This window comes from Erythrolamprus reginae (assembly GCF_031021105.1).
Source record: "Erythrolamprus reginae isolate rEryReg1 chromosome 13 unlocalized genomic scaffold, rEryReg1.hap1 SUPER_13_unloc_2, whole genome shotgun sequence".
In the NCBI taxonomy this organism is placed as follows: Eukaryota; Metazoa; Chordata; class Lepidosauria; order Squamata; family Dipsadidae; genus Erythrolamprus; species Erythrolamprus reginae.
The window spans coordinates 241,902-313,548 of NW_027248446.1; the positions used below are offsets into that span (position 1 = coordinate 241,902).

At 44.1% G+C, this 71,647-nt stretch overlaps 1 protein-coding gene and 1 long non-coding RNA gene across 2 annotated transcripts in view; both read right to left on the reverse strand.

The window, feature by feature from the left end:
* Window positions 1-20,262: 20,262 nt before the first annotated feature.
* Window positions 20,263-49,567, reverse strand: LOC139155167 (vomeronasal type-2 receptor 26-like). Its single transcript, XM_070730251.1, has 9 exons — window positions 49,552-49,567; window positions 47,184-47,302; window positions 46,512-46,653; window positions 33,753-33,933; window positions 33,019-33,295; window positions 28,947-29,741; window positions 25,410-25,622; window positions 25,154-25,280; window positions 20,263-21,173 (listed from the first exon to the last, which is right to left on the reverse strand). Exons 1-9 carry the CDS (start codon window positions 49,565-49,567, stop codon window positions 20,263-20,265), a joined length of 2,781 nt encoding a protein of 926 aa, XP_070586352.1.
* A 13,401-nt stretch (window positions 49,568-62,968) lies between these two features.
* The window catches only part of LOC139155162 (uncharacterized), a 160,742-nt gene continuing 152,063 nt past the window's right edge, over window positions 62,969-71,647 (reverse strand). Inside the window, exons 2-3 of the long non-coding RNA XR_011557038.1 lie at window positions 64,662-64,793; window positions 62,969-63,518 (exon numbers count right to left, since the gene is read on the reverse strand). This is a non-coding gene — a long non-coding RNA (uncharacterized lncRNA). The remainder of the gene's footprint in view (window positions 63,519-64,661; window positions 64,794-71,647) is intronic.

Here is a 71,647-nt window from a genome sequence, read left to right on the forward strand (position 1 = left end):
ATTTGTTGTATATTGTTTTATTGTTGTTGTGAGCCGCCCCGAGTCTACGGAGAAGGGCGGCATACAAATCAAATCAAATCAATCACTCAATCAATATTATAATATCTTATTTATTCAGTTTGATTTGTGTGGCCATCCACTAGTTATACAACTTTGGTTAACTAACATCCAGTTAAAAAACAGATTAAAACCTATGAGCTCTAAAAATTGGGGCTTGTTTTAAAGGTGTATTTTATGACTTAATTATCCTGCCTCCAAGCATTTGAGGGCACATTGAAAAGACTGTGCATTAAAAACGCATAATAACTGAAAAGCTGTTGTTTACGTTCTAAAATTTAAAATAAAAAATAAAAAACCAAGCAAAACTGCCCACAGGTTTACTGCTGGCACAGTTGTATCTACATCTGGAAGAGTTTTGAGGGTGCTACCAAAATAGCTGTCAAGTAAACTAAACATGAGACTCAAATTATAGCCTTGATTGCTTTGGATTACTTTTGAACACGTCACAAAAATTCACCTCACAAAGGAGTGAGGGAGAAGAGAGGGCGCCTTCCCACGAATCCCCCCCTCCCTCCCTGGCGCTCCTGCGAGAGACCCCACCCCACTCCGCCAAAGGGAGTCCCTCCCCCTCCTCAGAGTTAAGCGGGGCCCCTCTCTCAGGTTTGAGCGGAGACAACCCCTCCCCCAGGAGAGGGGAATGCAAAGCTTCCACGCCGTCCCCCCCCCCTCACCGAAGCAAGCGACGCTGCCTCTGAGCACGGGCAGAGCGCGCGCCGTTCCACACCCACCCACCCAACCCCTCCCAACCGTCTGTGGGGCCAACTCACCTGGGAAGATGGCGGCTGATGGTAAACCGGAAGCCGGCGACGCCATGTTTGCCTCAGGGTCGCCCTCTCCAAACTCTCTTCCCGGCAGCGTTGTAGGAGGCCTGGCTGGCGGCGGGGAGCGTCTTAAAAGACACCAAGCTAGCGTGCAGGCCAATAGCGCGACCTGAGGAAACATGTCTCCGAGGCGAGGGGGGGCTGTGAGGGGGATGTACAGGGATCCAGCCTGCCTCATTTGTTTTTGTGGGTGGGAGTCTCCCTCCTTTTGGGGCTCCCTTCTTTGCAGGGGCTGCTTCCCGGCTGTGACCATTCGCCCCCTCTCCCGTCCAAACAACCTGGCAGAATTTTTTCTCTCTCTCCCCCCTATTTTTTGCCCCCGTCAAGCGCGTGGTAGCGGCGGCTGCACCTTTAAGAGAAGGGAGGGGCCCCTGCTTCTTTCGCCCCGAGAGTTCATATCAGCATACGGGGCTTTGCATCCAGCCAGAGCAAGCCGCCCATCCACCCCCTTCCCCTCCTTTCCCCTTCCGTGACCCTCCATCTCCATCTCCGTCCCCGCCCGCAACACCCGAGACCCCGTCATGGGCTGCTCCCCACAAGGGGGGAGGGAACGCTATGGGAGTAATGAAATTTTTAGCAGACCGGCAGGATCACATCTTTAAAAAAAAAAACTTTTAAATTTATTTTTTAAAAATCATTTGCGCATGCGTTGTTATGCTAGCCAGCAGGCTCACCGGGATGGGGCAAAGGGAGGACGAGGAGAGAGAATCAAGCAGGCTGCGGTGGCCAATCAGCACCACTTTCCCTAGGTGCATAAATCAAACGGTCAGCCAGCAGCTAAGGAGTTTTTTTTTACTTTGGAGGCAACGCAGAGCTTAGGATCCAGGGCCTCTCTCGGTTGTGCCCTCTCCCTGGACTGGGAGCAGCTGTGCATAGGGGGGGTACGAGTTGCCTTCTCTCTCCTCACCAGCCCACCCCCACCCGCAGTTTCTCTCTCTTTTCTTTTCTTTTTAACCCCCCCCCCATCACCAGTTAGGGCAGGCCAGCTAAGATCCGGCTTTGAAATGAAACCCCCCTTCCCCCTCTCAACCCCCGAATCTATGCATTCTTCCCGTGGCGACCCCTCCCCTTTGGGCAGAGGGGGAACCGGTGGGACCCACTGCCTGATCCAAAGGGATCCCGGAGATCCTGAGACTTGGCTCTTCAGCCCTTCCGCCCCACTCCACCCCTTTCCCTTTCCGTCCTTCCTCTGTCTTCTTTCCTTTCTCTTTCCCTCTTCTCCCCCTTCCTTTCCCTTTCCCTTTCTTTTTCTTTCCTTTCCCTTTCTGTCCTTCTTCTAGCTCCTTTTCCTTTCCCCCTCCGCCTTCCTTTCTCTTTCCCTTTCCTTTTGCCTTCTTTCTCTTTCCTTTCCCTTTCTGTCCTTCTTCTATCTTCCTTTCCCTTTCTTTTTTGCATATTCTCTCCGTCTTCTATCTTCTTCCCTTTCTTTTCCTTCACCTTCTTTTCCTTTCCTTTCTCCTTCTGTCCTTACTCTATCTTCTTTCCTTTCCTTTCCTTTTTCCTTTCCTTTCCCTTTCTTTTTTGCATATTCTCTCCTTCTTCTATCTTCTTTCCTTTCTTTTCCTTCATCTTCTTTTCCTTTCCTTTCTCCTTCTGTCCTTATTCTAAATTCTTTCCTTTCCTTTCCTTTTTCCTTTCCTCTCCCTTTCTTCCCCCCCCCCTTTATTCCACTTTTTCTCCCCCCTCTTTCCCCCTTCCTCGTTTCTTTACTACTTTTATTTTCTATTTTATGCCATGATAATACAAATAATTAAAAGGAATCTTTTGTTTTACAATGGATTGTGCAAATTTCCCTGAGGGGAAACGTGTCTCTCTCTCTTTCTCTCTCTTTCTCTGTATGTCTCTCTATGTGTGTGCAGCCAGATGCTTCCAGCCCCAGAAAAAGAATCCGCATGGGGGGGGGGGGCGCGGGTGTCGCGAGGAAGCGTTTATCTCGGCCGTTGGAGGTGGGCGGGGCCAGAACGAGGAACAGCACCAATGGGAATTCTCCCTGCTTGAGCGTCATCGGCTTCTGGGCAGAGTCCTTTGTGGCTTCACCTGAAGGAGGAGAGAGAGAAGCTGAGAGAGGGGGAGGGGGAGGGAGGGGGATCCTGGCCTGAAGAACCAACCGGGGCTTCTTCTCTGGGCGGAACTCTCTCCTCCAGGGGCTGAAGTCAAGGGAGAGTTTGCCCGGAGACCGATGACGCTGGAGAAGGAAGAATTACCATTGGTCCTACTCCTTTCTGGAAGCTCATAATTCCTAATTTCGAGGAAACTCCATTCTGGGCTCAGCAGCCTTTTTTCGATTCCTTCGCTTGGCGCAGAGAGGGAACCGGCGGGGGATCCCACTGCCTAAGCCCAAGGGATCCACGGGATCTTGAGACAGGTCGTTTTCTGGGGGGAGGGAGGGCGCTCAGAAGGAAAGGGGTGAGGAAGGGCGGGGCCAGGCAGGGGAGGCCAGAAGGAGGGGCCAGGGCCAGGCAATTCAGCTGGTTCAGGTGAACACATGAACAGAGTTGGAAGGGACCTTGCAGGTCATCTAGTCCAACCCTCCGCCCATGCAATGGAACTTACATCTGCCTTTACCTAGGATCAAACTCCCAACCTCCTGACAAAGGAAGAACCGATTAAATTCCACCACTCCTCCCTTCCCTGTATTTTCTCTTCCCTCCCTCCTTTCCTTCTTCCTCCTCCTCTCTCTCTCTTCTTCTTCTCTCTCCCTCCCCAAGTCATTTAGCCCAAGAGCTTTCCAAGACCTTTTACTCCCCGTTTTTTTCTATTGATTCCACATACTTTTAAAAAATAAAAAACGTTTTTATTGAACAGTTTTAAAAACATCTAAATACAAATATACATATGTACAAAACCAACTTTCAAAAGACACCACATGGCATTACATAACACAAGAAGACCTAAACAGTAAAAATTAATCCAGGTAATGCATACATTTTAGTAGTAACATAGTTCAACCAAAGCTTACAAGGTTTGCTAAGACTTTTATCTTATCAATAATATTTCTACACTCAAAGCTTTCCTGAGAACTTGGTACCTGGATCTTGTCCATCACCTTAATAGACAACCATTCTTCAGCAGGAAGGCAGATGGCGGGGCTTCCATCAATTGCTATTATCCCTGCCTAACAAAGCAGCTCAGTCAGTGGATAATCACACCATCCCCAAAGCTATTGCTATATACTAAATAATAATTAATATATGAATTAAAATACAGTGGGTTATCCCTAAACTCATCATTCTTAAATATGTATGGAGAACAAAAAGCACCTGCCATTACTGCCTTTTACTTTGCAAGAGTATCAGGGGTTCAGTTTTGATTTATTCTGATACCCTTCTTGGTTAAATCCATTTCAACAGCAGCAAGTTACCCCTGCCTAACAAAGCTTTTGAACTTTATTTATTTATTTTATTTATTTATTAGATTTGTATGCCGCCCCTCTCCATAGACTCGGAGTGGCTCACAACAATAAAAAAGACAATGTAAGAACAAATCTAATAATTTAAAAACCACTAAAAACCCCATTATTAAAAGCAAGCATACACACAAACTCCTACATTATCCTTAAAGTGTGTAGACTTTTTAGTCTTTTGATATACAAGACAACTCAACTTGGACAAACTGAACTTGCAGAAGACCCTCACTCAGTCAAAGACCTTGGAGTACTCATTTCAAATGACCTAAGTGCCAGAACCCACTGCAACAGCATTGCCAAAAAAGCACTAAGAGTCACAAACTTAAATCTATGCAGCTTCTTCTCTAGAAACACCAATCTACTAACCAGAGCATACAAAACAATTGTCAGACCAATTCTTGAATACAGCTCACCTGTATGGAATCCATACTGCATAACAGACATTAATACAATTGAAGGAGTCCAGAAATACTTCACAAGAAGAGTCCTCCACTCCTCCTCACGCAACAAATTACCTTACACCTCCAGACTTCAATTACTATGTTTAGAAAATTTACAGCTACGCCATCTCCGAACTGATTGAACGGTTGTTCATAAAATCATTCATCACAATGTACTCCATTAGCAACTACTTCACCTTTAACAACAACAACAACAGAAGAGCACGCAATAGATACAAACTAAATGTAAATCGCTCCAAACTAGAGTGCAGAAAATACGATTTCAGCAATAGAATGGTCAATGCCTGGAATTCACTACCGGACTCTGTTGTTTCTTCCCCCAATCCCAAAATCTTCAACCTTACATTTTCTACACTAGACCTCTCCCCTTTTCTAAGAGGTCTGTAAGGGGCGTGCATAAGTGCACCTTCGTGCCTACCTTTCCTGTCCTAATGTCTTTTTATCTTTTCTATCTCTACTTTGTACTTATATTATGTTAAACATACTACAAAACAATACTATATTTGTATGACAAATAAAATAAATAAATAAATAAAATAAACTTGTTAGAAGCTTCCTAAAATATGTGGTCATTTATGTTAGATGGCAGGTGACTCAGATGTGTTTTATTTTCCTTTCCTGTGGGATCTTTTGTGCTATGAAATGCACAGGAAAGAAGAGAAGGAAGCTTTACATTGTATTCCTTCTTTTGCTTACAGGAGAATACTGAGGGTGTATTCAACAAGACTTGTGATATCAGCTACGGCTCCTATCGAAATGTCTTCCCCATCTGGACCCTGGGGCGCTTTTCGTCCCTATATCCTGCCAGCCCCCTTTCAGGCAAATGCTCAACAAAGGCAAGAAATGGGAGGAAAATATTGGTTGCAGAAATGACCAATGGACATAGATCAGGATTTGCTGCTCTGTAAATGTGGGGTTTGTAACCAACCTTAAAGGAACACCCCACCTGTTTGTCTGAGGTTCTTTTTGAGAGAGGAACTTGAGGCCAATCAAAAGACTCTTTTCCAAGGAACCAGTGAAGAGAGAAATCAGTGAAACCCTGTTGCTGCTGCCCTGTTGGTTATTGCTCCTTATAAGATGTATCTCTAAATTCAGCTACATTTAGAAGAAAAGAGCCCTAATCTGGCAAAGACAAACACATCTGAGGAAGAATGCAAATATGGAATCTTGAAGGCTTGTGGAACTTTGCTCTTCTGTCTAGTTGAAGCTCCCTTCTCTTAAGTAGAAATAAGAGGAAATATATTAGCCACTTTTATTCTGTCCAATCATTTTTATGCCCTATTTGGACAAAACCCTAACTCTAAGATTCCCCCACTTCTTTCTTCCTTTTAATATTTTTTAAGATATCCCTACTTCCTCTTGCGATTTTTCTTCATCTCTCTATATTTCATCCCTGTCCACTATTTCTCCCCTGCCCCTTGAAGAATTTGTTTTATTAAGATGCTTATTAAATAGTTTTCAATTCCTCTGGATCTCTGCTTTTTAAATGCTTGACTTTTATATGTATGATCCAAGTTTTCCGACTTTTCATTCATCATAGGTTTGCTTTAATAAACAATTTTTAAAATATTTGTAATCTTTTATGTCCTTAGTTTTAGTTTTCAAGTGTTCCTCCATTTTCTCAGCTCATTATCAAAAAGATCATATTTGCACACAACATGCAAAATATAGTGTATTAACACCTTGTTTGCATAAACAGGAATTATCCAAATAATATTAGCTTTCAGACTAATCCCTAGCCTGATGTACTGCAAATAGTTGTGTAAGCTAAAGACCAAAAATTCCTATACTAGTATACACTATTTTATATTAAGGAATATAAATAACATTAGGGTAATATGACCTGGTTCATCCACAGTTTTTATAGGTAGTAATAAAAAGTATAGGTTTTAGAAAAATTAAAACATGGGGTGAAAAGATTTTTTTCTTCTTTTCTTAAATATGGATTTCTTTTCTTTCCCTTCATTTTTTAAAGGGAATGCTTATTATTCCCGGAATCAGAAGGGTTCTCCAATAGATCAACATGCATGCATACTACATACATACATATTGTATTTCCCTGAAAATAGGACCTTGTCTTATATTTTTTGAACCCTAAAATATGCACTTGGCCTTATTGCCATGCACTCAAAAGTCCAATTGGCCTTATTATCAGGAGATGACTTATTTTGGGGAAAACATATATAAAAGGAAAGCAAATTGAAGGCTTAGAGAATTCTGAGAAAAGTCCATAAATATTGCACTTTCTTCTAATACTAGAACTTGAAGCATTGTATAATGTATACAATGTTGTTTGGCGGGACCCAGGGGAAGAGCCTTCTCTGTGGCGGCCCCGACCCTCTGGAACCATCTCCCCCCGGAGGTTAGAATTGCCCCCATCCTCCTTGCCTTTCGTAAACTCCTTAAAACCCACTTCTGCAGTCAGGCGTGGGCGAATTGAGACATTTCCAGTTTAGGCATGGTATGTTTCTGTCTATGTTTTTGTTTTTAAATAAGGGGTTTTTAGTGACTTTTCAATTATTAAATTTGTTGTATATTGTTTTATTGTTGTTGTAAGCCGCCCCGAGTCTATGGAGAGGGGCGGCATACAAATCAAATCAATCACTCACTCAATCAATCAGTATTATAATATCTTATTTTTTAAGTTTGATTTGTGTGGCCATCCACTAGTTATACAACTTTGGTTAATTAACATCCAGTTAAAAAACAGATTAAAATCTATGAGCTCTAAAAATTGGGGCTTGTTTTAAAGGTGTATTTTTCTGACAATTATCCTGCCTCCAAGCATTTGAGGGCACATTGAAAAGATTGTGCATTAAAAATCCATAATTACTGAAAAGCAGTTGTTCACGTTCTAAAATTTGAAAATAAAATAAAAAACCAAGCAAAACCGCCCACAGGTTTATTGCTGGCACAGTTGTATCTACATCTGGAAGAGTTTTGAGGGTGCTACCAAAATAGCTATCAAACAAACTAAACATGAGAATCAAATTATTTGCCTTGATTGCTTTTGATTACTTTTGAACATGTCACAAAAATTCACCTCACAAAGGAGTGAATGAGAGAAAAAAGGGTGCCTTCCCACGAATCCCCCCTCCCTCCCCAGCGCTCCTGCGAGAGACACCCCCCCCCCCCCCGTCGAAGGAAGTCCCCCCTCCTCAGAGTTAAGCAGGGCCCCACTCAGGTTTGAGCAGAGACCCCTACCCCAAGGCGAGGGGAATGCAAGGCTTCCATGCCAGCCCTCCCCCCAATCTCCCGAACGTTCCACCCATCCCCCCACTCGCTCCCAACTGTCTATGGGGCCAACTGACCTGGGAATGTCGGCGGCCGTCTGCCTTGCAGAAAGAGGCGAAGGGTGGTAAACCGGATGCCACAACTCCTCAGGGATCCTTGGGCCCTTCTTTAAGAAGCACCAACTTAGAAGAAGCCAACATCTCACACTCCTTTTCTCAGAAAAGGGTGGACTAAATGCTCTCTATCCTCTCCCTTCCTGTTTTTTCTCTCCTCCTTCCCTCAGTTCTTTCTTTCCTTCCTTCTTTCTCTCCCTTGTTCCCTCACCTTCCTTCCTTTCTTTTCTTTCATTTCTTTCCCTCCTTCCTTCTGTTTCTTTTTCTTTCCCTCTCTCACTCCCTGTCTCTTCTCTTTTCTTCCCTCCCTTGTTCCCTCCTTCCCTATTTCCTGCCTTCCTTTTCTTTTTCTATCTTTCCTTCTTTCCCTCCCTCCCTTGTTTCCTCCTTCCTTATTTTGTTACTTCTCTTTCTACCTTTTCCTTCCTTCCTCCCTCCCTCCTTCCTTCTCTTTGTTTCTTTTTCTTTCCCTCTCTTGCTCCCTCTGTCTCTTCTCTTTTCTTCCCTCCCTCTCTCCCCTATTCTTTTCTTTATTCATTTTTTACTCCTTTCCCACTCCTTCATTTGTTTATTTTTTATGACAGATTTTTTTCTTCCACGGGTGGCGCGACTTGAGCTCAATGGGCTTTGGATAATCCTCTCCAGCCAGGCAGCCCTCGAAATGCATTGTGTCCACACACCCCACTCCCCCCCAAAAAAGTGAGAAAGAAAAAGAAAGAGACGATAGACTGCTCCTGAACATGGAGGCTCCACCCACAAAACTACCCTTCGCGAGAAGTGACCCCTCTCCCCGCTCCCAACCGACCACAAAAACAGCCCTAAACAGCTACAATAAAAGAAATAATCCCCCTCGACCCCCCCCCCCGTTCCTACCGGCTAAAAACGCCCCCGCCGCCCAGAAAGCCTCGGAAAACCCGAAAGGGGCGGGGCGACAGCGGGGCGAGGGAGCCGTTTCTATGGTAACCGCGGAAGCCGCGCGGCAAGTTGGGGTGATTGCTTGCGCCGGAAGTGACGCGCAAAACGCTCGCCCGGGGGAGCCCTTTGGGTGGGGCGAGGCTGGGAAGGAGGAGGAGAGGTTTGGGAGAGTTTTGCATTACAGTATTATTTTTTCCTTCCCTTTCCGTGAATTTATTTTATATAAGTTGATCAGAAGGGAAATTTGAGATAAAAAAATAGATTCGCTGCTCTTTTGCCCCCTGCTGGCTGGCTGGGCGCTGTGGCAGCCTTGCCTCACCCATCATCCCCAGCCAGCTGGCAGCCTGTCCTGTCCTTTCCTCTCCCAAAGAATCCAAAATATAGAATGTATTACATTATATTAATGTAATATATTACCAAAATGTTGCCTCCCCGGGGTGTGAATTGAAAGAAAGCAGTGGAATGACATCGTAGGGCTGGAAGGGACCTTGGAGGTCATCTAGTCCAACCCACCTGCCCAAGGCAGGAGGAGACCTCATATATTCTGGATCAATAATTGTCCAGGGTTTTTTTCCCCTCTTCTTGAAAACCTTCAGCGATGGAACAGTCACAACCAGGGGAGGCAAGCTGTTCCCTTGATTCATTGTAGTTCCAGGCTGGATTTCATTTTGATCAACAGCTTCTACCTGTTTCTCCTTGTTGCAAAAGCAGTCTGGAAACTGTGATAGTTTATCTCCTTGATTAGGAACATAGAAGATTGATGGCAGTCTGCCCTTACACCATTTCCTGTATTTTATCTTAGGATGGATATTTCACTTCTTCAGCATCCTTGGGGGTAGTCTTTCTTGTGGTTGGCTTGTATCCAGCTCCTTTGATTGTGGACTTTGAGGAGAATGAATTGGGTCCATCTGGGTATCAGAGCTCAGGGTGTTTACCAGAGGAATCGGGGAGTGAGGGAGAGTTAGTGCCTGGGGAACCTCCAGGGACTGCAGAACCCCCAGCTGTGGTAATGATGGAATCAGATGACTAGGGATATTTTGGACCCAATATTAGACCCCGGGGTTAGAAGAATGCGAGGGAGACAAGAATCTCTCCAGTGACATAGTTCTAGGCATTAAATAATTCTATGCACAGCTTGTCATTACTGATAGTATAAAAGAGGGGGATGATGGGAAATCTTGGTGCAGAAGTTCAATCTTCCTAGAGAGAGAGAGAGAGAGAGAACTAGCAGCCGAAGAGTCTCTCTGCAATCCTGAAATCCTGGTTTTTGAAAGCATTTGTAAGTACCTGTCAACGCCGAGAACTAATGACTTGAATTTATTACCTTATGGCCGGATGCTTCTTATGAACTGTGCTGATAATGCTGGACTTTTGGCATTGGACTGACATTCTTATGATTTCATTGCTGTTTCCAGCACATTTCTTTTGTAAATAGACAACTATACATAGTGACTTTACTTTCAAATCTTCATTGGGGATTAATTACTGATAATTAACTGGGCCGGACAGAACAGTCTTGACAAGAGAACCAGGATCTTTCTTTAATCCAGCAGGAGCCCTGAGGTGCTTTCCTGTAAGTATGGGGGCACAGCTCCCCAGTTTGCAAGCTATTTGTGCCATGCTGGCTAGCGCCAAGTGATGCTGGCTTATTTCTCTGCTATAGGACAAGGGATCTGGTGAATTTGGCAACTTGCCTCTCCTTGTTTCCTCTTCCAAAAACGATTCAGCCAATTGCCTCAGGAGCAAAAGACTAAAGGAGCAGAATCCCACAAAGTCTTCAGTCCAAACTGGCTTTTGACAGTGACCATTTTCCTCCATGCAGCATCAAAAAGCACATTTCCTCCTCGTTGGGGAAGGAAACTTTTCCTTCTCAGTCCATCTATACAAAGAAAGAGGCTGTGACGGTAGTGAAGAATCAATATCTGAACAAGCTTTCACCAAATCCAATGTGCAGTTTCCGAGACAGAAAGGTAAATGAAGTCTGGGGGAAGATCTTTCTTTTTTTCTTTCTTCCTTCCTTCCTTCCTTCCTTTCTTCTATGCCGCCCAATACCTCGGTACTTATTATTATTATTATTATTATTATTATTATTATTATTATTATAAACTTTTATTAATTCAACATGAAACTCAAGTCGACTGAACATTTAAAAATGTATCATAAATATTGACTGGCTCTGATGGTTGATACCAGTTGCTGCCAGCCTCTTATTATCTCTTTTATTCATTAAACATGAAACTCAGTCAACTGAACATTTAAAAATGTGTCCCAAATACCATTGATTGGTGCTAATGGTTGATATGGGTTGCTGCCAGTGTCCTAGGTATCAGCCAGATATCTTCTTAAAATATGTGATGTTCAGAGTAGCACAGTTTTTTGCGGTTCTGCTGGTGTTATTGCAGGAAGCTGCAATTTCTTGATGTGTTTTTTTGAAATTCTTGGACATGGTACCAAGTGCCCTAAGAACAATGAGTATCACATGTTTCATCCACAGCTGTGTAGTTTCAATGGCCTGGTTGCAATATTTTGTCATTTTTTTCAGTTTTTTTTTTTTTTTTTGCGACTCTGGCATTTTCTGTTCAGTGATATCAATAAACTGTACTGTTCATCCCTCGACAACCATGATATCTGGCGAATTGTGTTCCAAATGATTATCTGTCTCTGTATTCGATGTTTGATGGTGTTACAGATATTGTCGCAGGATGGAAGCTGTTCCAAGTTAAGCCATCTTCTGCAACTGACTGGTGGCAAATTTATCAGTGCCTAACGTGGTGCTTCAGTTGTTGTTTTTATTGCATTTCAAGTAGTGCTTTAGCTGTTGTTGTTATTATTGCATTTTTGCTATCCTTAGTTTACCTGAAAAAAAACCCCAACCGTTAAATTTTGTGTTATTATTCTTTTAACAGTCCAGGTGCTGAAGTCTATTTTTCTGTCAACTGCACAAAGCTGAAGGAATATTTCCTGCCGGCTATGAGGAATTTTGACCGTATTTATTTCAATTTCCCCCATTGTGGGAAAAAGGCTGGAATAAAAAAGAACAGGGAGCTTCTTGCCAGGTTTTTCTGCAGGTGAGACAAAGCAAGGCTGCGTATGTTTTTTCTGAACCTTAAATATAAATGTCAGGAAAAGAGAGAGCTACCTTTTGAAATTTGAAAGAGGCCTATCTTTGCTACTCTTAAGAGCTTTGCAAAGAGCTGCTGGGTAGGACACGGTATGGCCAGAGGAAATATAATTAGCTCCCCCCCAGAAATTCACACTGCCCCCACCCTCCTCGCCTTCTGCAAGAGTCTCAAGACTCAGGTTTGGGGTTACTAGACTCTAGCCCCTTGGCCGACAAATATGTTGTGAGCAGGTCAATTGAATGGGAATGAGTGTTTTTTGTGGTTTTTGGGTTTTTTAGACTGTTAATTCAAATTAATTGGATTTGACGTTATATAGGAGAGGGGAGGCATAAAAGTCCAATAAATAAATAAAAAACAAATAAATTAAATTAAATTAATTAAATAAATTGGGGATTTCTATGGCTTTATTTTTGGTGTTGCTAACCTGTAAGCACCTCCAACAGCAAATATTTTTATGCAAAACAATGTTTCAGAAATCTGCTGAAAACGATACCTTCGGAGCAGTTTTTATTTATTATTTATTAATTTGCCTTCTACCCTGTCCTCCTCCGGAGACTCAGGGCAGCTCACAAGAAGATAAATACAAAATGCAAAAATAAACATGCCAGAAATCCAAAATGAATTTAAAACCTTGATACTTGGAGTATTGGATCCAGTTCTGGTCACCACACTTCAAAAGAGATATAGAGACTCTGGAAAGGGTGCAGAAAAGAGCAACTAAAATGATAAGGGGACTAGAAACCAGGCCATATGAGGAAAGGTTGCAGGAACTGGGCATGGATAGTCTAGTAAAAAGAAGGGCCAGGGGGGACATGATAGCTGTATACAGGTACTTAAGGGGTTGGGCAAAGCCATAAATCTCCACTTTCTACTTGTGTGAGAACCAGAGGTATTTGTGTGGTCACTGCACAACTTGGACTGACCTTCATCTGATCCATCAGAGCTTTTCTTATCTTCTGAAAATGGAAGTTGCAAAGGGATTCCATTCGCTATTAGGGGCCCTTTTGAGACCTAGACATTGATTCCCAATTGATCAGCAATCTGTGTGGTTGAAGAGCAGAACAGCTTCCATGAGTGACTCTTCCAGAAATCTATATATTCCCACCAGTGGTGAGATTCAGCCAGTTTGCACCACTTCAGAAGAACCAGTTGTTAACTTTCTGAGCAGTTTGACAAACTGGTTATTAGAAGAAATCATTAGGACAGAGAATAGGTTGTTAAATTACTTGAATCCCACCACTGGTTCCCACCCTTATTCACCCCCTTCTTGGACCTGGATGAATATTATGCAGCATTGAACTTTTGTGAGCTGCCTTTAGACAGGATCCCTTCAGCCCTTCACAGACAACACAATCTTGGAAGTGGGGCAGAGAAAATGCCTTAGGCAGAAATTGTAGAATGGAAAATTAAAGGGCTTGAAAACTGCTATTTTATTTCTCTGCTTGTAAGAAAAAACACAATGGAAATTCATTAGAAACTTTATTTTTTCAATTTATTTCTTTTTAAATTTTGGTGCGAAGTACAGAAACAAAAATAATAATCCCAAATTGAAATCCAAAGCAGCTGTTCTGCTGAACACTTTCTGCAAAGAAGGTTTTATCAGGAAATCAAGAAAGAATTATATAAAAATAAAAAACGTTTTTAAAAAGAAAGAATTATATAAGAGGGATCAAGATTTCCCTTCCGAGCTGAGAACCGATGAAACCTGGCATTTCACATCATTCTGCCATTCTCACGGAGAGGATCAGGCAATCAGACTGGTACTTGGTCCCCAAAGTTTTTCCTGACCTCTTTTCCTACTCATTCTCTCTCACAAACACTTTTAGTTCCTGTCATTAGTGCCCACATTATTCTCTATAAGCTTTCACATTCCGTAATGTTGCTGAACAGCTGAATTCCTTTGAATTTTACACAGATCTCTTTAACAAGATTTATTGAAAGGGGACGGAAGAATTCCCATACTATCTAAATGGAAATCAAATAAAAGTCACATTAGCATTTTTTCAGTATCACAGTGCTGTTAAAGGACCGTTGACTTACCTGAACGGTCTTCTCGATGCACTGCAAGGAGAGTCCAGGATGGGTTATTCTCAGCCTGATTGGCTGGGACTGAGTTTAATTTAAATATTTAAATATTAGTCAGGCACCGCCCCTCTTAGCCCTCCAGTCTAAATAATACGAAGGAGCAGAATGAACCAACAAACATTTATTGAACCAAAAAAAACTGGAGAGAAGGAATACTCCGACATGAACTAAGTAACCACTACCCTGGTCCCAAAGCCGGGCGGGTCTGGACTCTCCTTGCAGTGCATCGAGAAGACCGTTCAGGTAAGTCAACGGTCCTTCTCCAATGCACTTGCAAGGAGAGTCCAGGATGGGATATACCCAAGTTACCGTTATAGGGAGGGAGAAGGCTGGACCAGGGGCGTCGGAAAGGAACACACCCCCTGCAGGACTCTCCTCCCAAAAGCCGCGTCCGCAGACGAGTACTGATCAACCCTATAGTGTCTTATGAATGTAGACGGTTGGGCCCACGTGGCCGCCCTACAAATGTCCTCCAAAGAGGCCTGAGTCCTCCAAGCCGAGGAAGTGGCTGCGCTGCGCGTAGAATGTGCAGTAATCCCTGGGGGTATAGGTGTTTTCTTGGCGATGTAAGCCTCCGAAATGCACAATCGCAACCAACGGCTAATCGATGGAGCGGAGACCCTCTTCCCCAAAGAATTACTGGCAAAGGACACAAAGAGAGCTTCGGACTCTCTGAACGGTTGAGTCCTGCGGATATATAGCTTTAACGCACATCTAACGTCCAGTTTGTGCCACCTCAACTCAGATGGGTGGCTGCCCTGCGAACAGAAATCTGGGACCACAATGTCCTGGGATCGATGAAAGGTGGAATTAACCTTCAGTACAAATGTTGGGTCCAACCGTAGTACGACCCTGTCTGGATAAAAACGACAGAGGTCCTGCCTGGTGGATAAAGCAGAGATTTCGGACACTCTTCTGGCCGAGGTTATGGCTACCAGAAAAGCTGTCTTAATCGAAAGGAACCGGAGAGAAACCTGGCGTAACGGCTCAAAGGGAGGACCTGTCAGTGCATGCAACACCAGTGACAAATCCCAGGACGGAAAACGGTGAAGTGCGGGAGGCCGGATGTTCGCGGCTCCTCTGAGAAAGTCCCTGATCCACGGGTGCCTCGTAAGTGGACGGGCGTAATCCTTGACCAGGACAGTAGACAGGGCGGCGACGTGGTGACGAAGCGTGTTTGGCGCCAGTCCTTTTTCCAGACCCGCCTGCAAAAATGAAAGAACCATCAACGGCGAAGCTCCCTGCGGGTCGACCTGCCGCTGCTGACAAAAGTCACAGAACGCTGCCCAGGTGGTTTGGTAAATCCGCCTGGTAGACGGTCTACGGGCAGCCTGTATAGTGGCAATGACCCCTTCTGGCACGAGCTGGCTCTTCAGATGTTCCCGCTCAAGCGCCATACGGTCAGCTGCCACCACTGAGGGTCTGGATGTTGTGTCGCCCCCTGCGTGAGGAGTATGCGATGAGACGGAATCCTCCAGTAGGGCGCTACCGACAAATCTATCAGATCGGCGAACCAGATGCGTCTCGGCCAATACGGAGCCAGCAGGAGAATCTCTGCCCGGTCTTCCAACAGCTTTTGGATCACCCTCGGGAGTAATGGAAGAGGTGGAAAGGCGTAAAGCAGCCCGGATGGCCAGGGTCGATGCAGAGCATTCACCCCTTCCGCCCCTGGTGAGGGGAAGCGGGAGATGAACCTGGGAAGCTGGGTATTCTGGGGGGTCGCAAACAGATCCAGAATCGGACATCCGAACCTCGTGACAATCTCTTGAAAGATGGTGGGGTCCAGGCGCCACTCCCCCGGGTCCAGAGTCTCCCGACTCAGCCAGTCTGCGCATACATTGTCGACGCCGGAGATATGTTCCGCCGAGAGCGAGGCTAAATTGGCCTCCGCCCATTCCAGCAGGGATTCCGACTCCGTCATGAGTCGCCGTGAGTGGGTTCCCCCTTGCCTGTTGATATGGGCCCGAGTGGAAACATTGTCGGTAAGAATTAGGACGTGATGTCCCCTCACCCAGGGCGCAAAGCTCTGGAGGGCCAGAAAAACCGCCCGTAACTCCAGAAAATTTATGTTGCAGTCCCTCAAGTCCTGAGGCAACCAACGGCCCTGCGCCAGGCGGGACGCGAGATGGGCTCCCCAACCCGTTAAACTGGCGTCCGTCGTCACGATGAGATGATTGCTGGGCAGGAAGGAAGAGCCCTTGTCCAACGCCGGAGATGTCCACCACCGAAGCGAGTTGCGAACCCTGGTGGTGAGAAAACCCCCCCGGTGGAGGTGACTGGACTTTGACCGTTGGAACGGAAGCAGGAACCACTGAAGTAGTCGTAAGTGATGTCTTGCCCACGGTACAACCGCGATGCAGGAGACTAGGGTCCCCAAGATCTTTGATAGGAAGGAGAGTTTCGGAAACCTCTGACCGGAGAGTTGTCGCAAAAGCCGTCTGATGGAAGACCGCCTCTCCGGGGACAGGAACACCATCCCCAAGGTGGTATCGATGGTAGTCCCTAAATGAGCTAGCCTCCTTGTAGGCGTCACATGGCTCTTTTCCCAGTTCACCGTGAAACCATGGAGTTCGAGTGCCCTGATAGTCAAGTGCAGGTCCCGATAGGCTGCTTCTCTTGTCTTCGCCAATATAAGGATGTCGTCGAGGTACGCCATGATGCGTACCGAACGGTGTCGTAGGGAAGCCGTGAGAACATCCAGAAGCTTTGTAAATGTCCTCGGTGCCGACGAGAGACCAAAGGGCATTGCCCGATACTGAAAATGAGTTCCGCCCAGACAGAATCGCAGGAACCTCCGGTGTGGTGGGAAGATAGGCACATGGAGGTAGGCCTCTCTGAGGTCTATCGATGTTAAAAAGTCCCTGTGGCGTATAGATGCGAGGATAGAGCTGAGGGAGTGCATCTTGAACCTCCTGTATTTCACGAAGAGGTTCAAGTGGCGCAGGTTCAGAATCAGTCTGACCCCTCCGGAGCTCTTGGGAACCAGGAAAATTGCGGAGTAAAATCCCCTGCCTCGTTCCTCCGGAGGCACCTCTTCTATGGCTCCAATGTCTTGAAGATGGGAAATCTCTTGATACAGAAGGGTCCTCTGTTGGGCATCGGAAGGGACCCGGCACGGGACGAAACGACGAGGGGGTAGAGATAGGAACTCGAGTCTCAGACCCTCGGCGACGGTGGTTGTCGCCCAGGAGTCCGAGGACGTCGTAGCCCAGAGGTCTGCAAAGTGAGCTAGTCTGCCCCCTAAGGAAGTTGCGGTGATAGAGTCACTTATTCTTGCGGTAGCCCCGGTTAGCCCCTCGAAAAGGACGGCGTCCCTGGTAGGCCCTGTTGCGATCCTGTGGGGTGGATCTGTCCGACCTGTAGGACCCCTGATTGAAGGAGCCCTGGAAGAAAGGTCTCGATGCCTGGGTGGTGCTCGAGGAGGGCTCTGACCGAAAGGGCTGGCGCCTCTGATATGGGGTGAATCTCCTGTCTTGCCTCCTGGCCCTGGGCATGACCTTCTTTTTATCCTTGTCCTCGACTAGGACATCGTCGAGGACATCTCCAAACAGCTTTCCGCCCTTGAACGGGGCCGAGGCCAGGCTCCATTTAGACTTGACGTCTGCCTGCCAGCTGCGTAGCCATATTAAACGGCGGGAGGACAGAGACGAAGCCATAGCCCTGGCTGCGAACCTCGCCGCGGTAGCCGTCGCATCAGCGGAATATTCGGTGGCCGCCAAAAGTTTATTAAGGTCCTGGCGGAGGCGGGCGTCCTCGGGGTCTACCCGCGACTGAATTTCCTTGATCCAAAGAAGGGTTGCCCTGTTAAAGAAGGAGGCCCCAGAGGCGGCCCGTATGGCCCAGGCCGCCATCTGATGGGTCTTCCGCACGATGTTTTCGGCCCGTTTGTCCTCTGCCTTTAGGCCCTCCTGAGACTCCGAGGGGACCAGGGCGTTGGATACCAGACTGGTGACCGGCTTGTCCACCGTCGGGAAAACCAGCAAGTCCTCCATCGGTTGGTCGAAAGAGTAGAGCTTGCGGTCGAGGTTTGAGGGTCCCTGAGCCGCCGCTGGGTTCCCCCAAGGGCGCTGGATAGTTTCCAAGAATAGATGTGAGGAAGGGATGTTGACGGTTTCTTGTTTGGGAAGGACAAAAAGTCCTCCCGTAGCCTGGGCCGAAGCAGATGGATTTTGGTATCCACTCTCCCCTGCTTGTTCAATGGACAGTTTTGCCTTGTTCAGCAAGACCTTGAACAGAGAGGATTTGAAGAGTCCAGCAAAGACAGGTTGTTCGGGGGGCTGGTCATCCCCCGAAAGGTCATCCTCCCGGTCGCTGAAATCCTCTCTGGGAGAGTAGTCCTCTTCCCACGCCTCGGAGACTGAAGCCGGGGTTGGAGCCGTCCAGGGGTCCCTCAGTCTGCGCGGAGGGGGTCCGACCGGTGCCGGCAACTGTTGCGCCCCGGTATCCACCCCTTGGGAAAAGGTAGTCGCTATCAGCTCCTGAAGATTTGGGGGCATGGTTTGCCAAACATCCTGCGAGCTGCGCAATCCAGCTGCCGTTGGCGTGAAGGTGGAAGACTGCGCATGGCCATACATAGGAGGGGCATAGGCCTGGGATGGTAAGGAACCAGGCCACATGTAATGTTGCCTCCCCACGTTGAACTTCTCTGGGGGGTTAGGCTGGTGTGGGCGTTCAGGTGACCAGTCCTTCTCAGAGGCCGAGCCTGCAACCCCTGTGGTCAGCATGGGGGAGGCTGGCTCAACCAGGGGTCCCACTGGCCTAGATGACAGCGAGGCCTGCCTTTGGGAGGCCTCCAGCTGCTTCTCAAGAGCCTTAATTCTCTTCTCAGCCTCCCTGAGAGATGAGCTTTGGGAGGTCTTTGCCCTCTGAGTCTTGTCTTTCGGGGTACTGGGCCTGGGAATGGTACTGGCCTCTTCCCCAACACGGGCAGGAGTCTCAGCCATGGCTGATGCAAAGCAACACTCACGAGTATTTATCAAAAAAACAGGTGCTGGAACACGCAAGGAGCCTCCACACAATTCAGCAGGGAGAGAAAAGCCTTGGAGAAAAGGTCGTTTTGTAGCCTAGGCTATTGCGACTGCGTAGCACTAGGCAAAATAAGGCTACAGGCACAACAACCCCCCACCGAGAGATGGGAAGCCTGTCGGCCTATTGGGGCCAAGTCCAGCCCTCGCGTCGTCTTGGCAACGCATAAGGCATAATGTTAGCTGCCCACAGCCCTTGATGTGAAGGGCGAACTTGCAGCCCAATCAGGAAAAGAGGCGGGAGCTCCGCCCTTTCCTTGGCATGCCGCCAAATCCCGCCAAAAATTGGGGCCTGCTAACCGCTTTATTAGACAGCGGTTACATTCCGAGACCACAGAGCAGGCGGGAACCTCCTTTGACATCCAAGCGGGCGGGAACTCCTCCTCCGCTCCGCCGATCGCACCCCCCCCCCACCAAAATGGCGCCCGTCGCTGCCGGCTGTCCGTGAGGTAATTGCTACGAGCTCGGCAGCGACGAGAGGTGAGGGAAGTCAGAGGGGCTCTCCGTGGGGGGGATCTTCCCGGGCTTCGTGTTTCCTCTTCTTGCGGCATATTCGCTATGGAGGGCAGGCCCCCCATGGCGGCAGCCGACCGCCAAATCCACCGGGCGCTGCCGCGGAGGCCAGCAACCCGGGCGCTCCTCTCAGGCCCCCTGCGTAGGGCCATCGCTCAGAGGAGCTGCAGCCAAGTGGGTTAACCCCGCGGAGGGTATTAACCCACGCTGCTTCCGAAGAACGAAGCCTCCCCCGGTGCCTGAAAAGTAACAGAAAAAGAGAGAAAATTAATACAACAAACACATTTAATATGCACAAAGAAAAAACCAAATGTAAATACCCCTGTTAAAACAATTAACAGGAGAAGAAAAACTCTAAGTCCCATTCTGCGACTGAGTTTTTTTAGACTGGAGGGCTAAGAGGGGCGGTGCCTGACTAATATTTAAATATTTAAATTAAACTCAGTCCCAGCCAATCAGGCTGAGAATAACCCATCCTGGACTCTCCTTGCAAGTGCATTGGAGAATATCATGTTTTTATATTTGTTCTGGCTGTGAGATGCTCCTTTGTGTTCAGGTCTGGCCTCAGAAGGATAATGTAGCACTTGGGGATGAAAATGCAACCTAGCAAACCAGCACTGGAGGCCAGAATGGAGAAGATCTGAACAGCCACCATGTATTTCCCTTTGGTGCTCAGGTAGGTGGGCACAAAAGTCACCCAGACACTGCAGAAGACCAGCATGCTGAAGGTGATCAGCTTGGCTTCGTTGAAGGTCCCAGGCAGATTCCTGGCCAGGAAAGCCACCGTGAAGCAGATGGCAGCAAGGAAGCCCATGTAGCTGAGGGTGGCATAGAAGATGACAACAGCCCCTTCGTTGCATTGCAGGATGATCTCTCCATGCTGGGAGTGAAGGTCAGAGTAAGGGAAGGGGGGAGAAACTCCCAACCAGATGGAGCAGATGACAAGTTGGACAGCAGAACAAGACAGGATGATGGAGTTGGCCAAGCTCTTTCCCAACCATCTCTTCACTCGGTTTCCTGGTTTTGTGGCCAGAAAAGCCAGTACCACTGTGATGGTTTTGGCCAAGAGAGAAGAAATGGCAACTGAGAAGATGAGGCTGAAAACTGTTTGTCGGAGAAGGCAGGTGGCTTTTCTTGGTTGACCAATGAAGAGAGAAGAAGACAAGAAGCAAAGCAGGAGGGAGACCAGGAGGATGTAGGAGAGGTCCCGGTTGTTGGCTTTGACAATGGGAGTTTCTAGGTATTTAATGAAGATGGTGAAAACAAGACCTGTGCTTAGGAAGAAAAGTAGGGCAAAAGAGACCAGGATGATGCCCAGATCTTCTTCATAAGACAGAAACGTTATAACTTTGGGGATACATTGGATTCTGTGCTCATTGGGATATTTATCATCTGGACACTTGGTGCATTTTTCAGTATCTGAAAAATAAAAGGTAATATTTCTTTAATATTATTTGCAAGAAATAACATTTTTGGACAACACCTAATTCCAGGAACATTTTCCATGACATATATCTAAACAATTCCATTAAAGAGATATAAGAAGGATATTTTTAAAAATGTAGCTAGGTATATAAAGGTGAGGGGAGTCATAGGATGTTAATTATTTTCTGTGTAATGTGTAGAATTTTCATAGGAACCTACATTAATAGAGGTTAATAATGAATCAAAACATCTTTGTAGGTAAATATCTTGAGTCCTGCCCCATGGCAGTTAAAGGGACTTGGAAGATGCCTACAGTATACTGTAACATCTGGAAGCAATATGGAATTAAGGAGAAACTTCCTAACAGTGAGAGTAATTAACCAGTAGAACAGCTGGCCTTCAGGGGATTTGTGTTCTTCAAGATTGGAGGTTTTAAAAAGAGAGTGGGCAATCACTTGTCTGAAATGGTATAGGTCCGTGATGGCAAACTATGGCATGGGTGCCAGAGGTGGCATGAAGAGCCCTCACTGTGGGCACACGTGCCATTGCCAGCTGATGTTCTGATTTCCAGTGCACATGTCAGTCTTTGAAAACACTGAAGCACTGGGGAAAAGTCTGAAAACAGCCTGAAAATTGACCTAGGAAACAGCCAAAAGAAAGTCAGTTTTCAGGCCATTTTTGGACCAAAAACAACCTGCAAAATGGCCTGAAAAATGGCCAAAACAGGCATGTGCACACAATTCAAAATACATGTAAAGATCTGGAGACCCTCTGGATTTGCATGCAAAATAAAGACGGTTCTGTCATTAGAATTGGGGTGATCTATAGGCCTCCAGGGCAATCTGAGGAACATGACAACAAGATGGTGGATGAGATTACCCTAATGGCAGTAAAGGGAGATATTGTGGTTATGGGTGATTTCAACATGCCTGATGTTGACTGGAATATCCCCAGTGCCCTTACATGCAAAAGTAAGAATATAGTAGAGGCCTTTACAGGAGCAGCTATGGCACAGCTAGTTAAGACACCAACTAGAGGGGAGAATATTCTAGATTTAGTTTTTACAAATGGGAATCGGGTTTCAGAGGTCAAGGTGGGAGAAAATTTAGGTTGCAGTGACCATCTATGTTTGTGGTTTGATGTAAAAACTGATGGTGAGCAATCCTATACTGCAACCAAAGTATTGGATTTCAGAAAAACAAATTTTAATGCAATGGGGGAATATTTAAATAATGAATTAAAGGGGAGGGATAAAATGGCAGGAGCAAGCACCCAGTGGACTGTATTAAAAAAGGCCATCTTAAAAGCCACAAGACTTTATGTAAAGCAAGTAACTAAAGGTAAAAGGAAGAAGAAACCGCTATGGTTTAGCAATGATGTAAGGACTATAGTCAATGAAAAAAAGGCTGCCTATAGGAGGTATAAAGAGTCTGGAAGTATAGCTGATAGAGAGGTGTATAAAATGAGACAGAAGGAGGCGAAACAGATAATATATGCTGCTAAAGCCTCAAAAGAGGAAGAAATAGCAAAATCTGTAAAGAAGGGGGATAAAACCTTCTTCAGATATATTAGTGATAGGAAGAAGAAAAACTGCAGCACCACAAAGCTTAGTACCAGGAATAATACATACATTGATGGGAATAAGGAGATCGCTGACCATTTCAATAGCTACTTCTCTTCAGTTTTCTCAAAAGACACCTTACAAAATAATAATAATACTATACAGGGATATAGCATTGCTTCCAGCTGTACGGATTCAGCTCCAGTGATCTTAGAAGCCGATGTCTTAGAAGAACTTGAAAGATTAAAGATAAATAAGGCAATGGGTCCAGATGGCATCCACCCCAGAGTTCTTAAAGAACTCAGATCTGTCATTGCTACCCCCCTGACTGATTTGTTTAACAAATCCCTGTTAACAGGAGATGTTCCTGAGGATTGGAGAATGGCCAGTGTTGTGCCTATCCACAAGAAGGGCAGTAGAGAAGAAGCTGGTAACTACAGGCCAGTTAGCTTGACATCAGTTGTAGTTAAAATGATGGAGACTCTACTCAAAAAGAGGATAAATCAGCATCTAAAAAACAATAACTTATTGGACCCAAATCAGCATGGCTTTACTGAAGGCAAATCGTGTCAGACTAATCTCATTGAGTTCTTTGACTATGTCACAAAGGTGTTGGATCAAGGTGGTGCCGTGGATATTGCCTATCTGGACTTCAGCAAAGCCTTTGATACGGTTCCACATAAAGAGCTGATAGATAAATTAGTGAAGATTGGACTTAATCCCTGGATAGTTCAGTGGATTTCAAGCTGGCTGAAGCATAGACATCAGAGAGTTATTGTTAATGGTGAGTATTCTGAGCAGAGTCAGGTTACAAGCGGTGTGCCACAAGGGTCTGTTCTGGGTCCTATTCTTTTTAATATGTTTGTGAGTGACATAGGGGAAGGTTTGGTAGGAAAGGTTTGCCTATTTGCCGATGACTCTAAAGTGTGCAATAGGGTTGATATTCCAGGAGGGGTCTGTAATATGGTAAATGATTTAGCGTTACTAGATAAATGGTCAAAGCAATGGAAACTGCAGTTTAATGTTTCCAAATGTAAAATAATGCACTTGGGGAAAAGGAATCCTAAATCTGAGTATTGCATTGGCAGTTCTGTGTTAGCAAAAACTTCAGAAGAGAAGGATTTAGGGGTAGTGATTTCTGACAGTCTCAAAATGGGTGAACAGTGTGGTCGGGCGGTAGGAAAGGCAAGTAGGATGCTTGGCTGCATAGCTAGGGGTATAACAAGCAGGAAGAGGGAGATTGTGATCCCCTTATATAGAGCGCTGGTGAGACCACATTTGGAGTACTGTGTTCAGTTCTGGAGACCTCACCTACAAAAAGATATTGACAAAATTGAACGGGTCCAAAGACGGGCTACAAGAATGGTGGAAGGTCTTAAGTATAAAACGTATCAGGAAAGACTGAATGAACTCAATCTGTATAGTCTGGAAGACAGAAGGAAAAGGGGAGACATGATCGAAACATTTAAATATGTTAAAGGGTTAAATAGGGTTCAGGAGGGAAGTGTTTTTAACAGGAAAGTGAACACAAGAACAAGGGGACACAATCTGAAGTTAGTTGGGGGAAAGATCAAAGGCAACATGAGAAAATATTATTTTACTGAAAGAGTAGTAGATCCTTGGAACAAACTTCCAGCAGACGTGGTTGGGAAATCCACAGTAACTGAATTTAAACATGCCTGGGATAAACATATATCCATCCTAAGATAAAATACAGGAAATAGTAAAAGGGCAGACTAGATGGACCAAGAGGTCTTTTTCTGCCGTCAGTCTTCTATGTTTCTATGTTTCTATGTCGTTGAGTTTCTGATGCTCCAGCATGTGTATCTGCATATTCTGGTTTGGGCACTCGATGCCAAAAAGTTCACCATCACTTGGTATAGGTTCTCCTGTTTGAGCAGGGGGCTGGACTAGAAGACCTCCAAGGTCCCTCCCAGCTTTATTTTGATTGATAAATTCATTGATACGACTGGCAGAATATTTGAGTAAGGAGCTCCCCCCAAAACTATCCACAACACCACATAATGGACCTTCTCAGTGATCCTCAAGGGGAGGCCAATATACAGTGAATTGCCAGGTCTTTCAGAAGGTGGACCTGAAAGAATTCATCAAGTTTCAAAGATCTCAGATGTTCCTAGAAAGGTGAACATAACAGCACTTATCCAAATTAAAACACATAAGTGATATTTCCTCTGCTGTTAGTAAAGCTTGCCCAGTCTGCCATCACTCCTCCCATCTCTTCACAACCCTCCTTCAAAGTCTTTTTGATTTACTTCATTTTAGATAAGAAATTATGCAGGTTAAAAATAAAAAACAGGTTTGCTTCAATCTGTCTTTTAATCTGTACTTTTATTTAAATGTTCAGGGTGGATCCAGTTCCACAAAGCCTCCCATTTTCCTCAGTGTCACCCACCTTCCTGAGTGGAGAAGGTCCCCTCCGGACAAGGAACACAGTCGTAGCAGCAAAATGGCTCTCCTTCTCGAGCCCTCTTGACAAATCCAGGATGACAACTTTCCACACATTTGGACTTAGGCAGGGGCTAAGCAGAAAAAATTCATTCAGTTTTTGGCATGGAAGGCCAACCACCCTGGAGACTCTAGGCTTTCCCCACTTGAAATGGGACCTCAGGCTTTGGAAAACAGAGAAAAGACAGCAAAATTTATCTCACCTTATTAAGCAACTTTAGCCCTGAAAGAGCATCTTGGTTGATGGAAAGTCTCTGTCTTTCAAAATACGCCAGAGTCTCTTCCTTGACATCCTTTTTAGGGAGAACCAAGAAGCTGTTAATGCGTAGATCTGCTTTTATCTCTCCATTTTGGTCCAAGTACAGTTTTTGTTGTGAAATATTCCAAAATTCATTCTTCTCCAGAAAGGGATGAAACTAGAATGAGAACATCCAGGAATTTGAAATACAGAAAACATTGTTTCTTATCCCGCATTCAGTCTTTCTTCTACAATTGTCTAATCTCCAAATATGGTTAAATAATACTGCCACAATCTTCAAAAATGAATGAAAAAGTTTGAGAAAAAATAGTCAATCATATACTGATAAAATATACAGAAAATATAATAAACACAATTGGTCAATTATAAAGAACATTCCAGAGTCTGGTGGTGGGAGCGCATACATACATACACACACACATATATGAATGTGTTGGCATATTCGGGTTTCTTTCCATGTAGGATTCAGAGATTTCTGGCGACGTTTCGATGAGGTCCCACTCGTCATCTTCAGGCCGGTGCTTCTGTCCTTGTTCTAGGGTGAACACAGCGAGACCTGAACTGCCTTCCCTCTATAAATACTGGTGAGTGGGTGTGGTGTGCTTGCTCAGCAGCTGCAAGCTGTGTTGAAACTTCCTGGTGAGTCAGTGGGGTAACACCTGGGGTCGTTGATGTAATTGATGTATGCTGATTAGTTAATGTTTGTGGATTGGGGGTGATGCCCTGACTAGTTGGAGCTTGCAGGCTACTTAGCTGTTTTGTAATGTGTGTCTGGGGTGTAACAATTTTTGTTTGGCTGTGAGTTTGTGGTTTAGTCATGTGTTTATGGTGTTTGTCAGTTTGTTTTGTGTGCAAGTCAGAGGGGGCTACAACAGTTGGGAGCACTGCTGTAGTTTGGCTTCTGGGTGGTGGTTGTATTTGGTCTTCAGGCTGGTGTGGGTTTGGGTCTGGTGGAGGTGATTGGTAGTAGTGTCCTGTGTTGTTCTGAGTCTAATTTCAGTTTGTATGGCTGGGATACATTTGTCAATGAGGGCTGGTTTTCAGATGTCTGGTAGGTGGGAGGTATCATCATGCTTGCTCATATTGTGGGGATGTTTTTCTATCTCAATGGCTTCCATGATTATTCTTTTGTTGTAGTGTTCTGTTTTGGAAATTAATTTAGTTCTGTCAAAATCAATTTCATGTCCTGTAGTTTTGAAGTGTTGGAAAAGGGAGGAAGTTTTTTCTTCTTTTCTTAATGCATTCTTAGGTTCTGCAACATGTGCATTTATTCTCCTATTAGTTTGCCCAATATGGGATTTGATCCTGGGGCTTCCGCCTTGTAAGGCAGAGAATTAACCTCTAGGCCACAGGATCTGATCCCTTCAGCTTTGTACCAGGGAGGGGTTATATGTTTTTTCTGTCGAATCAAATCCCAGTAAGGGTATGGCTAGCTGATGATGCCAGAACGAGGCCGAAATAGCGCTATCCTAGTCTCCCTTAATTTAAAAAATTCAGCAAAAACATGCGATACATACAGAATATAGTTTGTCGGCTATGAATAAATTAACTGCCTTGAAATGGAGGGAGAGCGGGGAGAAAGAAAGAAAAAGAAACAAAAAAGAGGAAGAAAGCAGGGAGGGAGGGGAAGGAAGGAAGGAGTGAGGGAGGGAGAAGGAAGGTTGGGTGGGATATGAAAAAAAGAGAGAGCTGAGAAAAAAAGAAACAAAGAAACAAAAGGGAGGAAGGAGGGAGGGATGGAGGGAGGGAAAGAAAGAATGATAGACAGACAGACAGAAAGAAAGAAAAAGAAAGAAAGAAAAAGAAAGAAAGAAAGTGATGGAGGAAGAGAGGAGAAGGAAGGAAGGAAGGTTGGGTGGGAGGGAGGGAACGAAAGAAAAAGCAAGAAAGAAAGAGGGGGGGGAGAAAGAAAAAGCAAGAAAGAAAGAGATGGAGGGAGAGAGGGGAAGGAAGGAACAAAGGAAGGTTGACTCAGCCTTCCATCCTTCCGAGGTGGGTAAAGTGAGGACCCGGATTGTGGGGGCAATATGCTGGCTTTGTTAAAAAGTGCTATTGCTAACATGTTGTAAGCCGCCCTGAATCTAAGGAGAAGGGCGGCATAAAAATTGAATAAATAAAAAATAATAAAATAATAAATAAAGGAAGGAAAGAGGAAGGGAGGAAGTTAGCAAGGAAAGAAGGAAGGTTGGGTCAATAGGAGGGAAGGAGGGGGAAAAAGAAATGAAGGAAGGAAGGAAAGGGGGAGATAAAATAAAAGAAAGAAAAAAGAACGAAGGAAGGAAGGAAAGGAGGAAGGAGGGAGGGGATGGAGGGAGGGGGGAGGAACTTAGGGAGGAAAAAAAGGATGGTTGGGTCAGTAGCAGGAAAGGGGAGAAAGAAGGAAGGAAGGAAAGAGGGGGAGAGAAAATAAAAAGAAAAAAGAATGAAGGAAGGAAGGAAGGAGCAGGAAGGTTGGGTGAATGGCTGGGTAGGATGAAGGAAAGGAGGGAGAAAGGAGGAAAGGAAGGAGGGAGGGAGGAAAAAGAAGGAAGGAATAGGTGAGAAAGAGGAAGAATGAAAAGAAGAGGAGAGAGAGAAACAGAAAAACTGCCATTATTTTTAATTTATCATGTGCTAATATTTTATATTATTTTACACATAGAATGATTTTACTGCCTTTCTCTTGCCCAGGGCTACCATATATTTTTCAGAGATTTACGTGCATTCAATGTGTGTTTTTTCTGTACATCAGATTGCATAAGTCCAGCTTAATATGCTATTCCATTCCATAATCAGCCACAACAGCCATCACACTAATGACTGTTCTGAACAATATGCAGATTGTATTCCACGAATGGCTATTTTATGTGTGAAATTATGACCGAAATATTTCTGCGCCTCTATTGGTTTTCACTGTCAGGAAATGTTTCCTTAGTTTTAGGTGGCTTCTCTCTTTCCTCAGTTTCCATCCATTGCTTCTTGTTTTGCCTTCTGGTGCTTTGGAATATACATTGCCCCCCCCTTCTTTCTGGCAGCCCCTTAAGAGCCTGTTGCCTCTCACACTCATTGTTGCAGACCTGCAGATTCATTGAGGCTGAGTGTGACAAGGAATGGCTGGGAGGGGAGGGGCCAGGTGGGGCACCCCTTGACATGAGTGACATTGAGCTGGCCGCATCCACCCAGTCACATGACCACCAAGCTTCACCTGCTGAATCACATGACCATGAAGCCACTCCCCCCAGTCACCATTGCCAAGCCACCCCCATCCAGTCATACGCCTGGTAAACCACTCACACCCAGTCACATGATCATCAAGCCACATCCACAAAATAAGCCACGACCACCGAGTGGTATTAAAAAAATTAGGAACCCCTTCCTGGCTTTGGAACCATTATTCCCTGAGTAATTAAATCGGGCAGATCTGTTGAGGTGGTTCCCCTTCTCTTCTGGATTCCTTCTCCAAAGGATCTAAGATTCATGGACCCATATCAGGACCCCCTACCTGCCATGGCTGCAGCCCTGGAGACCCCGACCTCTTTTCTCCCTCCTTCCTTCTCCTCCTCAATCTGGGGGAATAGGCAGCATTCAAGACATGGGCCAGAGTCTTCGTGAGGCTGTAATAGTCATATTCATTTCTGAACCATGTTTTGTTCCATTTCTCCTGGGTCTCCAGTGGGGCTTTCTGGGTACATCTTCTGCGACCTTTCACAGAAAAGATGTTCTTTGAAAGAGAACAGAAAAAATAATAATCTTGAAACTTTTCTTCCAGAAAGAAATCGGGTTCAAAAGCTTCATCATTTGGCCTTCTTTTGAGCAAATAAGCAAACATCAAAATGCTGTGGATGTATTTGAGAAGACCGTGCTTGTATATTATATACATTGCAAAAGTTGTGAGGATCCAGACTTTCTCTTCAATGAATCTCGGCAATCGCCTGAATGTTAAATGGAAAGGAAAAATTCTGTCCCAAAGGGAATAAAGTTCCATGAAGTGAACAAAGACATTGACTTGTCTCCACTTAGAGAGGGCATCCCTGAGGGAGGCTGTAGGTTCAGTTGTTGAGAATTGTTGTGATAGAACCACACAAATTCCATTCCTGACAAGCATAGGAGGGAAAGTCCTCATGAAATTCTCCCCCTGCTCTGTGTCTGCAGCAAAGAGGCCAATCAAGGTCCATCTGAAATGGAGGAGCAGTTGGACAATGGCTGGGTACTGGAATCCTTCTTTGGGGAGCATCTGGTGGGAAAAGGGGAATTTGCTTTTATCACTCAGAGCCTCTGGAGCACGTAAATAACTGACCTGAAAAAGCAATGAAAATGCTATGTTATACAGTAAGACCTCACCTATCGCTGGTGTAACGTTCCAGACCCGGCCGCGATAGGTGAAATCCGCGATGTGGAATTTATCGACTGATAGTACTTATTTAAGTATTTATATTGTAATTGTTTGGTAAGTTTTCATTGTTTTAAGTGTTTATAAACCCTTCCCACACTCTTACAAAATACATATCACAGTAGTACATATATAATATAACTTAAAACTAATAAAAATAATAAAAAACAATAAAGCAACAATATTCTCTTTCTCTCTCATATGTATACATAATCTCTCGCTCTCTCATATATCCTAAGAAATATTTCTTGAAAACCCACGATGAAGTGAAGCCGCGGTAGATGAAGCGCGATATAGCGAGGGACTACTGTATTTGGGTCTGATCCAATCCAAAATATTAGATTTTAATAAATCCGGCTTGCTTCTCATGAATGTATTAGAACAATTTGTAGTTAGACAGTGTTTAGAATATTAAAGACAGAATATTAGCAAGATTGTATAATAAAAATGAAAAATAATAAATTTAAAAACTGTAAACAATGTGAATAATATTACCGTATCATCTCTACAATTTACCATAATTAGATTAACACATTGAAATACTCCAATAAAGGGCCTATTATAATTTTTGAGGATTGGTGCATCTTTTTCTGTTTCTGTATCCCAGACGTTTTCTGGAGGATTCTTTTTAGCTTCTTCTCCAGTTATACAAGAACAGGCAGACCTCAGTTCCTAATACAATTTGTCAGTTATATAATCTAAGATTTCTCTTCAATTGAACTTTTGTCTCTTTTTGGAGACTGTCAGTTTCCATAGATTAATTTTTATGCAAATATCCATGTTTTCTGAATTTAGACAAAGCAGAAATTGTGTAAATTCCCAATACAACTGTCAGGGCAGCAGCTGGAGTCCTTTTACTCACCCCAAGATGCTCCTCAGAGGCTGTGATTGGGTTGGTTCTGCTAGAGATTTCTCTCTGAAGCCCCAAACATCAGATGGATGTAAGAACATGGGGGAAATCTTGGCCTCTTATACTTTGATAATTGGGGCTCAGGAATCTGGAGAACTATGAGGTTTTCATGCACCACTTTCACTCAGACCCTTTCTCTAACTGAGCTCCTTTGATGATGAGGGTCCCAGATTCAGTCTCAGAGAAAACAACCCCAGGTAAGGAAAGGTGTTACACATTCTATTGGCTGACCAACAGTGGCTACCATGTCATTTTCCAAAGACTGTATCTTTTCCAACTAACTAACTAACTAACTAGCTAACTAACTAACTAACTAACTAACTAACTAACTAACTAACTAACTAACTAAATAAATAAATAAATAAATAAACAAATAAATAAATAATATAGTATTCCAGACAAGTAGCTGTCTAGTCTCTTTTTTAAAATCTCCAGTGTTTTTTTTTAAATGCTCCAGGGTTGGAGCACTCACAACTTCTGGAGACAAGTTATCCCACCGATTAATTGTTCTAAAGCTCTCCTTAGTTCTAAGTTGCTTTTCTCCTTGGTGTCAGTTCCCCAAATAGCATCTGAGAAATAAATCAGATTCCAGCCCAATTCTCTCATCCAAGGTTCGATTTATTAACAGAGCCATGTTAGTTACACTGTAGCCATCACGATACTAACTTCCTTCCAATACCCACCCAGGTTAAGGTTCACCCCTCGCCCCACCCCCACAAGTTCATCACAAGGACCAGTTTGGTTGCAGGGATTCCACCGACCTCCTCCTTACATCCAATGGTGCAGAAGAAAGGATGACCTTGGACTCCAAGAAAGGAATTTGTTGTGGCTAGTAACTTTCCCTCTCATACAACTGCCCCTCCCAGTAACTGTTTCATCCTGTCAATAAGGAAGCTGATGCAAGGGAACAGGCAACTCTCTTATTAAAAGCAAACAAGGAACAACCACTAAAACCCTGGCCACACCTGGCAGCTATTTCAGCCAATAAATGATTAATGTTCTGTCTGGGTCACTCCGGAAGCCAATACCAACCCAAAAAGAGAAGCGAAACACACCGGTAAAATAAAGGCAGTTTATAAAATTCAAGAAAAACACAGGTAACAGAAAATGTCCTTACAAACAGGAAAATGCTGTATCTTCAGATATATCCACAAAGGCAAAAGTCCATGCAGCAATACACAATTCTTGCTGCCAAGACGAGGCTGTAGATAGCAGACCTACACCTCCCACGGGTCTTCCAAACTGCTGAGCCACAAGCCAGGAACATAGACGCCGAGAACAAAGCAGGACACCATAGCTCCAACTGATAAGGGCTTGCCTGCCTTTTAAACCCTGCTAAGGAGGACCACACCCAAGCCCAGCTGTTCCTAATTCAGTGCTGATAATACTTCTTTAATTGCTCCTTTCTCTGATCTGAACGTCTCTGTCGCATGTCAATGACGGCTTGTGCTTCATCGCCTAATGACTCCAAGCTACTGGCTGGGGAGAGCCCACCCCGGGGCTCTCATGCTGTTCTCCTTCATCCCATTCCTGACTTTTCCCTCCCCCGTCCGACTGTTCAGTCCCCTCCTCTTCGCTGTCATCCTCCTCCGGGCATGGAGCCAGCAGAGACACAAATGGTCCCTGAGCAGCCTCAGGCAGAACCACAACAATTAATAACATGCATTATTTGTTATAAAATCTATGTAGCTTTCAACTCTACCTGTAACATTCTGGTTCTTCTGCAACAAATGCATTTCTCTTGAGTTTAACAAAGAGGATCATGGCATAAATTTTAGCCACAATTTGCTGTGAGCTACCCTGAGTCCAAGGAGGAGGGCAGCATAGAAATCTAATAAACAAACAAACAAACAAACAAACAAACAAACAAACAAACAAACAATATCTGCTAGTCCTTTTGGTCTATAATTGCTAGAGTCCTTTTTATTCCTCATTTTAGATAGATAAAATGCTGCCATTGCCAACTTCAATCCAAGGGGATATGGTGAGTCTTATTTGTATGTGAATATGAAGATGCCAATAGAAGCCCCAACAACCAGGGATGAATTTTGATGAATTAAATAGTTGGTAGAATGTCTTCTCCAGGGACTGTACGGCTTGCATTTCATACCTTTTATGATTAATCTCAACATGAACATGGGATAAAATATTGAGATTTTGGCTAATATGGAGAGTATGGAGAGAGGCAGCTCCTGAATTTCATGGAGAAGACATGATTGAATCTATTGCTCACCAACCACTCACTTTACCAGATGAAGAAAAACACACACAAACCTGTGGGACTTTGTAGGTGCCTCCTAATGTTGACATCTGGATGGAGATTTCCCTTCTAGCTCCATCAAGAAGAGCCAGAAGGTTGTCCTTCCTTCCACAGCCGTAGTTGGGGACATTGGCTTCTCCAGTGGAGAGAATGTCCAGCAAGGCATCTGAAGTGTGAAAAGTGCTCAGATAGTTGTCATGGATATTGTAGCCAAGTGTGAGGTTGTGCAGGAGCTGGGAATTCTTGTTGATCAGTTGAATGTTGAAAATTAATAGCAAGGGATCATAAAAACTATCAAAATCCCTGTTGTAAAAAAAAGTGTGATTATAATCGATAGCAAGAGCAAATACTTCTTTTAATATCTAATCCTCCACAAGCCTACTGAGCCTTAAGCCAGCATTGAACCAAAAGCAATGATCAGTTACACAAATATGGAAATTGGCTGAGGTACAGGAACTACAACTGATTCCACCACTAAAATTTAAATAAAATTCATTATTCAAGTGATAAATTAAAGATTGAACAGAGAGAAGAAAATAATCTGCAGCCCTTTCAGCTTTTTTCAGCCTTTTTGGATTTGAGTCTTTCACAAAATCAGACAAAAGAGAGAAGCTGTGGAAATAAAAATCACTCTGGAAATTAAACATATTCCCCATCCCCAAAATAGGAATAAATGGGGAGAAAAAGCAGAAAATAAGGAGAGTGTTAGAACGGAGGGAGTGCAACTTCATCACCCTGAATGACTTACGGATCACGGAAAACAAACTGAAGAGAAGGAGCCATGTTGAAAAGCAACTTTGTATGCAATTTTTCCTTTTCACTGATGACTACATCAATGAGATGGTCTCCTGGGCTGTAAAAGCTCTGTGTTTGTTTTCCATCCTGGTGCTCCAAACTCAGCAGGCATTTCCTTCTCAGCTTCCCAGGGACTGGATGGGACAAAAGCAGCATCAGAAGCAGAAGCAGGAGGTCCATAATTCATGGTGTGACTCAATTTCCTTCCTGTTCCTAAAGAAGAATTAGAAGAATTCAGAGGATTCTCACAAGGTGGAATATGATTCAGTTGCTCCCCTGATTGAAACACAGCTTCACCTGGAAAGGAGAGAGACATACATGCAAGAGCACAGACTCTGACAGTCCCCAAACTCCCTATTTCTCTACCCAAAATCTCCCCTGGAGGATTCAGCCCAAGAGCAGAGCTGAAACTTTGATCATGATTCTCCCTTTCAGGAGAGATCTCTGGATGATTCAACTTTGGGAATTCTCTGGACAGAAGTGAAAGGGAAATAATTCCCCTATGTCACCTAATGGCAGGGGAAGAGATGGAATTAAATGGGTCATCTCGAATTGAGAGGTTTGGGAACTCCATGCTTGAAACTGACCCCGGAAGGAATACATGGCAACTGTGGTTGAAGAAACAAATAAATCTGACATTTGTGGACACAGAGACAAAATCCCAGGGGCCAGTTAATGCCAGAGCATCTCACAGGTCTGAAATAGCTGCCTGCTGAGTTAAAGCCAACATGTATTTAACTTTATTTTGAACATTAAAGCTCAAAGGCTCCACACAAAAGGGCTGATGCAACTTTAGTGAAACACTAGTTACCAGAACTTTGCAGAGTTAAAAAAACCTTTCTGTCTCTCACATACACACACACAAAAGGGCTGATGCAACTTTACTGAACTTTGAACTTTTAAAAAACTTTGCAGAGCTTTAAAATAAACATCTCACATCTCACACAAACACACAGACATGCACAAACAAAGACATGTACAAAAATCAGAGAGAAGTTAGAAAAAAGTGGCTAGCTTAGCAACCTGAAGATGAGAGGACTTCAACCCCCAGAATTCCACTGTCAGCACACAGAGACCTTCCTCCCCTGGGCCTTTCCATGCTTTAGCTGTCCTTCTTGCTGCCTTTAGGGGGCAGTCTGGGCTCTGGCCTTTAAATCCTAACTAGCCTTCTCAGGCAGTGAGTTGGACAACTAAAGCTGGCAAAGACCCATCTGATTTTTTTTTAGGCCCATTCTCACAAGGCCTTTTGAACATGTTTGTTTGAAGATAAATAAATATAGGAATTTGCAGATGAGGTCACATGTAAAACTTCATTACCCAGAGTGCAATTTCACTACATTCCCCCTAATGAAAATATCCTAAAGAAACATGTCTCAATACAATCTCACTGTTTTTGCCTGTGGTGACTTTTTGGGGTCCGAGGATGGCCACAGATTGGGGGAAAGAGAGGCCTTTCCCCCCTCCTGCCTCCATCCCTCCCCCTCCCTCTGGGAAGCCTCTTGAAGGGCTTTGGGCCTTGTGTGGCCCCTGTGAGGAAAAGGTCTTTCCGTCTAGAGGTGCATTAGGGGCATCAATACAGGCAGCCCTCAACTGACAACGGTTCCCTCAGAGACCGTATGTAGAAAGAAGGGACTCAGGACCATTTTCCACCCTTATGACCCTTGCAGCATCCCCAGGGTCACGTGATTGACATTCAGATGCTTTGCAGCTCACTCATATTTGTGACAGTCACAGTGTCTGGGAGTCACATGATCCCCCTTTGGGACCTCCTGACAAGCAAAGTCAATGGGGAAGCCAGGTTCACTTCACATCCCGTGTGAGTCACTCAACAACCACAGTTATTCACTCAACAACTGTGGCAAGATAGGTCATACAATGGGGAAAAATTCGTTTAACAACGGTCTCGCTTAACAACAGATAACCTGGGCTCCACTGGTTGCAAGTCAAGGACCACCTTCATGATGGACATAGAAAGTCTGCAAAGATGTTTCTGAGATGCAAATTTTAAAAAATCAAACCAAAATAAATCACGTTTCCCCCCCACCTTTAATACAACAAGCAAACTATTAAATTAAGCTGAAAATGTATTTGAAATCTTTTAGGTGGAAAAATAACAATCAAAAAGTAGACGAATCTGGCCGTGTAAACATTTCTTGATCTGTCCGTTTCCCTGAGCATTTCTGATATACCTGATAAATGGCTGCACCTTTTTTCCTGTAAGGAGAAGCTTCTCATTGTCATAGCAGAAACAGCAGAATTGGATTTTTATATGTACAACTACACACAAATATATGAAACTATGTTTAATATTATTTAATCTAAGAGTTTCAAGTAAAAAAGGCCAATGAGTCTAATTTCTCTCTGTTCTTCATAATTGGCAGGAACACAACAGAAAAATTTCCAGCTAATTGTATAAAGGGCTCTGCAAAAATTTGGAACATAGACTGAGAATTTTAGATAGCAACCCCGCCTTTTCTTCCAGAATTTGATATTAAATTCTCGACAATTCTAACCCCCCAACAAATATTTTACATTGGTCATAGTTAAGGTGACCAGATACGCTTTCCAATTATTTCTCCTGCGTCCCGCTGGGTTTCCAAAATGTCCCGATTTTGGAATGGAAGAGGGGGACGGTCAGTGGGGGGGGCAGGGCCGCCGATAGGCCGGTACTAATGGTACTGGCATCAGGGGCCCGGCTAAATTTAAAAATGGGGGTCCCCGGTTTTGCCGGCCCCCTGGGCCCTGGCGCCCGCAGTAATTTGTGCCCAGTGAGCACAGGCGCAGTACCGGCCCTCTCTTGCCGGCCGCCTGCCTAAACAACAGGAGCAGGACTCATTTGCAAGAAAAAGGCGGGCCCAGGACTTGAAGCCCCGACGGAGCCTTTGGCAGCGCGGTCCTCCCGGAATAAAGTAAAGCGCGTGGCGAAGGTCGGAGCCCCTTCGGGGGGGTGGCGGCGTTGGGGAACGAGGTTTGGGCAACCGGACGCTCGCCTCATCCGGGCCCGGGCCGACAGAGTAGTTTGCTTTTGCACCCGTCTCGAGCTCCGTTGGTGCCAACCCGGCCCTCCCCACTTCAGAGAGGGGGGGAGAAAGAGAGAGAGAGATAAAAAGAGGAAGAGAGAGGGAGGGAGAGAAAGAGATAGAAAGAGACAAAGAGAGGGGGAGAGAAAGAGAAAAAGAAAGGGAGAGAAAAAGAGAGAAAAAGAGAGAAAGAGAGATAAAAAGGAAGAGAGAGGGAGGGAGAGAAAAAGATAGAAAGAGACAAAGAGAGGGGGAGAGAAAGGGAGATAAACAGAGGGGGGGAAAAGAGAGAGAGATAAAAAGAGAAAGAGAGAGAGAGGGAGAGAAAGAGATAGAGAGAGACAAAGAGAGAGGGGGAGAGAAAGAGAGAGAGAGAGATAAAAAGAGAAAGAGAGAGAGAGGGAGAGAAAGAGATAGAAATAGACAAAGAGAGGGGGAGAGAAAGAGAAAAAGAAAGGGAGGGAAAAAGAGAAAAAAAGAGAGAAAGAGAGATAAAAAGAGGAAGAGAGAGGGAGGGAGAGAAAGAGATAGAAAGAGACAAAGAGAGGGGGAGAGAAAGGGAGATAAACAGAGGGGGGAAAAAGAGAGAGAGATAAAAAGAGAAAGAGAGAGAGAGGGAGAGAAAGAGATAGAGAGAGACAAAGAGAGAGGGGGAGAGAAAGAGAGAGAAAAAGAGAGAAAGGGAGATAAACAGAGAAAAAGAGAGAGAGAGAGAGATAAAAAGAGAAAGAGAGAGAGAGGGAGAGAAAGAGATAGAAAGAGACAAAGAGGGGGAGAGAAAGAGAGAGAGAAAAAGAGAGAAAGGGAGATAAAAAGAGAAAAAAGAGAGAGAGATAAAAAGAGGAAGAGAAAGAGAGAAAGAGGGGGAGGGAGAGAAAGAGAGAGAAAGTGAAAGAAAGAGAGAGGGGAGAGAGAAAAAAGAGATAAAGAGATATAAAGAGAAAGAGAGAGAGAAAGGGAGACAAAAAGAAATAGAGGGAGAGAAAGACATAAAAGAGAAAGAGAAAAAGAGAGAAAGGGAGAGAAAAAGAGAAAAAGAAAGAGAAAAGGAGAGAGAGAAAGAGAAAGAGAGAGAAAGAGAGAGAGAGAGAGAGAGAGATAGAAAAGCAGGTGGGGAGGCACACCTATTTTGCCAGCCCTTGGATGAGCCATAGGGATCCGGTGTATGTGGAGGGAGGGGTCCCCAGCTTCTGTTCTGCAGAAGGGAAGCTAAAGCCCCCGCATGGGTTATGCAGAGTGCCAGTGTTTGGGGCAAGGTGGGGGGTGGGGGTCTTCCTTAACCCCCATTTCTTTGGCAGGGCTAAGAGGCCTGCCTAGCAGGGCTGGTGTGTTGCTGAAAGTCTTGTCGAGGGAGACCAGTGGAGCCCCCCCCCCCGCTCCCATCCCCAGGGAAGGGGGTTCTGGCATCACTACCACTGACTTTGGAAAGAAGCCCCCGGCCTCTTCAGGGGGTGGAGGGAGGGGTCCATAGTGCAGGGCTGGACAATGGCTGAAGACCAGTTGACTGCAGCTTTCAGAATTCCTCAGCCAGGAATATGGAGAGGACAGTTTGAAAATTTAAAAGGGAAGGAAGGAAGGAGGGAGGGAGGGAGGAAAAGAAAAAGAAGAGAAAAAAGGAAAGAAAGAAAAAGAAAAAAGAAAGAAAGAAACAGAAAGAAAGAAAGAAAGAAAGAGGAAGGAAGGAAGAAGGGAGGGGCCCCCAGACACTTAGGCTGTATGGGGCCCCAAAATTCCTGATGGGGGCCCTGGGGGGGGGAAGAGAAGAGCAGGAGGGAAGGGGCGTGTTTCAATTCTGCCCCTCCTCCTCGGTAGCGAGATCTTTTTCCTGCCCACACCCCTGCCCCAACCAAGCCCTGCTGACCGTGACTTGGTTGGTCAAAGGCAGCGCTTGGGGGTGGGGTATTCTGCAGAGCGCGAGCCCGCATGGTGCTTAGGGGCCACCGTAGCAGCCGACGTCGCGGCGCTGAGCTCTGGAGAGGCCCTCGGGTTCAGACCCTTTCCGTATGTTTTCCTGAGGTAACCAGGAAAGGGCAATTGTTTTTCTCCTTTGGCTTTGGGTCTGCCTGCGTTTCCTCCCACTCTCTCAAGGCGGGGGAGGGGAGGGGAGGGACGGCCAGTGTGAGGAAACCTGGCTCCTCTTTGGCCTTTGCTCAACCTCGCCCCCCTCCCACCTCAGCCTCGGCTGTTCTGGAGAGTCTTGAAGCCCTCCCTCTTCATGGCCTCGAGCCTCTCCCCCCCCCGCCTTACGTGCCCTGCGCTTGCGCTCTGTTGCTCCGTTTGGGTGGCTCGAGGGAACTTTCTACAACGGTCGGTCTCTCGTAGCTTGCCTCTCCCCCCCCCCCCCACCGACTTCATTTTCTGTGAGGGAAGGAAACTTTGGGGGGGAGGGGCAGTGGGAGGACGAGGGTGACGGCCACCAATTTTGTTGAGGCTGAAGACATGCGCGGGGGGGGGGGGGGGCGGCGCGGGACGTTTCTTTTGCAAGGAGGCAGAAGCCGAAGATGAAATGTAGCAGTTTCAGGGCCGCCAACCTCGCAGTAGCTAGAAGGGGAAGGAGGGGAAAAGTTGCAGAGAGAGAAAAAAAGAGAGGAAGGAAGGGAGAGAGGGGGGAGGGAGAGAGAAAGGGAGGAGTGAGGAGAGAGAAATAGAAAGGGAAGGAGAGAGGGAAGGAAGGAGGGGAGAGAGAAAGAAAGAGAAATAGGGAGAGAGAAAAAAGAGAGGGAGGGAAAGAAAGAAAGAAAAAGAAAGCGAAAAGGTGGGAGGGAGAGAAAGAGAGAAATAGAGAGAAAGGAGGGAGGAAGAGAAATAAAAGAGGGAAGAGAGAGAAAGGGGAAGAGAGAGAAAGAAAATTAGGGAGGTAGGAAGAGAGATAGAAATAGAGCGAGGGGAAGGGAAGGAGGGAAGAAGGGAAAGAGAAAAAGGAAGAAAAAGAAAAAGGGAGTGGGAGAAAGAGAGATAAAAGGAGGGAGGAAGAGAGATAGAAAGAAAAAGAAAAAAAATTGTTCCATATAGACCTAATTTTTAATCAAAATCTCCCCCACCCCCACCCCGGTCAATGGTGTCCCTCTTTGCCAATGTTAAAATCTGGTCACTTTAGTCATAGTTTGACATAACATGAGTTTTTATGGATCAGCTCTTGGGCCACATCAAAATGCAAAGTACCACAAACAAATTATTATTAAAATTTGATAAAACAGTTGAAAACTGAATTTAATATAATACAATTTAAAATAAAATTGGAATACAAGATGATTTAAAATGAAATTGAAATACAATACGATTTAAAATGAAGTTGGAATAAAATACATTCTAAAATTAAATTTTAAAAAATACAATAATTTAGATACAGATAAAACATGATAAAATTGTACTTTGATGTTTACATAAATAAATAGAGAAGTGGTGCGTCCATCCAGTGAGAGCCCACCAAAGTTCCTTGGAGACCCTGGAAAGTGACTTTGTTCGTCTTTGGGGTCTGTGTATTGTTGGCCTCTAAGTTCAGGGTGTTGTGTCACTAGAACCACCAGCTGAAGATGAGGAGGCAGCCTCCATCACTGTGGAATCCACATACAGCAATCCATCAATTCCCACATCACCATAATTGATGAAAGACAATGTCAGACTTTCAGGCCTGGTCGACAATGTGATGGTTGCAGCAATTTGCCCTTGGGCAAAAGAAGCACAGATTGAACATTTTAATAATAATGAAATAGTAAGCAAGAAACAAAACAATGGATAAAACTGAGCAGCCAAATTAACATTTAAGGATTCTAGTTTTCTTTCCTGTTAGCTTCCATAGTCCAAGCATCCCAACCCAAAATGCCAAAGCAAGAAATGCAAAACCATAAAATGTATTAAGAATTAAATAAGAGCAAAAGCAATAACTTGGGTTAGATTTTACGATTGGGTAGAAAAAAAAATTTAAAAAGTAAAATTAAAGAATTAATAAATGTCAGATAATTTGGAGAGAATAAGATCTTTGCTAAGACTTGATGTATATTATGTAAATATACTGCTCAAAAAAATAAAGGGAACAAACTACACAATATAACTCCAAGTAAATCAAACTTTTGTGAAATCAAACTGCCTACTTAGGAAGCAACACTGATTAACAATAAATTTCACATGTCAGCACATTCAACTTTGTACAGAACAAAGTATTGAATGAGAATATTTTATTCATTCAGATCTAGGATGTGTTCTTTGAGTATTCCCTTTATTTTTTTGTGCAGTGTATAATCCGTGTAATAGTAAATAAGCACTGTTAGAATTGTATTACAGGCATGCCACAAATTGTCCAACATTTATTTTAATGTTGAGGGGTTTTTTCTGTGTGTGTTTTATTTTTTGTACTTTATGTGTTATAAATAGTTTATTTTTAATTTAAAAAAACCAATAACAGAATATATTTTAAAAAGAAAAATAAAGAAAAATAGAAAACCAAAATAGTTCAAACACTTACCAAACATTACATTGTCGTACAAGGCAGAAGGTCTGGCATCCATCATTCATCAGTTATGGTGATGTTGGGGTTGATGGATTCGGGGATGTAGGGTTCCACAGTGATTATGGCAGCCTCCACATCTTCAGTTCGTGGCTCTGGTGACACTTGCAGACACCAATTTCTGTGGTTTGAAGAAAAAAATGAATTAACTGTAACTGACTTGTTTTCTTAACAATGCTAATAAAGCTTATTCTTAAAAGGGGATCCATTGCTGGAGCTTTTAAAGAAAAGATTGGGGGCTGGGCTAGAAGACCTTCAAAGTCCCTTCTGTCATATTCTGTTAAATTCTGCCTACTCGAAACTGCCAGCAACCAGCCGTGACAGGCAAAGCACAGATCCCACCCTTGCTCAAGGATGGAAGGCTAAGAATAAGCCACCTTTGGTATTCTTGCGTGGGTCACGAAGCAGAGCCCTGAATGCTGACCCTAGGATGGCCAGGTTGTGTGGGGCTTCCCAAGAAGTGACCATCCAAACCTTGGTTCAACCCCACCTGTGTCCATGGACTTGGACATCAAATAATATCCATCACCCATGGCAGAAACCTAATTCCTCCAAAACAGGCCTGGCAGGTTCACTTCCTATTTGCCAAAAGAACCTCAAGGCACAAGACCCGAGGTGCAGCCTAAAAGAAAGGCTCTTCCACTTCATCCCTTTTCCTTGTTCAAGGACAGAAGAGACTCTGAAAGCCCCCTCCATCTTTGGGGCCTCTTCAGCACAGATCCCAAAGGGGCTTTTCAAAAGACAGCCAGGATTTATTGGGTTTTTCTCCTTGAAAACATTTCGCTTCCCATGCTAGAACTTCTCCAGTTTTTTTTATTTTTTTATTGGCTTTTGAAAGACAAAACAAAACACAATGACAACAAAGCCCAAAACAGAATAAGAAGCAAGAACATATTTACAATTACATTTCTGTTTCTTCAGTTTCACCATTTTTTGCATTTAACTTATTTCTCACTTTCCTCAATCCAATTATAAAATTTATCCCACACAGTGTAATATTCTTCTTCCTGTTTATTCTGTAACTCTAGAGTAAGTCTACTCCATTTTGCGCATTCTAGTATTTTTTTTAATTACCGTATCCTTGTTTGGTAAGTTCCCCCCTCCCCAGTTCTGTGCAAAGATCAGTCGGGCCACCATTAATACATGTACTACCAAATAATAGTTCGCTTTTTCATGTTGTCCTCTGATTATTCCTAGTAAATATATCTGGGGTTTAAATTCTAATTTAAACTTTAATATCTCTTTTACCATATTTTGAACCATAATCCAGAATTTCCTTGTTTCTGGGCATAACAAACACACGTGGTAATAAGTACATTGCATTGACTTACATTTCCAGCAATCACTTTTACTTTTGGGTAAATTTTGGCTAACTTTGCTGGGGCATGGGCCATTGGTAAAACATTTTACATTGACTCTCTCTGTATGGAACCGAGATTGTTAAGTTGAAATTAACTTTCCAGATCTTTTCCCAATCTTCTAGTTGAACAGTGTAGCCAAAGTTGGTCATCCAGGCAATCATGTTTTCCTTTACCACTTCTTCTACGTTTTCATAATTTAACAAAAAATTATACATCTTGATAATAAAATGGTTATAAACACAAGTAAAAACAGTAAAAATATCACTAAAATCACATATATAATTAAAAAACCATAATTACTAACAATCGGTCTTAATTCCAGGCCTTCTTCTATCTTCTTTCCTTTGCTTTCCCTTTCTTTTCCCTTTCCAGCCCCAGAGGAAGAATCCGCGGTTCTGCATTGGGGGGGGGGGGGGGCGTAGAGAAGCGTTTATCTCTGCCGTTGGAGGTGGGAGGGGCCAGAACGAGGGACAGCACCAATGGGAATTCTCCCTGATTGAGCGTCATTGGTTTCTAAGCAGAGTCCTTTGTGGCTTCACTTGGAGGAGAGAGAGAAACGGGGAGAGTGGGAGGGGGTAGGGAGGGGGGATTTTAGCCTGAAGTACCAACTGAGACTTCTTCTCTGGACTGAACTCTCTCCTCCAGGGGGTGAAGTCAAGGTAGAGTCTACATAGGATCGAAATCCCAATCTCCTGAACCAGGAAGAGCCAGCTAAATCCCACCACTCCTCCCTTCCCTGTATTTTCTCTTTCGTCCTCTCTCTCTCTCTCCTTCTCTCATCCTCCCCAAGTCATTTAGCCCAAGGTCTTTCCAAGGCCTTTCACTCCCCGTTTTTTCTATTCATTCCACAGACTTTTTTTTTAAAAAAAATCTAAATTAAAATTTTAACCTATGAAGATCTATTAGATAGAAACGGATACCTCAAGACCAGAGAAAAACTGAAAAACAAAGGGAAAGAAATTGATTGGTTTGTGTACTATCAAATACAGAGTAGATATTAAAAAAACTTGGTAGAATTTGGAATTAGTAAAAAATATAATAGACAAATTTTTATTAGGTTCAGAAAGGAAATTTATTACCAAGATGTATAATTTTTTGTTAAATTATGAAAACTTAGAAGAAATGGCAAAGGAAAACATGATTGCCGGGATGACCAACTTAGGCTACACTGTTCAACTAGAAGATTGGGGAAAGATCTGGAAAGTTAATTTTAACCCAGAAAGAGGTGATGTAATTTTTTTACAAAAATATTCGGGTTAAAAAGTTATTCTAAAAATTATCCTAAAATAATTTTACTTATTCCAAGATTCCTTTGATTCCTATTTTATTTCATTATCAAATTTTAATGTCTATCATGAAATTATCTATGTCATGTTATCTGTCATATTACCTTTTAGAATTCTAAATCCTAGAGTCAGCCACGGAAGCTAACAAGCAAACAAATAAAACTGAAGAGCTCTTACCTCAAATACAGCTTTTCCTACATAATAGAGGAAAATATCCATGATGGAAATAAAATAAACCCTAACTAAGCTAAACTTCTGTTTAATATATTATACAAATACAATATACGAAATATACGGATATATTATATATATAATATGAAGTAAATAGATGAATAAGTATTTTGTAAAATAGAACAAACCTAAACTACATCAATAAAATTAAATAAAAACAGAAGCAACGTAACCAACCAATCCTCAGTAACTAAGTAAAGCACCCACACAGAGATAAAAGCTCAGGTGAATAATACCTTTCATTCAGCCCACCCAAAGGTTTCATTTACTTCTCCTTTGTGAACTCATGCACCTGTCAGAAGGATTATGAGGTGTGACCTCATGAGGGAAAAGCCAAGCAAACTGAATAGCTGAATTAATGCTACTCAGTGTTTTATCTATTTTTCTATTTTGGTAGAAAAGTAAATACCAAATCCTGCTGATGCATTTGGTGGAACAAGAGGCTGAAATAACAAGAAAAAAGCAACAGAAAAATTAGTGTCCCTGAAGAAAGCAGGGAGATGTCTGGAGAAATACGCACCGTTGAGAGTGTAAAAGTGGAAAAAGAGCAGGAGTTATTTATGTCTGTGGGAGAGTAAATTACGCTGTGGATGTTGCTCCTACAAACTTCAAGAAATACACAGTATTTTAACTTAACCATTCACAGCGTCCCTTTATTTTCGGGCCTGAGATGATGAATTACATAGAGGTAGTTCTCAAATTATGACCATAATTAAGCCCAAAATTTATGTTGCTTAGTGAAAAATTTGTTAAGTGAATTTTGCTCCATTTTAGGAGTTTTCTTACTACACTTGTTAAGTGAATCAGTAAAGTTGTTAAATTAGTAACATGGTTTGTTAAGTGAATCTGGAAGGGAAAAGGAAAATGGAAAGAGAAAGGGAAAGGAGGGGAGTGGAAGGGCTGAAAAGCCAAGTCTCAGGATCTCATGGATCCCTTTGGCTCAGGCAGTGGGATTCCTCGCAGGTTCCCCCTCTGCACAAAGCGAAGGGGTCGTGGAAAGACTGCCCAGCCCAGAATGGGGCTTCAGGCGATGCCCGGACGGAGAAACGCCGGAGAGGATGAGAAAGGCCGCCTACAACCAGCCAAGCCCATTGTGCGAGGAACCCCCGAAGCCCCCGCGGCTCTTTTGGGAGGGACGGAGAGGATGCGGCCGCTCAGTCCCTAATAGGGAGGGGCTGCATTGGGGGGGGGAAAGCATCTGCCTGGAACTTGGAAGACGGAGGGCCCAAAAAAGCGGAAGGGCCAATGGGAATCCCCCTTTCTTCAGCGTCATCGGTCTCCGGGCAGAGTCTCCCTGGACTTCACCTGAGAGAGTCGAGTTCAGGGGCAGAGAGAGAAGTGGAGGAAGGGGGAGGGAGGGAGGGGGATAGTCTCAGTCTTGGGGGGCTCCAGCTCAAGGGGGGTCATAGCAGCCCTGGAGGGAGAGTGGACTTCCTCCTGCCCTCCCCCATCCATCCATCATGCAGTGGGGCTGCAGAGGGTGACTGAAGGGGAGACTCAGCCCCACAGCCAGGGGGACTTGGGGGTCTCAGAGGGCGGACTGAGGAGTCCCTGGCAGTGGTGGGATTAAAAGAATTGAAGAACCGGTTCTGTGTCCTAATGAGGATTTTAATCCTCCCTCCATCCCTCCCACGGCTGCCTGCCATCTGGTGGGACCCCCTTCCTGGGGATGTTCCTCCCGGCCCTCCCCTCCCTATTTTGAAACAGACAAATAAATAACAATTAAAAATAATGAAAAACAATCAATCAATCAAACAAACAAACAACAAAAGAAATCATAATATCAGCAAACATTCAGTATTTCTGCATTGCTACATCGGATATTTCATTACATCCTATAATAATATACATATTAATTAATTATGGTAATATTCATATGATTTCATACAATCACAAAATCCCGATTCAAATCATTCATCAATCACAGGTGATTTAGTGCTTCGGATGATAATGAGTCTCTTATTACTTTTATTCATTTTTCAATACTACATAGTTGCCCTGCCTGGTTGATGCTCTCGGGAGCAACTATATAAAATAAACACCATCCTCATTCTTTTACTCTTAAATCTGCTCTTCTCTGTAATCCACTTTTCTCTCTGCCCCTGAACTCGACTCCCTCAGGTGAGGACCAGGGAGTCTCTGCCCGGAGACAGATGACGCTGAAGAAAATTGAATTCCCATTGGTCCTTCCGATTTTCTGGGCCCTTCCTATTCCGAACTTCCAGGCAAACGCTCGGTCTCTGGAGCTGAGTGGCCGCATTTTCTCCTTCCCTCCCGAAAGAGCCGCCGGGGGTTCCTCGCACAACGGACCTCGCTGGTTGTAGGCGGCCTTTCTCGGCCCCTCCGGCGTTTCTCCGGCCGGGCGTCGCCTGAAGCCCCATTCTGGGCTGGGCAGCCTTTCCGCGATCCCTTCGCTTGGCACAGAGGGGGAACCGGTGGGGAATCCCACTGCCTGAGCCAAAGGGATCCCGGAGATCCTGAGACTTGGCTTTTCAGCCCTTCCCTTCCTCTCCCTTTCTGTCCTTCCTCTATCTATCTTCTTTTCCCTTTCCCTCCCCTTCCTTTCTCTTTCCCTTTCCCTTTATTTTCCCATTTGTTTCCTTTCCTTTCTCTCTTTTTTCTTTTCCTTTCTTTTTATGTCCTTCTATCTTCCTTTCATTTCAATTTCTTTTTCCTTTCCTTCTTATCTATCTATCTATCTATCTATCTATCTATCTATCTATCTATCTATCTATCTATCTATCTATTATTTCATTTATATGCTGCTCACTCCAAAAGGAACTCTGAACGGCTAACAATGGTTATAAACACAAGTAAAAACAGTAAAAATATCACTAAAATCACATACATAATTTTAAAAAAAGATAAACACTAACAATCGATCTTAATTCCAGGCCTTCTTCTATCTTCTTTCCTTTCCCTTTCTTTTCCCTTTCCAGCCCCAGAGGAAGAATCCGCGGTTCTGCAAGGGGAGGGGGTCGCCAAGAAGCGTTTATCTCGGCCGTTGGAGGTGGGAGGGGCCAGCACGGGGCACAGCACCAATGGGAATTCTGCCTGCTTGAGCGTCATCGGCTTCTGCGCAGAGTCCTTTGTGGCTTCACCTGAAGGAGGAGAGAGAGAAGCGGGGAAAGTGGGAGGGGGGAGGGAGGGGGGGATATTGGCTTCTTCTCTGGGCGGAACTGTCTCCTCCAGTGGATGAAGTCAAGGGAGAGTCTGCCCGGAGACCGATGACGCGGCAGAAGGGAGAATTCTCATTGGTCCCCCTTTCTGGATGCTCCCAATTCCTAATTTTGAGGAAGCCCCATTCTGGACTCAGCAGCGTTTCCACGATTCCTTGGCGCAGAGAGGGAACAGGCGGGGAATCCCACTTTCTAATCCAAAGGGACCCACGGGATCTTGAGCCAGGTACTTTTCTAGGGGGAGGGGGGCTCAGGAGGGGAGGGATGAGGCAGGACGGGGTCATGCAAGGGAGGCCAGAAGGAGGGGACAGGATCAGGCAATTTAGCCGGTTCAGATGAACACAACAACAGAGTTGAAAGGGACCTTACAGGTCATCTAGTCCAAACCTCTGTCCAAGCAGGAGACCCTACATCTGCCTCTATCTAGGATCGAACTCCCAACCTCCTGAACCAGGGTGGACCATCTAAATCCCACCACTCCTCCCTTCCCTGTATTTTCTCTTCCCTCCCTCCTTTCCTCCTTCCTCCTCCTCTCTCTCTCCTTCTCTCTCCCTCCCCAAGTCATTTAGCCCCAGATCTTTCCAAGGTCTTTCACTCCTCGTTTTTTCATTCCACAGACTTTTTCAAAATAAAAAATAATTTTAATTGAACAGTTTTAAAACATATAAATACCTATGGATAAAACCAACTTTCAAAAGACACCACATAACATTACATAAACAGTAAAAATTAATATTCATTTAGCAATGTTGCATATCAGTATATCTTCTGTGTATCTATAACACTTGTTCATTAACTTATCTATATTCACATAATTCATTAAAATCCAACCCATTACAATTATTTCTATCTCATAATGTCTTGTCTACATCTATTCATCTTCCACCTTATTTCCTCTATTATTGCTAACTATTTAACTTAACTTTTGTTCCAACCAATCATACCAATTATTCCACATTTTATAAATTTCTGTTTCCTTTTTATCATGAATTTCTATGGCTAATTTGCAGATTTCCAAGCATTTTAATATTCTAATATCTGAATGTCTGACATCATGCATCAATTATGGTGATGTGGGAATTGATGGGTTGCTGTATGGGGGTTCCACAGTGATGGAGGCTGCCTCCTCATCTTCAGAGGGTGGTTCTGGTGACGCAATACCCTGAACGCAGAGGCCAAACCATGCACAGACCCCAAAGATGAACAAGGTCACTTTCCAGGGTCTCCAATGAACTTTTGTGGGCTCTCGGTGGATGGCCCCACCAGTTCTCTATTTATTTATGTAAACATCAAATTATAATTTTATCATATCTTATCTATATCTTAAATTATTGTATTTTGTTCAATTTAATTTTAGAATTAAATTGATTGGAATGCTTGAAAATCTGCATTTTACTCCAACTTCATTTTAAACCATATTGTATTCCAATTTCATTTAAAATTATATTATATTAAATTCAATTTTAAATTGTTTTATCAAATTTCAATAATTATTTGTTTCTGCAACTTTGCACTTTGATATGGCTCAAGAGCTAATCAATAAAAACTCATGTCGAACTATGACAGTATATAATATATGTGTGGGGGTGAGTGGGGAAACTGTTGAGAATTTAATATCAAATTCTGGGAGAAAAGTCAGGGTTGCTATCTAAAAGTTCTCAGTCTTTGTTCCAAATTTTTGCAGAGCTCTTCCTTTTGTGAAATTAGTTGGAGATTTTTCTGTTGTGTTCCTGTCAATTACGAAGAACAGAGAGAAATTAGACTCATTGGGTTTTTTTACTTGAAACTCTTAAATAATATTTCATGGAATTTCATGTATTTGTGTGGAGTTGTGCATATAAAAACCCAACTTTGCTATTTCTGCTATAACAATCAGGAGGTGTCTGGCTGGCCGGCTGTCTGTCTTTCTTCTTTCTTCTTTCTTTCTTTCTTTCTTTCCTTCTTTCTTTCCTTCCTTCTTTCTTTCCTTCCTCCTTCCTTTCTTCCTTCTTTCTTTCTTTCGGTCCCACAGAGTTGGCCTTCTCCGGGTCCCGTCGACTAAACAATGCCGTCTGGCGGGACCCAGGGGAAGAGCCTTCTCTGTGGCGGCTCCAACCCTCTGGAACCAGCTCCCCCCTCAGATTAGGATAGCCCCCACCCTCCTTGCCTTTCGCAAACTTCTTAAAACTCACCTCTGCCGTCAGGCATGGTGGAACTGAAAGATCTCCCCCTTGCCCATGTTGTTTTGGTGTTAGATTGATTGTGTGCTTGTTTTTTTAATATTCTGGGGTTGTTTTTTATGAATTTTTTAGCTTAAATTGTAATTGGATTGGTGGGTATTGGATTTGTTATTATGTATTGTTTTTACCTTGTTGTGAGCCGCCCCAAGTTTGCGGAGAGGGGCGGCATATAAATCCAATAAATCTAATCTAATCTAATCTTTCCTCCTTCCTTCTTTCCTTCCTTCCTTCCTTCCTTCTTTTTTCTTTCCTCCTTCCTTCCTTCCTTCTTTCTTTCTTTCCTTCCTCCTTCCTTCCTTCCTTCTTTCTTTTTCTTTCTTTCTTTCTTTTTATTTATATGCTGCTCACTCCGAATAGGACTCAGAGCGGCTAACAATAATCATAAATACAACAATAAGAAAAATAGAGCAATAAAATCAGCAATGCAATAAAAACAATAATATCCTACAAAACCATTCCTACTTGCAGTCAATCCTAATTCCAGGCCTGCAGGAAAAGCCAGGATTTAACAGCTTTCTGGAAGACATTCTACTTTCCCACATCCACGTTACAACCAACCACACACAAGGATGAGGAAGAAATTGACTCCATGGTGATTTGCAGATTGTGCTGTGTGTACACACTTCTGCCCTTAAACCTCCTAAACTTTACATGCAACAAATGTAAATTAATCCAACAAATTGAGGAAAAAATAGAAAACCTGGAGAAAAACCTAAAAAGTCTGAAACACAAACATCAAAATGAGAAAGTCCAACAAACTCCTAGTAGAGCCAACACCTCAGAGGAGCAAAACAGAATCAAACCCCCAGAGCAGTGATGGCGAACCTTTTTTTCCTTGGGTACCAAAAAAGCATTGCTTGCTTGCGCGAGTGCCCACACCCATAATTCAATGCCTGGGGAGGGCAAAAACAACTTTCCTCACCCCCCCCCAAGACCCTCTGGAGGCTGGAAATGGCCTGTTTCCCAACTTCTGGAAGCAAAAAATCCCCTCCCAGAGCTTCTATGTGAGCCAAAAATCAGCTGGCCGGCACACACATGCCTGTTGGAGCTCAGCGAGGGCAACAGTTCATGTGCCAGTAGATGTGGCTCCACCTGCCACCTGTGGTCCCCATGCCATAGATTCCCCATCTCTGCCCCAGAGGATGAAAACGAATGGACACATGTCACACAAAGAAGGAAAAACAAACCAAATACAAAACCACCACCAATTCCAACCCGCCCTCTTCCAAACCCACTGCCTACAAGCAACAAACACCTGGGACTCTTCACACAAGAGAACCCACAAATAATTGACAATGATTCACCAGAAAGAAAGCACAAAAAAACAGTGCTAACTGACACCACCGCAACAAAGAAAAAGACCCCCCACACCGACCCAATGAAAAGGAAAAAGGTGGTGATGGGTGACTCAATTCTCAGGGGAACTGAACCTGCCATCTGCAAACCAGACAATCAAACCAGGAGTTGGGGTGGCGCAGCAGGTGGAGTGCTGTGGGTCAGTGGTTCAAATCTCACCATCAGCTCAAGGTTGACTCAGCCTTCCATCCTTCCGAAGTGGGTAAAATGAGGACCCGGATCGTGGGGGCAATATGCTGGCTCTGTTAAAAAGTGCTATTGCTAATATGTTGTAAGCTGCCCTGAGTCTAAAGAGAAGGCGGCATAAAAATTGAATAAATAAAATAAATAAAATAAATCAGAGATGTGTGCTGCCTCTCTGGAGCTAAAATCTCTGATTTAATGCAAAACCTTACCAAAATAATAAAGCTCACTTACTGCCCCCTACTGGTGATCCATGGGGGAAACAAAGGACACAGGGAAAGACCTGAATCAAATTTATTTATTTTATTTATTTATTGGATTAGTATGCGACCCCTCTCCGTAGACTCGGGGTGGCTAACAACAGTAATAAAAAACATCATATAAATCCAATACTATTCTGGGACCAGAATATCTCCGAGACCGCCTTCTGCCGCACGAATCCCAGCAACCGATTAGGTCCCACAGAGTCGGCCTTCTCCGGGTCCCGTCAACTAAACAATGTCGGTTGGCGGGCCCCAGAGGAAGAGCCTTCTCTGTGGCGGCACCGGATCTCTGGAACCAACTCCCCCCAGAGATCAGAACTGCCCCTACTCTTCCTGCCTTCCGTAAACTCCTCAAAACCCACCTTTGCCGTCAGGCATGGGGGAATTAAACATCTTCCCCTGGGCACGTTTAATTTATACATGGTATGCTTGTGTGTGTGACTGTTAGGATATGGGGTTTTTAAATCTTTAAATATTTTAATTAATTGGATCATTTATGAATTGTTTTCACTTGTTGTGAGCCGCCCCAAGTCTTCGGAGAGGGGCGGCATACAAATCCAAATAATAAATAAATAAATAAATAAATAAATAAATAAATAAATAAATAAAAACAACTAAAAACTCTTATTGTAAAAGCCAAACATCCCTACAAACAAACATAACATGCATAAATTGTAAAGGCCTAGGGGGAAAGAATATCTCAGTTCCCCCATGCCTGACGGCAGAGGTGGGTTTTAAGGAGCTTACAAAAGGCAAGGAGGGGGGGCAATTCTAATCTCCGGAGGGAGTTGGTTCCAGAGGGCTGGGGCCACCACAGAGAAGGCTTTTCCCCTGGACCCCGCCAAACGACATTGTTTTGTTGGCGTGACCCGGAGAAGGCCCACTCTGTGGGACCTAACCGGTCGCTGGGATTCGTGCGGCAGAAGGCGGTCCCGGAGATATTCTGGTCCGATGCCATGAAGGGCTTTATAGGTCATAACCAACACTTTGAATTGTGACCGGAAATTGATTGGCAACTAATGCAGACTGCGGAGTGTTGGCGTAACATAGGCATACCTTGGGAAGCCCGTGATTGCTCTCGCAGCTGCATTCTGCACAATCTGAAGTTTCCGAACACTTTTCAAAGGTAGCCCCATGTAGAGAGCATTACAGTAGTCGAACCTCGAGGTGATGAGGGCATGAGTGACTGTGAGCAGTGAGTCCCGGTCCAGGTAGGGCCGCAACTGGTGCACCAGGCAAACCTGGGCAAACGCATGGGCAACACAGTCCAAAAGATAGGTGCACAGGTGGTTTTTTTCTTCCATTCTACCCACAAGAGGATGAAATCCGGCCAGAGAACACACAATCCCACAAATAAATCATTGGCTGAAGGGTTGGTGTTTCTTCAAGTAAAGATGTTCAAAAGTCCTTATTAGAATGGGCCTAAAAAAAAAACAGATGGGTTTTTTCCAGCTTTAGTTGTCCTACTCACTGCCTGAGGAGGCCAGTTAGGATTTAAAGGCCAGAGCACAGATTGCACCATAAAGGGAGCGAGAGAAACAGCTAAAGCATGGAAAGGCCCAGGGGAGGAATGACAGTGGAATTATGGGTGTTGAAGTCCACTCATCTTCAGGTTCCTAAGCTAACCAGTTTTCTTCTAACTTCCCTCTGGGTTTGTGTATGTGTGTGTGTGAGAGAAAGAGAGACACAGAGAAAAGTTTATTTTAATTCTTCAAAGTTAAAAGTTTTTTTAAAAATTCTGCAAAGTTCTGGTAACTAGTTTTTCACTAAAGTTGCATCAGCCCTTTTGTGTGGAGCCTTTGAGCTTTAACTTTCAAAATAAAGTTAAATACATGTTGGCTTTAACTCAGCAGGCAGCTATTTCAGATCTGTGAGATGCTCTGGCATTAATTGGCCCCTGGGATTTTGTCTTCGTGCCAACTAATCTCAGATTTGTTTGTTTCTTCAGACACAGTTGCCATATATTCCCTCCGGCGTCAGTTTCAAGCATGCAGCTCCCAAACCTCTCAATTCTAGATCACCAATTTAATTCTATCTCTGCCACTGTTATTATGTGCCATATGGGGATTATTTCCCTTTCATTTCTCTCCAGAGAATTCCCCAAAGTTGAATTATCCAGGGATCTCTCCTGAGAGGGAGAATTATGATTAAAGTTTCAGCTCTGCTCTTTGGCTGAATCCTCCAGGGGAGACTTTGGGCAGAGAAATATGGAGTTTGGAGACAGGCAGTCTGTGCTCTTGCATGTACATCTCTCATTTCCAGTTGAAGCTGTGTTTCAATCAGGAAAGCAACTGTATCATATTCCACCTTCTGAGAATCTTCTGAATTCTTCTAATTCTTCTTTAGGAACAGGAAGAGATTGATTGAGTCACCCCATGAATTATGGACCTCCTCCTTCTGCTTCTGGTGCTGCTTTTGTCCCATCCAGTCTCAGGGAAGCTGAGAAGGAAATGCCTACTGAGTTTGGAGCATCAGGATGGAAAACAACCACCGAGCTTTTACAGCCCAGGAGACCATCTCATTGGTATAGTCACCACTGGAAAGGAAACATTGCCTACAAAGTTGCTTTTCAACGTGGTTCCTTCTATTCAGTTTGTTTTCCATGATTTGTAAGTCATTTAGGGTGATGGAGTTGTGCTCCCTCTGTTCTAACACTCTCCTTATTTTCTGTTTCCCTCCCATTTATTCCTATATTGGGGAACATGTCTAATTTCCTGAATGATTTTGATTTCCACGGCTTCTCACTTTTGTCTGGTTTTGTGAAAGAGACTCAAAAAGGGGTCTGAGAAAAAGCTGAAAGGGCTGCAGATTATTTTCCTCTCTCTGTTCAATCCTTAATTTATCCCTTCAATAATGAGTTTAATTTAAAGTTGTAGTGGAATCAGTTGTAGTTGTCATACCTCAGCCAATTTCCATATCTGTGTAACTGATCATTGCTTTTGGTTCAATCCTCACTTAATGGTCAGCAGGCTTGTGGAAGATTATATATTAAAAGAAGTATTGTTGTTGCCGTTGATCATAATAACACTTTTTTTTACAATAGGGATGTTAATGATTTTTTCTTTAGCTTTTTATTACTTTTCAACATTCAACTGATCAACAAGAATTCCCAGTTCCTGCACAACCTCACACTCGGCTACAACCTCCATAACAACTATATGAGCACTTTCCGCACTTCAGATGCCTTGCTGGACATTCTCTCCACTGGAGAAGCCAATGTCCCCAACTACAGCTGTGGAAGGAAGGACAACCTTCTGGCTCTTCTTGATTTAGCTAGCAAGGAAATCTCCATCCAGATGTCAACACTAGTAGGTACCTACAAAGTCCCACAGGTTTGTGTGTGTTTTTCTCCATCTGGTAAATGTTGGGTGATGCTGGGTGAGCAACAGATGCAACCATGTCTTCTTCATGGAATTCAAGAGCTGCTTTTCTCCATATTAGCAAAAATGTCAATGTTTTTCCCCATTATGTTCATGTTGAGATTAATGATAAAAGGCCTGAAATGAAAGCAATACATTCTCTGGAGAAGACATTCTACCAATATTTAACTGATCAAAAATATCCCTAGTTGTTGGGGCCTCTATTGGCATCTTTATTTTAGAAGACAAAACCTGCAATTATAGACCAATTGGACTAGCAGACATTGTGGCTAAAATTTATGCCACGATCCTCTTAGTTAAACTAGAGTATTTTTTTTTTATTTTTTCTCCACCTTAAGATAAAAATCATAGGGTCGATCCTCTTAGTTAAACTTGAGAAACATGCATTCCTTGCAGAAGAACTAGAAGGTTTTAGGTAAAGTTAAAAGCTATATAGATTTTATAAGAAATAATACATGTTAATAATCATATATTGGCTCAAATTGGTTTGAAATATCTAATCTGTATCAGTGAGGTGAAACAAGATTTGCTGGCTTTCTAGATGTTAGTGCAGCTTTTGACACAATGAACAGAGAAATATGATGGAGAAGCTGCTTTTCTCCATATTAGCAAAAATGTCAGTGTTTTACCCCATTGTGTTCATGTTGAGTTTAATCATAAAAGGCCTAAAATGCAACCAATACATTCAATGAAGAAGACATTCTACCAACTATTTAACTGTTCAAAAATATCCCTAGTTGTTGGAGCCTTTATTGGCATCTTCATTTTAGAAGACAAGACCTGCCCTATCCACTCAGGTTGAAGTTGGCAATAATAGCATTTTAGCTATCTAAAATGTGGAATAAAAAGGACTCTAGCAATTATAGACCAAATGGACTAGCAGATATTGTGGCTAAAATCTATGCCATCATCCTCTTAGTTAAATTTGAGAAAAATGCATTCCTGGCAGAAGAACCGGAATGTTTTAGGTAGAGTTAAAAGCTATGTAGATTTTATAAGAAATAATGCATTAGTTAATAATCATATATTGCCTCAGATTGGTCTTGATATATCTAATCTCTATCAGTGAGGTAAAACAAGATTTGCTGGCTTTCTAGATGTTAGTGCAGCTTTTGACACAATGAACAGAGAAATATGGTGGAGAAAATGGATTGTCCTCAAAATGGAGCTCAGCCTGTTGGCCCTGATCCAGGCCCTTGTTTGAGAGGGAGGTTTGGGCTCAATGGAGCCACAAGAAGAAGGATCTATGCTTACCAAGGGGAGGAAGGAAAGATACATATTTGAACTGTTGCTATTCAGTATAGATATGAATGACTTACCAGGACTAACACAGAATAAAAAAACAGATCATAAATAAACGTTATTTCATTTTTTGAGAAAAATAGTAAGTTAGTGGACCAGTAAAATGCAGTGCACCTAGTATACAGCACTTGGATTACAGAAAGGCTTTGACAAATTAAACCACAACCCATTTCTTGGTGAGCTAAAAATATGTGGGATAGAGAACATTATGTCCAAGTGGAGTCAGCCTGTGGTCCTCAGTGGAACTACGTCTGCGTGGAGGGAAACTAGCAGTTGGGGACCCCCAAGGTTCCATTTTAGGCCCAGGACTCTTCAGTATTTTCATGAATTATTTGGATGTGGGGAGAAATGGGGAAATCATCAAATTTGAAAACTACACTAAAGTGGCAGGAATAGCCAACACCCCAGAAGATAGGCTCAAGGTCCAGATGGATCCAAATAGACTTGAACCCTGGGCCTATCTAAGAAAATGAAATTCAATGTAGAGAAATGTAAGGTTTTACACTTAGGCTAGAAAAACTAAATATACACTTACAGATTAGGTGAAACCTGACTCAGTTGTAGTAACTGAGAGGGATCTTGGAGTCTTAGTGGACAATCACTTAAAAATGGACCAGCAATGTGTGGCACCAACCAAAAAAGCCAAAAATGCTTGCATTAACCAATAAAATAACCAAGATCATGTGAAGTATTATGCCACTTTATAATGCCTTGGCAAGACCACACTTGGAATACTGCATCCAAGTTTGATGACCATATTATAAAAAAGATGTAGAGATGGAGATGATTAAGGGTCTGGAGACTAAAACATATGAAGAACAGTTGCAGGATTTTCGGTATGTCTATTCTAGTGAAAAGGACTGGGGGTGACTGAGAGGAAAATGTAAAGATGGTTTATTTTATGTAAAGAAGGGAACCAAAGGGCAGCCATATTGTGATATCAAGTTGTTTTTTATACTCAAATGACATTTCCTTTCTACGTATGCACAGAAGCGAAAAAACCCGGAAATGAGCAAACAAGTAAGTGCCCACTCGCCACTGTCTGCCACCGTTTGCCCCAGCCACCCTCTTGCCACGCTCTCCTCTCGCTCTTGGGGTGAACGGCGGCAGTGCAGGCAGTGGGGCAGGGCAGGCGTTGGTCTGGGAAAGCACCGGTGCTAGCCTACGCATTACATGGCCGACACTTGGGTGTCCTCCTCGATCCACAGCTGACATTTTTCGGCTGTGGCGAGTGGATATTTGCCCAGGTTTGCCTAGTTCACCAGTTGTGGCCCTATTTGGACAGGGAGTCTCTGCTCACAGGCCCTCATGCTCTCATCACCTCGAGGTTCGACTACTGCAACGCTCTCTACATGGGGCTCCCTCTGAAGAGTATTCAGAAACTTCAAATTGTGCAGAATGCAACTGCGAGAGCAGTCATGGGCCTCCCTAGGCATGCCCATATTTCTCCAACACTCCGCGGACTGCATTGGTTGCTGATTGTTTTTCGGACACAATTCCTCTCCCCTCTGCTATTTAATATCTACATGAAACTGCTGGGTGAGATCATCCAAGGGCATGGGGTGAGGTATCATCAGTACGCTGATGATACCCAGCTTTACATCTCCACCCCATGTCCAGTCAGCGAAGCAGTGGAAGTGATGTGCCGGTGTCTGGAGGCTGTTGGGGCCTGGATGGGTGTCAACAGACTCAAACTCAACCCCGATAAGATGGAGTGGTTGTGGTTTTGCCTCCCAAGGACAATTCCATCTGCCCGTCCATCCCCCTGGGGGGGGGGGAGCTACTGACTCCCTCAGAGAGGGTCCGCAACTTGGGTGTTCCCCTTGATCCACAGCTACATTAGAGAAACATCTTTCGGCTGTGGCGAGGGCGGCGTTTTCCCAGGTTCGCCTTGTGCACCAGTTGCGGCCCTATTTGGACCGGGAGTCACTGCTCACAGTCACTCATGCCCTCATCACCTCGAGGCTCGACTACTGTAATGCTCTCTACCTGGGGCTACCTTTGAAAAGTGTTCGGAAACTTTAGGTCATGCAGAATGCAGCTGCGAGAGCAATCATGGGCTTTCCCAAATATGCCCATGTTACACCAACACTCTGCATTGGTTGCCGATCAGTTTCCGGTCACAATTCAAAGTGTTGGTTATGAACTATAAAGCCCTTCATGGCACCGGATCAGACTATCTCAGGTACCGCCTTCTCCTGCACGAATCCCAGCGACCAGTTAGGTCCCACAGAGTCCCGGGTCCCGTCAACTAAACAATGTCGGTTGGCGGGCCCCAGGGGAAGAGCCTTCTTTGTGGCAGCCCCGACCCTCTGGAACCAACTCCCCCCAAAGATTAGAATTGCTCCCACCCTCTTTGCCTTTCGTAAGCTTCTTAAAACCCACCTCTGTCGTCAGGCATGGGGGAATTGAGATACTCTTTCCCCCTAGGCCTTTACAATTTTATGCATGGTATGTCTGTATGTATGTTTGGTTTTACAATAGGGGTTTTTAACTGTTTATATTGGATTGTCATATGCTGTTTACTACTGTCATTAGCCGCCCCGAGTCTATGGAGAGGGGCGGCATACAAATCCAATCCAATCCAATCCAATCAATCAATCAAAGTGTTGGTAATGACCTATAAAGCCCTATATGGCATCGGACCAGATTACTTGCAGGACCTCCTTCTGCCGCATGAGTCCTAGCGACTGATTAGGTCCCAGAGAGTCAGCCTTCTCTAGGTCCCATCAGCCAGACAATGTCGCTTGGCACGACCCAGGGGAAGAGCCTTCTCTGTGGGGGGCCCGGCCCTCTGGAATCAGCTCCTCCTGGAGATCCGCACTGTCCCCACCCTCCTCGCCTTCTGTAAGAGTCTTAAGGCCCACATATGTCGCCAGGCTTGGGGAAAGTCCCTTGGCCAACAAAATGAGATATATGTTACATGATTGAACTGGTATGATTGTTTTAAAATATTTGATTTTTATTTATTTATTTATTATTTATTTATTAATCAGATTTGTATGCCACCCCTCTCCGCAGACTCGGGGTGGCTAACAACAATAAAAAGACAATGTAAACAAATCTAATATTAAAAATAATCTAAAAAACTCCAATTTAAAGAACCAATCATACATACAAACATACCATATATAAATTCTATAAGCCTAGGGGGAAGGGAAAATTTCAATTCCCCTATGCCTGATGAGAGTTGGGTTTTGAGGAGCTTACGAAAGGCAAGGAGGGTGGGGGCAACTCTGATATCCGTGGGGAGTTGGTTCCAGAGAGTCGGGGCCGCCACAGAGAAGGCTCTTCCCCTGGGTCCCACCAGACGACATTGTTTAGTCGATGGGACCCAGAGAAGGCCAACTCTGTGGGACCTAACTGGTCGCTGGGATTCGTGCAGCAGAAGGTGGTCCTGGAGATATTCGGGTCCGGTGCCATGAAGGGCTTTATAGGTCATAACTAACACTTTGAATTGTGACCAGAAACCGATTGGCAACCAATGCAGACTGCGGAGTGTTGGAGTAACATGGGCAAATTTAGGAAAGCCCATGATAGCTCTCGCAGCTGCATTCTGCACGATCTGAAGTTTCCAAACACTTTTCAAAGGTAGCCCCAGGTAGAGAGTGTTACAGTAGTCGAGCCTTGAGGTGATGAGGGCATGAGTGACTGTGAGCAGTGAGTCCCGGTCCAAGTAGGGTCGCAACTGGTGCACCAGGCGAACCTGGGCAAAAGTCCCCCTCGCCACAGCTGAAAGATGGTTCTCTAATGTAAGCTGTGGATCAAGGAGGATGCCCAAGTTGCGGACCCTCTCTGAGGGGGTCAATAGTTTGCCCCCCAGGGTTATGGACGGACAGATGGAATTGTCCTTGGGAGGCAGAACCCACAGCCACTCCATCTTATCTGGGTTGAGTTTGAGTCTGTTGACACCCATCCAGACCCCAACAGCCTCCAGACACCGGCACATCACTTCCACTGCTTCACTGACTGGACAAGGGGTGGAGATGTAAAGCTGGGTATCATCTGCATATTGATGATACCTCACCCCATGCCCTTGGATGATCTCACCCAGCGGTTTCATGTAGATATTAAATAGTAGGGGGGAGAGGACTGACCCCTGAGGTACCCCACAAGGGAGCAACCTAGAGGTTGACCTCTGACCCCCCAAGAACACTGACTTTTAGATTGTTATTTTAAATTTAACTAGATATGCCGTTGTACTGTATTGTTATATTATATGCTGTGAGTTGCCCTGAGTCCTCAGAGAATGGCGGCATGCAAATTTAATAAATAAATACATATTCTATTTTTAGCTCATTGTGTGAAAAACAGGATATAAAATTGGGGCTAGTCCCTAAGAGGAAAAAGCACATTAAGAACATATGGCATTGCTCACGTCACTACTTATGGGAGTGTTCAGTATACTGAGAGTCAAGTATGTATTGTTGATTGGGTACAAAAATGGATGTGTGAAGATGTCAATTGCCTTCATCAGGTGTGTTTCTGTACCTCAGTTGGCCTCCCCTTGATTAGCGAGATAGTAAACGTCTGTTCCTGTTCACCTGGATCCTGTGTCATTATTTTTCCTTTTCTCACAGTGACATAACAGTGTGCAATATTTCAGGGGCTGCCACAAAGAATAGGAGGGATGGGTTCACCTATTTTCCAAAAACTGGAAAAAAAGACAAGAAACAATGGATTGAAACTAATCACGGAGAGAAACAACCTAGAACTAAGGAGAACTTTCCTGACACTTAGAACAATGAATCAGTGGAATAACTTGTCTTCAGAAGTTGTGGATGCTCCAACACTGCAGGTTTTTAAAAAGAGACTAGACAGCTACTTGCCTGGAATAATATACGGTCCCCTGATTGAGGAGGAGGTTAGACTGGAAGACCTCCAAGGTCCCTTCCAATTCTTAAATTCTGTTATAGGTGCACGTGTTTAACATGAAACACACTAAATTTACACTAGTAAAATGATATTATCATACTTACACACTGGATTGTATACCCTATGAACAAAACTTGGGGTCTTTTGTCTTAGTAATTATCTGTTAATTAAACAAGTTCAAAAGTTACGGTCTTTTGGAAATGACATGGTAGCCACAGTTGGTCAGCCAATAGAGTGTGTAACTCCTTTCCTTACCTGGAGTTGTTTCCTCTGAGACTGAATCTGGGACCCTCATCATCAAAGGAGCTCAGTCAGAGAAAGGGCCTGAGTGAAAGTGGTGCTTAAATGAAAACCTCATAGCTCTACAGCTTCCTCAGCCCAAATTTTCAAAGTATCAGAGGCCAAGGTTTCCCCCATGTTCTTACATCCATCTGATGTTTGGGGCTTCAGAGAGAAATCACTAGCAGAACCAACCCAATCACAGCCTCTGAGGAGTATCTTGGGGTGGGTGAAAGGACTCCAGCTGCTGCCCCCACAGTTGTATTGGGAATTTACACAATTTCTGCTTTGTCTAAATTCAGAAAATATGAATATCGGCATAAAATTTAATCTCTGGAAACTGACAGACTCCAAAAACAGACACCCTACGAAACTAGACTTACAATCCTGGGTCTAGAAAGTTTAGAACATTTTTTTTTAATTTTGTTTATTGATTTTCATAAAATAGACAAACAGACATACAAACATTTAACACAAAATGGGGATACATTTCCCCCGCTTATCTTGAAAGTATAAATTCAAATACAGAAAAAGAATACATAATTAGATATATGTTAAATATTAAAAATTTTGCTAAATTTTGAATTAAAGTTTTTCACATTTTCACTAATATATACCGTATTTTCCGGCGTATAAGACGACTTTTTAACCCCTGAAAATCTTTTCCAAAGTGGGGGGTCGTCTTATACGCCGGATACTGCGCCCATTCGGTGCCGAAGTCATTCATATGCAGCAGCCACAGCCGCGGGCAGGAGGAGGCCGGGAGCGGGATTGAGGGGGGGGAGCGGACCCGCGCTCACTTTCGGCTCTGGGGACTGCGGGTGGCTATGGCGCCGAAAGGAAAAAGAAGTTGCTGAGCGTCCCTTCGTCGTAAACCCGATGGGAGGCGATGCCGCAAGACGCTGTCTCCTCGAGCGCTGGAGGCAGGCAAAGATTTTCCACCACGCCAGATTCGAGAGCCGCCGCCTCAGGCGGCAGCGACAGCAACAACAGCAGCGCGTCGATGAAGCCGGCGAGGGAGCTCCGGAATCGGTTGGCGCTCGCCCGACGCCTTGTTTTTTTATTTCCCCCTTTGGTTTCTCTTCACAGGCGGGAGTTCGGGAGGCAAGGGAGCGCTCGAGGAGACAGCGTCTTGCGGCATCGCCTCCCGTCGGGTTTACGACGAAGGGACGCTCAGCAACTTCTTTTTCCTTTCGGCGCCGTAGCCACCCGCAGTCCCCGGAGCCGAAAGCCGAAAGTGAGCGCGGGTCCGCTCCGCCCGCCCGGTTTGCAAGCGGTGGAGATCCTGGGCTGCTTGGCCGAGCGGGGCTTCCATTCAGGACGGGGGCAGGAGGGAGGGAGAGAAGGGAAACGCAGCCCTTTGCCTCAGCCCGCCGGCTCCACCAACACCCCGTTGCTCGCTCACTCGTTCGTTCGTTCCTCCCCCCCTTCCTTTCCCTCGCCGCCGCAGCACAGAAGGGGAGCGAAGGCATGTGCGTCAGAAGAGGGCTGCTTGGCCGAGCGGGGCTTCCATTCAGGACGGGGGCAGGAGGGAGGGAGAGAAGGGAAACGCAGCCCTTTGCCTCAGCCCGCCGGCTCCACCAACACCCCGTTGCTCGCTCACTCGTTCGTTCGTTCCTCCCCCCCTTCCTTTCCCTCGCCGCCGCAGCACAGAAGGGGAGCGAAGGCATGTGCGTCAGAAGAGGGCTGCTTGGCCGAGCGGGGCTTCCATTCAGGACGGGGGCAGGAGGGAGGGAGGGAAGGGAAACGCAGCCCTTTGCCTCAGCCCGCCGGCTCCACCAACACCCCGTTTCTCGCTCGCTTGTTCCTCCCCCCCTTCCTTTCCCTCGCCGCCGCAGCACAGAAGGGGAGCGAAGGCATGTGCGTCAGAAGAGGGGTAGTCTTATACGGCGAGTATATCTCAAATTCTATACTTTAACTAGAAAAGTTAGGGGGTTGTCTTATACACCCAGTCGTCTTATACGCCGGAAAATACGGTATATAAAACCAAAATTCTTACCATATTACTTATATATAAACTAATTCTAATCTAATCCTTAAACACAATAGATTTAACTAGTACTAATATAACCCAAGCAAAAATAAGTACCACATGTTTACTAAAAATAGATTATATATCTTATTTTTTCTTATCTATCCATTTATAAACTTTGTTCCATGTTTTGTAGAACATAGTGTCTTCTTGATCATTTAGACGTCTTGTCATCATATCCATTTCAGCGCAATCTAATATTTTCACGATAACTTCTTTTTCTTTAGGGACATCCTTCCCTTTCCAATTCTGCGCATAAATAATTCTAGCCGCAGTTAAAATGTGTATAATTAAATATAAAATTTCTTTCTTATAATTCTGATTAGTAATTCCTAATAGATAAAATTCCGGGTTAATTTCTATATCTTGCTTTACAAAAAAAAAAAAAAAAAGTTTAGAACTAAGGCACCTCAAACATGATCTAAGTATTGCCCACAAGATCATATGCTGCAATGTCCTGCCTGCAAAGACTACTTCAGCTTCAACCACAACAACACAAGAGCTCACAACAGATACAAGCTTAATATTAACCACTCCAAACTTGACTGTAAAAAATATGCTTTTAGTAATCGAGTTGTTGAAGCGTGGAATTCACTACCGGACTCTGTGGTATCATCCCCTAACCCCCAACACTTTACCCTTAGACTATCCACCATTGACCTCACCAAGTTCCTAAGAGGTCCGGAAAGAGCATACATAAGTGCACCAGAATGCCTACCGTCCCCTGTCCTATTGTCTCTCCTATATTTCATATATCTTCTCTTCTACACCTATATCTTTTTCTGCTATTCTCTCACAGTTATATTCCACTCCTTTATTTTCTCCTCTATTCCCCCTTTAATACATTTACCTGATTACATCCTCTATAACCCTCATTGTGTATTATTGTGTATTAGACAAAATAAATAAATAATGAATAAAATTTCAATTAAAGAGAAATCTTGGATTATACAACTGACAAATTGTATAAGGAACTGAGGTCACCCTGTTTCTTGTATAACTAGAGAAGAAGCTAAAAAAAGTCCTCCAGAAAGAATCTGGGATACAGAAACAGAAAAAGATGCACCAATCCTCAAATATTATAATAGGCCTTTTATTGGAATATAATATTTCAGTCAGTATTTCAATGTGTTAATCTAATTGTGGTAAATTGTAGAGGTGATACAGTAATATCATTTACTTTGTTTATAGTTTTTTTAAAAAATGTTTTTTCATTTTTATTATACAATCTTAATATTCTATCTTTAATATTTCAAACAATGTCTAACTACAAATTGTTCTAATACATTAAAGAGAACCAGGTTGGATTTATTAAAATCTAATATTTTGGATTTGATGTGACCCCAAATATAACACAGCATTCTTCATTGCTTTTTCAGACTAGGTATTTACCTGCTTCAGAGGCTCTGAGTGATAAAAACAAATTCCCCTTTTTCCACCAGATGGACATCAAAGAAGGGATCCACTACACAGCCATTGTCCAACTGCTTCTTCATTTCAGATGGACCCTGATTGGCCTCTTTGCTTCAGACACAGAGAAGGGAGAGAATTTCATGAGGACTTTCCCTTCTATGCTTGTTAGGAATGGAATTTGTGTGGTTATATCGCAACAACTCTCAACAACTGAACCTACAGCCTCCCTCAGGGATGCCCTCTCTAAGTGGAGACAAGTCAATGTCTTTGTTCACTTCATGGAAAGTGAGCCCCTTTGGGACAGAATTCTTCCTTTCCATGAAACATTTCTGCGCTTGCCGGGACTCATTGAAGAGAAAGTCTGGATCCTCACAACTTTTGCAGCGTATACAATAAACAAGCACAAACTTCTCAAATACGTCCACAGTATTTTGCTGTTTGGTTATCTGCTCAAAGGAAGGCCAGAAGATGAAGCCTTTCTACCCCATTTCTTTGTGGAAGAGAAGTTTCAAGATCACAATTTTCTCTGTTCTCTTACAAAGAACATCTTTTCTGTCAAAGGCCGCAGAAGATGCACCCAGAAAGCCCCACTGGAGACCGAGTGGAAAAGGAACAGAAGACAGATCACAAATTACTATGAGATTTACAGTATGACGAAGACTCTGGCCCATGTCTTGAATGCCGCCTATTCCTCCAGATTGAGGAGGAGAAGGAAGGAGGGAGAAAAGAGGTTGGGGTCTCCAAGGCTGCAGCCATGGCAGGTAGGGGTCCTGTTCTAGATCCATTAATCTTAGATCCTTTTGAGAAAGAATCCAGAGGAGAAGGAGGAGAATCGTCTCAACAGATCTGCCCAATTTAATTACCCAGCGAATAATGGTTCCAAAGTGGTGTGTGGGGGGGTGCCTAACTTTTTTACTACCACTCTGTGGGCGTGGCTTATTTTGTGGCTGTGGCTTGATGGCATGTGACTGGGTGGGAGTGGTGTGATTCAGCAGGTGATGCTGGGTGGTCATGTGATCATGTGGTCTTCCTCTTTCTTTCTCATCTTCCTTCCTTCCTTGCTTCCTTCCTTTCTTCCTCCCTCCTTCCTTCCCTCCTTTCTTTTTCTTCCTTTCTTCCTCCCTCCCTCCTTCCTTCCCTTTTCTTTCTTTCTCTTTCTCTACCCATCTCTTACTTTCCCTCCCTCCCACCCAGACATCCAACTTCCTTCTCACTCCTTCCTTTCTCCTCTGCCTCCCTCTATTCTTTCTATTTCTTTCTTTTCTTTCTTTCTATCCCATCTCTTTCTTTCTTTCTTTCTTTTTTTGCTCCCTCCCTCCCACCCACCGAACCTTCCTCCTCACTCCTACGTTCTTTCCTTCATTCCTTCATTCCTTTGTTCCTCCTTCCCTCCCTCTCTCCCTCCCTCCTTCCTTTCTTTCCCACCCACCCACCCATCCAACTTCTTTCTTCCTCCCTCCCTTCTTTCCTTCCTCCCCCTCCCTTCTCTCTCTCTTTTCTTTCTTTCTTTCTCTCTCTCTCTGTCTTTATTTCTCTCCCCCTCTTTTCCTTTCCCTTCCTTCCTTCCTTCCTTCCTGCTTTCCTCCTTCCCTCCCTACTTTCTCTTTTTCTCTCTTTCCTTTTTTCTTTCTCTTTCTCTCTCTTTCTTTTTCTTTCTCTCTCTTTCTCTTTCTTTCTTTTTCCTTCTTTCCCTTTCTCTCCCCCTCTCTGTCTTTCTTTCAAATGTGCACTCCCCCTCTGCTACTTTCTCTCCATCCCCTTTCTCTCTCTGCAAAAGTGGCTCATTACCTGAAAGATATTGAGAAACTGGAAGCATAAGGGGACACGGGGGTGGGTGGGGGTGGAGAGAGCTATGAAACTGACGGCAGAGGATGGTGGGAATGTGTTACGAAAGGAGATACAGGTCACGCGTTCGGAGCTTCTCCTGCTCAGAATGATGGGGGGTGAACAGGGGGCAGCAGCTCTCTCTGGTTCCCCCCCACCCTGGCAGAACCATGTGCCAGCTGGAGAAGCCCTGAAAGAGCTTCAGGAGTTGCTGGACAGTAGGAAGAGGGCCCGTAAATGTTTGTAGCCATGCAGCTGCAAAGCTTGCCACACTGCTCCCCACCTTCTCTGCCATGCCTGCAACTTTTATCCAGAGGTGCTGGCTGGCAGGGACAGGGAAGCAGTTCTGGAAAACTTTGCAGGTACATACAAAGATTCCCGGACCAGCTCCCTCTCTCCCTGCCAGCCAGCACCACCTGAAGTGTCTCCTAGGTCAGCAGAGGCACCGCAAGCCCCCCTGTGTCTCATTTTGGGCCTAGAAAGCCTTCCTACATCCCCCAGGGGCCAAAAGGGGCAGGGGGGACTCTGGGAGCAGCGGTGGGTTGTGACTGACCTTGCTACCAGTTTGCTTCCTCCTGCAGAGTGTGGCAAAAAAAGAAGAAGAAGAAAGCAAAAAACCAAATGGCAGCCACATGTACAATGCTGGAACTCGGCTTCTGCACATGCACAGAAGGAAATACATTTAATTTTTTTAAAAAAAAAACCTACCCAAAACAAAATGTTGATGCATGTGCAGTGCTGAAAACCTGACTTCTGTGCATGCTCAGAAGAAGAAGAAAAAAATAAAGAATTTTCTCCAAATCAAAAAATTATTCAATACAAATTTGGGGAAAAAATGTCGGCCCCTGGGAATTGGTACCAGGGCAGTGATGTTACTGGTGGCCCTGACTGGACCGGACAGGTAGGAATCCGCCCCTGTTCCAAAGACTAGATACTGTGGCATTTCGATACTAAACACTGTTAATTTCAAAATACTGTAGTCTTTTAAAAAATAAAGTCCTGTATGTAGAGGTTTGTGACTAGCATTGTGGAATTTTACCTTTATAAATTTGAAGGGATACCCTGAGACCATCTAGCCCAACCCCTCCTCTCTGCTTGAATCCCAGTTAAAGCTTCTCTGACTGATGGCTGCTCCGTCTTTGCATTCAGAGAATCCAGGAAGAGGAGGCTGAACTTCTCTGCTTTACTGCCCTTTGACCTCTGCCTCCCAGCAATCTGCCTCCTTGCAGCAAAGAGCAAACAGCCAGTTTTAGCAGCTGCCCCACCATCAGCTGTTTCAGGCCTAGAGATTCGCATTGCTGCCTCCGTGTGCCCCATTTTATACCCTTTCCGATCCCGACCACCCAGAAAATGGAGCATGCAGAGGCGTCAATAGCCTATGGCAATCCTTGCAGCCTGAAACAGCTGATGAGGCTGAGCCAACCAACAATTATCTGCTTGTGCTAATCAGGCTGTGCTTGCTGCAAGGAGGCAAATTTCTGGAAGGCAGAGGCAGATCCCCCCCCCCTTTTTTTTTCCTCCCCAAAAAAGGTAAGTGTATTTGATAGTCTGGAGCATCTTATACTATGTTTATCCTTCCCTGAAGTTTATGTACATTTTTTGCAAATTCTCCTCCAAGCTTGCTGCTTTTCCTTAAGTTGGAGTCTCCCCAAGCCACAAGGTTCACTTCCTGGGATTCTTATGGCTGCCTTTGCCTCCTTTCCAAGAATATCTCCCTACTGATTCATATTCTGTTTCCAGTTAACTACGATTTTGAAGATCATTTTCACAAACGTGCATGTCAAGTTTGGTGTCCCTCATCTTTCTTCCAGTCCATCATTAATGTTCTTATATGAGACTCTACTGTTACTCAAGTCCTATGTGTTAAAAAAAAAACCTAGATGATTTTTCTTCTGCTTTTTATTCCTGCACCCTTCTCTCTGTTAAAATCATGAATATTCTTTCTGTAAACTTGATTAGAACTCATTAGATGTTCTCTTATTTAAAAAGGTAAAAAACAAGCTTCAAAAAATTGAACTATTACAAAAACAAAACAAAAGTACCGGTAGATGAAACATATTTTTAAAACTGTATATTTAAAAACAGACAAACCCACATACATATACTGTATATTGTCCCCCAGTTGAATGCTATAACGGGGGTCCTCAAACTTAGGTGGGCAATTCACAGTCCTTCAGATGGCTGGGGGGCGGGACCAGGTGGGTGGTCATGTGACTGGGTGGGCATTTTTTCTCTTTCTCCATCCTGAGCTGTACTTGCTCACCCCGAGGAATGTGTTTATTTAATAAGACCCCCCTCAAAGGGAAAAAGAGCACAAACTTGCCTAACTTCATTACAACAGCAGCTTCAGGCTCCTCAAAACAGGCCATTAAAAAAAGAATGAAAGAAACAGGATTTCCTTCAAAATAACTCCTGATCACAGAGCACAGAAGTCCTGAGAGGCTGAGAGAAGCTGTCAATCAAGGCCCCTCCCTTCTCCTCTCTAGGGGCCCACGTGGGTCCTTCCCCTTCGGTTCCAGCCAAAGGCTTCTGGCTTTGCAGAGCTGTGAGTGCCTGACAGCAGGGGAGGGGGCCAGGGGAGGGAGGGGAGACCAGCCTCCTTCTTTTAGTTCTTTGGGATTTTAAGCCGGAAGGAGAATTCAAACTAATTTGCTTCTTGCCACACTTGTGCATATGTATCCACACACAGGAAAGCTACCAAAATTGTCCAGCAACCAATTGGGTGGATGTACTTTATATATGGCAAGAACCAAAGCAGTGGGTGAATTCTCCTTCAGGCCTTACACTGTGGTTGCACTTGAATCAGTGTTAGCCAACTTCATCCGATTTTGAAAAAGCTAGGAGACATGGAGACATGTCCCCCCACCCACTTTTAGAAGCAGCCCCTCCCCTACTCACCCACTGGAAGCAGCTGTGTCATCAGAAGGGAGCTCAACCAGTGAAAGAACTGTTGCTGGAGTGGATTCTTGAGGGAAGATAACGTCAACGGTGAGGGGTGGGGCAAGAGGCGGGGCTTAATTCCACCACTCCGTGCACTGGATACTTTGCATTGGTGGGCCATATCCAGACCTTGGACTGTAGTTTGAGGGTCCCTGTATTAGAACATAGAATAATAGAGTTGGAAGGGACCTTGGAGGTCTTCTAGTCCAACCCCCTCCCTAGGCAGGAGACCCTACACCACTTCAGACAAATGGTTACCCAACATCTTTAAACCTTCCAGGGTTGGAGCATTTGCAACCTCTGGAGGCAAACTGTTCCACTGATTAATTGTTCTGTCAGGAATTTTCTCCTTAGTTCTAAGTTGCTTCTATCCTTGTTTAGTTTCCACCCATTGCTTCTTGTCCTGCTCAGGTGCTTTGACTCCCTCTTCTCTGTGGCAACCCCTGAGATATTGGAAGACCTCTCTCATGTCTCCCCTGGTCCTTCTTTTCATTAAATTAACCATGCCCAGTTCCTGCAACTATTATTCATGTTTTAGCCTCCAGTCCTTCTTTTCATTAAATTAACCATGCCCAGTTCCTGCAACTATTATTCATGTTTTAGCCTCCAGTCCCCTAATCCTCTTTGTTGCTCTTCTCTGCACTCTTTCTAGAATCTCCAGATCTTTTTTACATTCTGGCAACAAAAACTGAATGCAGCATTCCAGGTTTGGCCTTAAAAAGTCATTATAAAGTGGTATTAACACTTCAGGTGATCTTGATTCTATCCCTCTGTTTATGCAGCATAGAACTGTGTTGGTTTTTTTCCGCAGTGCTGCACACGGCTGGCTCCTATTTAAATGGTTCTCCACTAGGACTCCAAAGATCCTAGTAATAACAGAGATATACATGGTTTTCTAAAACTGTTTTAAATTGCTTGTAACTGTTTTTAGGGGTTTTTACATTTTACATTGAAGTTACAGGAGTTTCTTATCTACCACAGGCCACAATCATTATCATTATCCATCCAGCATCTGATCCATCTAATGATTAAATATCTTTGTTCCATTTTTAATAATAATACATGCATTCCACTCCCCAAAGTCATAGGATCTCCTGTAAATTGAAACATGATGACTCTTAAGATTTTGTTTTCCAGTTAAATATGAGAAGTCCATTCCCCCATCTCCCTCAATCTTCTTGAAAGGATTCATTTCATCGGTCATCAGTTCACTTTGAATTTTCAGGGTCCATAGCCTCTCCAGCCATCTCCAAGCAGCCTGCCTTCAAAGCAGATTCCTTTTTCAGGGATGCCAGCAGCAAATTAAATTCCAGTCCATTTGGCCACCCACCCACCCATCCACCAACCCACCCATCAAGCCACCCACCCACCCATCCATCCATCCATCCAATCCATCCAATCCATCCAATCCATCCGATTCAACAATTGTTGCTTGCTTCTAATTATCATCTTTAAATTGATTTAAAAAAAATGTTATTATATAAAACTTTTAAAGTGAAGTTTCAAATAAGGCTAGTAAATTGAGAGATTTATATTTTTAAATCACATCAAATTAGCTTTTAAAAATTGATGACCAATGGCAAATTGCTATTTATAACTTCCAGATTACATAGGAAAAGTTAAGAAAGATTAAAAATCATTTTGGTATTACTTTGAAGACAATTCTTGTCCACTTAGTTATCATACTATCCAACCCTCAGATTCCTGATTGTTTGTTTGTTTGTTTATTTGTTTGTTTATTTATTTATTTATTTTGTCCAATGCAAATTGAAAGTTAAAGAGAATAAAAACATGTAGTAGTAAATATCAGGGAAAGGATAGAAGAAAAGATATGAGAATAGAATACATCAATGAAGAATAGAGGAAAGGATATATGCCTGGAGGTGTTGGGGACTGGATGGGTGTCAACAGACTCAAACTCAACCCAGATAAGACGGAGCGGCTGTGGATTCTGCCTCCCAGGGACAATTCCATCTATCTTTCCATAACCTTGGGGTGGGGGGAATTATCAAGGGCGTTCTCCTTGATCCACAGCTCACATTAGAGAACCATCTTTCAGCTGTGGCAAGGGGGATGTTTGCCCAGGTTTGCCTGGTGCACCAGTTGCGGCCCTATCTGGACTGGGACTCACTGCTCAGTCACTCATGCCCTCATCACCTTGAGGTTCGACTACTGTAATGCTCTCTACATGGTGCTACCTT

Excerpts from the sequence above, each read along its gene's own strand:
- LOC139155167 (XM_070730251.1), bottom strand. Across the intron at positions 33,934-46,511 it reads GGCCGCCTACAACCAGCGAG|TCCCTGGGAAGCTGAGAAGG; the intron begins GTCCGTTGTGCG and ends TGTCCCATCCAG. Across the intron at positions 25,623-28,946 it reads CAGGGCTGCAGCCATGGCAG|TTTCATCCCTTTCTGGAGAA; the intron begins GTAGGGGGTCCT and ends TTCTCATTCTAG.